Raw genomic sequence first — 72,089 nt, forward strand, 5'->3', positions numbered from 1 at the left:
AAGAATGAAAGATTTGCATTTCCATAGCACCTTTCACAACCTCACAGATGCCCCGAAGCGCTTTATAGCCAATGAATTACTTTTTGAAGTGTAGTCACTGTTGTAATGTAGGAAATGCGGCAGCCAATTTGCACACATGGCAATGACCAGTTAGTGATGTTGATTGAGGGACAAATATTGGCCAGGACACCGCGGTGAACTCCCCAGCTCTTCTTCGAAATAGTGCCATGGGATCTTTTATATCCACCAGAGAGAGCAGACGGGGCCTCAGTTTAACGTCTCATCCAAAAGACAGCACCTCCAACACTGCACTGTCAGCCTAAATTTATGTGCTTAAGTCCCTGGAGTGGGACCCCATAACCTTCTGACTCAGAGGCGAGCTGACACGACATTCATTTATTAACAATTAACTTATATAACAAATTCCCAGAGTTTTAAAGCTTCGTTCGAGAAGCCCATTATAAAAATGCAATTAATAAATAAAACAACTGATAAATAAAATCCACCATTAGACAATTGATCCCATGTTCCTCCCCAACCCCCCACCAGAGATGTCTTGCGTAACCCCCAGGGGTACGCATGTCACAGTTTGGGCACCCCTGTTGTCCAAAGTTGTGAAATGTCACAAAACCCTGGAGTAAGCCTGGTTTTAATCCAAGCAATCAGATTTTTGAGTGGATTATCCCGGGATTACTGAACCACACATCCAAAGATTATTTTTTCAATTAATTCTCCCACTTCGTTCGAGTCTTATAATGTGGAGACCTTACTTAGTACAACAAAACTTGTATTTATATAGCGCCTTTAACATAGTAAAACATCCCAAGGCGCTTCACAGGAGACAAAAATAATTTGACACTGAGCCACATAAGGAGAAATTGGCGTAGGTGATCAAAAGCTTGGTCAAAGAGGTCGGTTTTCAGGAGCATCTTGAAGGAGGAAAGAGAGGTAGAGAGGCGGAGAGATTTAGACAGGGAGTGTCAGAGCTTGGGGGCCCAGGCAACAGAAGGCAAGGCCACCGATGGTTAAGCGATTTTTATCAGGGATGCTCAAGAGGGCAGAATGAGAGGAGTGCAGACATCTCGGGGAGGTTGTGGGGCTGGAGGAGATTTCAGAGAGAGAGTGGCGAGGCCATGGAGGGATTTGTAAACAAGGATGAGAATTTTGAAATCAAGGCATTGCTTAACCAGAAGCCAATTTAGGTGGGCGAGTACAGGGGTGATGGGTGAGCGGGACTTGGTGCGAGTTAGGACATGGGCAGCCAAGTTTTGGATCACCTCAAGTTTATGTCGGGTAGAATGTGGGAGGCCAGCCAGGAGTGCTTTGGAATAGTCAAGTCTAGAGGTAACAAAGGCATGGATAAGGGCTTCGGCAGCAGATGAGCTGAGGCAAGGGTGGAGACGGGCAATGTTACGGATGTGGAAATAGGCGGTCTTAGTTATGCTATGGATATGTGGTCAGAAGCTCATTTCAGGGTCAAATATGACACCAAGGTTGCGAACAGTCTGGTTCAGCCTCAGACAGACGTTAGCGAGAGTGACTAGGGAACGGAGCATGTGACAGGGACCGAAAACAATGGTTTTGATCTTCCAAAGTACAATCAATAAATAAGAAAGTCCAACTTCCTGTTTAAAATGCTCCCCTTTCCATAAAAGGAAATGTTGCATTCCCTGCTCTAAATATGGTTCCCTTGGGTCGAATGGCTACCAAACAGTTCTCACTATAAGCCCAATGACTCCCACAGCTACCTGGACTACATTTCCTCCCACCCGGCTTCCTGTAAGGACTCAATTCTATTCTCCCAGTTTCTCCACCTCCATCGCATCTGCTCTGACGTCACCTTCCACACTAGTGCCTCTGACATGTCTTCCTTTTTTCACAACCGAGGATTCCCCTCCGCCGTGGTTAACATGGCCCTCGACTATGTCCGTTCTGTTATGTATGTAAGCACTCTGTTAATGACTCCACGAGGCAGAGGTATGACACTTGAACTGTACAGACTGTAGTCCTTTATTGCAGCTCCCAGAATGAGGATACCAAGAGGTGAGCTCCCTTTTATACTTGGTTACCTGCAGTGTACAGGTGCCCCTTGGGTCTCCAGCAGCAGCACCCTCTGGTGTACAGGTATGGCATATACAGTGAAGGTACAATCAGGTCTAGTGTTATAGTACATCATAGACATGCATACATAACAACACTCCCCCCTAAGCCTTTCCCAAGTCCTTATTGCCATGACATGGGGAGGTGATCAATAATGGGCTGTGGGAGGTTGTGGTGAGGGTTGTGTGGGTGCCAGGTGTGATCCCTGTGCTTGTGGCTGCACACATCCATTTCCCCCCCCCCCCCCCCTCACACACAGACCATGTGGGTGTCACTGTTGGGGGATTCTTCAGTGGTGGAGCTAGTGCAATGGGTAAGGTTAGGGTGAGGGTTAGGGTTAGGGTACACTGTAGCATGAGTAAATGGTGGCGTTTGATGGTGGACAGGGCCACAGGGCTGTGTGGGCTCCTTGTCCTCCATTGGTGATGGAAGTCTGGTCATCCCACTGTCCGTCGGGAAAGCTGGAGGGTACTGGCCTTTCGCTCCCGGTGCTGGCCCTGGTGGCCAGGGGGTGTAGGGCTGATCTGGGGCAGGTTGCCAGTGGTAGTGGCTGTGCTGCCCACTGACCGCTGTCCTGCAGTGGGTCTGCTCCCACTGGGTGTGTGTGAGCCCTTCCTGGGGCATCACATTTGTCCCAAAAGCCCAGGCTACATGGTCAGGTAGCCCACTGGACCTGGGGGTCTCCCACGGGAGGTTTCCTCTGGCATGGACATTATACCTGTAGAACCCGGTGTCCTTTAATAGTCTACTTGTTACATGCATGACACATTGGCTCCGATCACAACTAGTCGACTCTACACTGTTATCTCTCTTCACATTATCACATTTTGCACTTGCAATACTTTCTTGTGTATCAGTGTCTCCATACGGGGTTACATTTATCATATTAACATTTCTGGCATCATTATTTAACGGTACAAACTTGTTCTTTAAATCACTTTTAAAAGCATTCATTACATTTTTTGCATTAGTTTATCCGGCATCACCATTTAGCATTACACTTGCATACCTGCATTCGCTTACTGCACTTTTAACTTTAATGTCCTTGGCATCGCTGTGCCTAGTGTGGAACTGTCCCTTTAATTGCCTTGGGTTGCCGGTCTCCTTTAAGAGAGCCTTCCAATCCGGTTCGCCGCTCGGTGCCACATGTTGCTCCTCCAACACTGCCCCTCGTGGTCTGGTCGCAGCCATTTTGATTCCAAGTTCTTCGCCTCGTGATGCGGCCGCCATCTTCTCGCTCTCCTCGAGGTAGGCTGTGGTCATCCTTTTCTCCCCAGGTTCGGCCACGGACGCCAGGATTCCACCTTTTTCCCCGATCTTCTTCCCTCGGAGTCCTGCCACGGCCAGGAAGGTGAGGTCTGGACATTCGGGTTGGATGATCTTGCCACGGTGTTGTGCAGTCTGTGTCGTCGCCACGCAGTCGAGCTGGACAGTAGGATTTCTAGGTGCTGCGATGGATCCAAGTTTGGGGCCGCGTGGGATGTCGATCGCTGGGGCCCGGAGGCCGTCGTCGCTCCGACTGATTTGGACCTGCTTCATCCAACTTCTTCCGAGCAACATTGGACCATCGCTGGCAATGATCCACAAGGGGAGCTTGTACATCGCACCGCCATGGGACACCTGGACCTCCACGCTGCCAATGACTGGGATGGTGCCTTTTGTGTCGGTGAGCAGCTTTGCCTGGATTGGGGACAGTTTGGTCGTTCGGCGGGATTGTTCCAGAGTTTTTCAAAAGCCGTCTGACTCATCAATGACTGGCTCGCCCCTGTGTCGATCTCCATCGAAACTGGAACCCCGTTGATGTCCACTTCTATCTTCCACGGGGAACTCTCAGTGGAGCAGGTATATATTCCGTACTCTTCTTCCAGGGGCTGAGCAGCTTCATCTTCATCAGTATCGGAGCCCAAGTGATCGGCCAACTCTTCAGCGACACGGTGAGTAAAACTTTTTCTGCACATTCGCTGAAGGTGACCTTTCGCGTTGCAGCCTTTGCAGGTGTACTCTTTGTATTGGCACTGGTGGGCCCTGTGGTTTCCTCCACAGCGCCAGCACAGGGCTAGTCGGTTGGCCCCATGTGGCGGACTCAGGGTTGTGGGACTCGGGGCAGCATTCTTGCCTTTGTAAGTCGCCGTTCTGTTCACTGCACTCGTCGGGTTAGAGTCCTGGGTGTGGGTCATCATTCGTTTGGAGTCGCAGACCAAAATCATGAAAGCCTGGCTCACTTTGATTGCCTTCTGCAGGATGACCGTAATGTCCGCAGAGAGCAGTTTATAGAGGAGGCCCTCGTGGCCAATTCCAATAATGAAAATGTCCCTTAGTGCTTCGGTGAGGTGGTCGCCAAAATTATACGGTGCAGCCAATCTTTTTAGATCTGCAGCATACTTAGCAATTTCTTGGCCTTTGGGCCGGTGAGTGTAAAACCGGTGCCTGGCTGTGAGGATGCTCTCTTTGGGTTTCAGTTGCTCTTGTATTAGAGTTACGAGCTCCGCATAGCTCTTGGTTGTTGTCTTCGCTGGGGCTAGCAGGTCCCTGACGAGGTCATGGATAGTGGGCCCACAACTGCTGAGCAGGATGGCCCTGCGCTTGTTCGCCAGTGTGGCCAGTGAGTCCCCATCCAGGTCGTTCGCGATGAAGAAGTGTTCTAACCTTTCCACGAAGGCGCCCCAATCTTCCCCATCAGTGAATTGTTGGAAGTGCTGAGATTAGACATGTTGAGCGTGGAATTCGTAACCTCGTCGCCAATTGTTGTGTACGTAAGTACTCTGTTAATGACTCCACGAGGCAGGGGTATGGCACTTGAACTGTACAGACTGTAGTCCTTTATTGTAGCTCCTAGACTGAGGACACCAAGAGGTGAGCACCCTTTTGTACTTGGTTACCTGCAGTGTACAGGTGACCCTTAGGTCTCCAGCAGCAACACCCTCTGGTGTACAGGTATGGTATATATAGGGTGAAGGTACATTCAGGTCTAGCGTTACAGTACATCATAGACATGCATACATAACACGTTCTATTTCCCGCACCTCTGCTCTCACCCCTTCCCCTCCCTCTCAGAACCAGGACACGGTTCCCCTTGTCCTCACCTTTCACCCCACCAGCCTCCACGTTCAACGGATCATCCTCCGCCATTTTTGTTACCTTCAGTGTGATCCCACCACCAATCATATCATCCCCTCCCCTCCCCTCCCCTCAGTATTCTGAAGGGACCACTCTTTCCATGACACCCTGGTCCATTCCACAGTCACCACCAGCACCCCCCTCCTCTTCCCACGGCACCTTCCCATGCTAGCACAGGAGATGCAACACCTGCCCTTTTACCTCCTCCCTTCCCACTGTCCAGGGCTCCAAATACTCCTTCCAGGTGAAACAGTGATTTACTTGTACTTCTTTCAATTTAGTATACTGTATTCTCTGCTCACGATGTGGTCTCCTCTACATTGGGGAGACCAAACGTAGATTGGGTGACCGCTTTGCGGAACACCTCCGTTCAGTCCGTAAGTGTGACCCTGAGCTTCTGGTCGCCTGTCACTTTAATTCTCCACTCCCACTCCCACTCTGACCTCTCTGTCCTCGGTCTCCTACACTGTTCCAATGAAGCTCAACGCAAGCTCGAGGAACAGCACCTCATCTTTCATTTAGGCACTTTACAGCCTTCTGGACTCAACATCGAGTTCAACAATTTCAGACCATAACCCCTGCCCCTATTTTTTTCCCTTTCCTCCTTCCTTTTATTTTTTACAAACCTCCCCTTTTTTTTTCTCTTTCACCATGGCAGCTGGTGATTATTCCGCCATTCACACCCTATCTAGACTCATCTTTTGTTTCTTAACTTGTCCCATTACCATCTCCTTTTTGCCCATCATCCCTTTTGTCTCTCTAATCTCTCCTGCCTTCCACCCTATCACAGACCTTCCCTTTTGTTCTTTCCTCCCCTCCCCCCTTTCCCTGCTCCTGCATTTCCTTAACAATCTGTTACATCTCGAACTTTTCCAGTTCTGACGAAGGGTTGTCGACCCAAAACATTAACTCGGTTTCTCTCTCCAAAGATGCTGCCTGACCCGCTGAGATTGCCAGCATTTTCAGTTTTTATTTCAGTTCTGAAGCCTGTTTGATGGTGGGTGTGTCTCATGCTATCTGAGAGAGAACCAAGATCCAAGATTGCTCCTCATAATTGATGTCACCACAGTGATCTAGCAGGGAGGGAGATCTGAGGGTTGGCAAGAAAATTAACATTTCTTTTTTAAACAGAAAATCTAACAGTGAGACGATGATTTTCTCTGCCAACAGCTCTCTCTGCACAGTGACAAGTCAGGATGTCAAAACGGCTGACAGGTAATCTTCGATAAGTAGTTTAAATACTCCTGACAAGTGGGCCTTATTAAAAGAGGGTTTTTTTTTTAGCAGCGCTGCAAAATTACACTTCTGTCTAGATTAAAACAAAATTGCTTTGTCAAATTGAAATCTAAATGCTTAGGGACATTGAGTACATTAGAGGAGATTCATTTTATGATTCTATTAAATAATAACGATGGGTCACAAAAATAGATGTTTTTTTGAAAAAGCACAAATATCAGAAGGTCAAATGTGTAACTGAAAATGTCCTCATCTTTGATCAGAACCATAGCTCACGATCACTCCATGTGAAAGTAAGAGCTGCACCAGTTCTCCTCTCTGCTGATGTACAAAAGTCCAAGGGGTTGGATTTTCGGTTGGAGGCTTCTTCGGGCGCTTACAGCGGCAGGGCAGTAAATTTTGCGCCGGGAAATGGTTTGCGACGGCGCAAATTCGGTTGCTAGACCCTGAGTGTGCAGCGGAGCGCTAAGGGAGGTGTTCCACACCTCTCTTAGGGCGCTAGGCCGGGTGAGCAACTGAAAATTCCCAGTTAAAGAGCTGGCCTCGGAGCACCCGAAGAGAGGTTTCCCTGGGGAAAAAAAAAAAATCGGCATAAAAAGCATTCACAATATATTGTTCACCCAAAATAAAAGATAAATCGCAAAAATAAAACCAAAAAAGAACAATCACACTGACCTTATGTAACCATTCCTTCCCTCACCGCCGCCAGGACAGCTCGGACCTCCCGTTTTCTCTGGTGGGTTGGCTACGGGGCGCTATGCGGTCAATGCAAAACACATTTTCAGATCGCGACGATAACGGGGACGTTGCACACCAGCGCGACACTCCTGGGCGGTGCAGCTCCGCGCCCCCGCAAAACCGGCACCAACTTTCTCGGCGGGTGCTGGAAGCCCGGGCAGTAACCATTTCCAGACCCATTACCGCCATTTCAGGGTGCTAACAGAGGCGCAATCCAAGTGAAAATCCAGGCCCAAGCCTTTTCCGGATTTCCAGTGCGACTTGGAGCGAAGTATGTTTTTTACTGGGAACTAAATAGAGAATACTTATCGAATTGCTCATTTCAGCTCTTCATATTGTACCCATCATAACCCAACACAACAAGTCCTTTAAACCAATAAAAATGGACAGTGTAAGCAAGGTGGTGGGTCAAGTTGACATAGTGGTTGCAAAGCACATGGGTTACTTGGGTTTATAAGTAGAGGAACAGAATATAAAAGCAAAGAGGTCATGGTAGAACTTTATAAATCACTGGTTAGGCCTCAGTTGGAGTATAGTGGACAAATCTGGGCACCACACTTCAGGAAAGATGTAAAGGTCTTCGTGACGGTACAGCGGAGGTTTACCAGCATGTGACCAGGGAGATTGGAAAAGTGAGGACTGTTCTCCTTGGGACAGAGAAGGTTAAGAGGTGGCCTAATCGAGGTTTTATAGATGGTGAGAGGTTTTGATAGAGTAGATTGAGAAAAACAATTCCCTCAGGCGAGTGGGTCAATAACCAGAGGTCACAGATTCAAAATCATTGGGAAAAGATCTGGGCGGGGGGAGAGGAGGAGAAACGGTTTCACTCAGAGAGTTGTGGGGTTCTGGAACGCTCGACCCGAGAGGGTGATGGGGGCCGGTTACATCAATGAGTTTGAAAGGGAGGTGGACAGGTGTTGAGGGTGAGGAACTTACAAGGTCACGGACAAGGAGCAACGGTGTGGACTAATGGGACAGCTCTTTCAAAGAGCCAGCATAGGCTCGACGGGCCGAATGGCCTCCTTCTGTGCTGTAAGCTTCTCTGATTCTATGAAGAGCTCATTATAAGCAATAAGCAGCGGGAGCAAAAAAAGAATTAAAATGGAAACAAGAAATATTTTTACTTAAAATTACTTTGAATATCATTATTTTTCTCAGATATTTGCTATGTTATTGTGAACTACTGAAAGATGGGGTGTAAACCCAATCCCTGGAGGTGAAGGGTACATTATTTGATCATGTAATATGGTTCTGACCTTTTTGAATTTCTTAATTCCAGTCGATTCCACAAATGTTGGTCTAGCTGATTAATTCTCAGAAATGCCAGAGGTTCTACTCCCAAGGTAACGTCTCTCACCTTTGCTTTCCCTTTATAAACCCAGTCTCTTGTGTTCCGCAGGTCTTTCGAGCCCACTTGCTGCCGAAATTTATGATGCTAACAAGACTAAAAAAAAAGATGGAAAAAAAAATGTAGAAAGGAAACCAGAAATGAACTTAAATAAGAAAAGAAAACCAAGTTAAATAAGACGTGACGTATATCCTGAAAGTAGCAATTTAAAAAAAATAAAAAGCAGATCCCAGTGGGATCAGACTGTAATATCTTCCAGCTCATCCCTTCACTCTCCCGTTAATTGATGGTTGTTGCCCATTCAACACCAGCCTCTCGCCAACGACCATCTCGTATTCCATCAGTGTGGTCTGCCCCTAACCAAAACTAGCAATCAATAGGTGAAACATCAACCACTCCGATGTGGTAGCTGATGACTTCTGACACTGTTCGAACTCATATTTCTCATCATCATCATAGGCAGTCCCTCGGAATCAAGGAAGACTTGTTCCACTCTAAAAGTGAATTCTCAGGTGACTGAACAGTCCAATACGGGAATTAGTCTCTGTCACAGGTGGGACAGACAGTGGTTGAAGGAAAGGGTGGGTGGGACAGGTTTGACGCACGCTCATTCCGCTGCCTGCGCTTGATTTCTGCATGCTCTCGACGACGAGACTCGAGGTGCTCAGCACCCTCCCGGATGCTCTTCCTCCACTTAGGGTGGTCTTAGTCTAGGGACTCCCAGGTGTCAGTGGGGATGTTGCACTTTATCAAGGAGGCTTTAAGGGTGTCCTTGAAACATTTCCGCTGCCCACCTGGGGCTCGCTTGCCATTGCCCGATTGGGATATGCTAATATTGGAGATTCGTCGGGACAATGGGGAGTAGCAACTAGCAGACAGGACGGCTACATTCCACGTGAGGTGGGAGTATCAGGGATTGGCCAGAACAATGGAAGCACCCAAGCAGTGTCACATTAACTGTCTGGGATTGCCTAGGTCATCCGTTCCTTTTGTAATGTTAAGGAAGGATGTCAGCCATCAACATGGCTATTATGTCAAGGTCTGGAGGTTTGGTGAGAAGGAACTTTGCTTCAATATACATTCTGGGCAGCATGTGATCATAGAATCATAGAAATTTACAGCACGGAAGGAGGCCATTCGGCCCATCGTGTCCACGCCGGCCGAAAAAGAGCTACCCAGCCTAATCCCACTTTCCAGCTCTCGGTCCGTAACCCTGTAGGTTACGGCACTTCAAGTGCACATCCAGATACTTTTTAAATGTGATGAGGGTCTCTTCCTCTACCACCCTTTCAGGTAGTGAGTTCCAGACCCCCACCACCCTCTGGGTGAAGAAATTTTCCCTCAAATCCCCTCTAAACCTCCTACCAATTACTTTAAATCTATGCCCCCTGGTTGTTGACCCCTCTGCTAAAGGAAATAGGTTCTTCCTGTCCACTTTATCCAGGTCCCTCATAATTTTATACACCTCAATTAAATCTCCCCTCAGCCTCCTCTGTTCCAAAGAAAACAACCCCAGTTTATCCAATCTTTCCTCATCGCTAAAATTCTGCAGTCCAGGCAGCATCATAAATCTCTCGAGTGCAATCACATCTTTCCTGTAATGTGGCGACCAGAACTGCACGATATGACTCACATTGAAGGGCAGGGTACTTTAAGGATGCCTGGAAGGTTTTTGAACATGTGACAGATGACAAAAGAGGAATAAAAAGGAAGGGGTAGCAGCCTTTCTGTCGGGACAGCACCCGGGACGGTCGGAAGTCCAACACCTACGGAGACCAAGCTTGATCACCTTGGGTCTGCAGGAAACCAGGTTGTACGAGTCTATTGTATAACCATAATCGTTATTATACTATTGGTGTAATAAACTTGCATTTGGACAATACGCTCAAGCTTGAACCACGAGCAATCATTTAATTGAGTTTGAAGAGATTTCCTTACACACTTATAATCAAGACATGTATACGCACCAGAAATAGTGAGCGCACATATCACTTTTTGTACACCTCAATCTATCTCAAGTGACGAGCATTCCGTTCTTCTCAAAAAGAAAAACGTTGTTGTGCATGTGCCCGGCCGGTGATGTATGCTATGGGATGTTTACTTCGCTGAGCAGGAACGTCCCTTACTTAAAAAACCTGGCCAGGTATTCCCTTCAGTTACAGAGTGTTCAGGTAAACCGTAGTGCTGTGTTCTGTCAAACCAGATGAAGAAAGGCTGAGGAGGTTGGGCCTCTACTCATTGGAACTTAGAAGAATGAGAGGTGATCTTATTGAAATGTATAAGATACTGAGGGGGCTTGACAGGGTAGATGCAGAGAGGATGTTTCCCCTCGTGGGGGAATCTAGAACTAGGGGATATAGTTTCAGAATAAGGGGTCACCCATTTAAAACAGAGTTGAGGAGGAATTTCTTCTGAGGGTTGTGAATCTGTGGAATTCTCTGCCCCAGAGAGCTGTGGAGGCTGGGTCATTAAATATATTTAAGGTGGAGATAGACAGATTTTTGAGCGATAAAGGAATAAAGGGTTATGGGGAGCGGGCAGGGAAGTGGAGCTGAGTCCATGATCAGATCAGCCATGATCTTATTAAATGGCGGAGCAGGCTCGAGGGGCCAAATGGCCTACTCCTGCTCCTATTTCTTATGTTCTTATGTATCATCAGCGGAGTGGACAGGCAACAGAAGATCTCGCCACTGTGCTCACCCAGCCAACCGTCGCTATTCCGCTCACATAGTCCTGAAACCTCGTTTGGCCGTCCAAACAGTGTTTTCCATACAGCAATCTGTTCCATCACTTTATGACGGTATCGATTGTCGGCCACGTACCCCACCCATCGCAGCCATCTCACTGCAATATGCTCTTCCGCAAGCAGTCTACTCATTATTTCAGTGTTGGTCACTCTGCCCTCACACTTCACATCCAATACTCTCCAAAAACATTCAACAACAACAATAACTTGTATTTATATAGCACCTTTAATGTAGTGCCTTCATCAGGGACCAGATTTAAGCACCACACAGAAGATCTGACTGGATCCAAGCCTTGTATAGTCTCCTTTTCACATCCTATGGTCAGTTTAACTCCTAGCAGAATGATTCCTGTATTACACTGAAAAATGCCTCAAAAATTCTCCCAGTCAGGGCAAATGTGTCTCTTGATGTCTTTCTAGCTGTACAATAGAATTACTCTTTTTTTAAAGGCCTACAATGTTTATTATTCTGACAAACGTTTCTTTTTTTCAGTGTCTCCCCCACTCCTCCTCACCACTGTCTTAACCGCCCCTATGGGCCTCAATGTCTTTTTTCCCGCTCTATCACCCCCGTCCCCCTCGCACATCCCAAGGCCTCCTGGGAGTTTTCCACCAATGCAGGCTTTAGACCGCTCCTTTTCTCACTGCCCTCCAGCCACCCCGCACACCATCCCCCACGCACTCGCCCCAACACCTAATACCCATTTTCTGTCCCCGTCACTCAGGTAGCCCAGCCGTCCTCAGCCACTCCCACTGTTTCCAATGGTGAGAAACAGTTGACAAACAGGCAGAAAACCCCTGGTATCGATGGGAGGGGGTGGGTGCGGAGAATGTAGCTTGAGGTGCAGTTGGTGGAGCAGACGTAGGGGGTAGGAGGAGGAAGAAAGGACAAGGAAAGGGGAAGAGGTGGGAAATGGTGTGGAGTGGAAGAGAAGGGGACTATTTGACTTGCAAAATATAACAGATGTGAGATGCTGTGCAATATTTCCTGATGGCATCAAAGTTATGTTCCTGATAACACATCAACTCGTTCCACTATGCACAAATCAGTACAACATAATATAAATGCTACGTCCTTGATTTCCTGCAATGAAATGGCATGGAGCTAATGGACGGCTTGCATCAATGTTCTGGTGTTGGTGAGAAAAAGATATCTCTATTTCCCTTCCAGCCACCACCATTTCAAGCAAAAGGGAAACTTTCAGATGTCAGTCAGATCAGGACTATCCAGGATTGCTGCCAGACATGCAATTTTATATTAATGTTATATGAAAGATGAGGATGTATATTGGTTCAAACTGAGTTAGCAATCAATCTCTTTGTGCGTGCACTGTATCTAAAACTACATTTTATATCATCATCATCATAGGCAGTCCCTCAAAATCGAGGAAGAATTGCTTCCACTTTAAAAGTGAGTTCTCAGGTGAGTGGACAGTCCAATACGGGAATTACAGTCTCTGTCACAGGTGGAGCAGACAGTCGTTGAGGGAAAGGGTGGGTGGGGAGCCTGGTTTCCCGCACGCTCCTTTCGCTGTCTACGCTTGGTCTCGGCGACGAGACTCGAGGTGCTCAGCGCCCTCCCAGATGCTCTTCCTCCACTTAGGGCGGTCTTTGGCCAGGGACTCCCAGGAGTCGGTGAGGATGTTGCATTTTGTCAAGGAGGTTTTGAGGGTGTCCTTGAAGCATTTCCTCTGCCTGCCTGGGGCTCACTTGCCATGTCGAAGCTCCGAGTAGAGCGCTTGTTTTGGGAGTCTTGTGTCAGGCATGCGGACGATGTGGCCCGCCCAACAGAGCTGATTGACCACACTCTATGCTTCGATGCTGGGGATGTTGGCCTGAGCAAGAACACTGACGTTGGTATCTATCCTGCCAGTGGATTTGCAGGATCTTGTGGAGGCAGCGCTGGTGGTATTTCTCCAGGATTTTGAGGTGCCTGCTGTACATAGTCCATGTCTCTGAGCCATACAAGAGGCCAGGTATCACTATTGCCCTGTAGACCATGAGCTTGGTGCCAGGTTTGAGGTACTGGTCTTCAAACACTCTCTTCCTCAAGCGACAGATGGCTGCGCTGGTGCACTGAAGGTGGTGTTGGACTTAGTCATCGACATCTGCCCTTGTTGACAGTAGGCTCCCGAGGTATGGAAAATGGTCCACGTTGTACAAGGCCCCATCGTGGATATTGATAATCAGGGGGGTGGGGGGTGGGGCAGTGCTGTGTGGCGGGGTCAGGTTGGTAGAGGACCTTTGTCATACGGATGTTTAGTGTAAGGCCCATGCTCTCGTACGCCTCAGTGAAGGTGTCGACGACAGCTTAGAGTTCGGCCTCCGAGTGTGCACAGATGCAAACATCGTCTCCATACTGTAATTCGATGACGGAGGATTGGGCAACCTTGGATCTGGCCTGGAGGCAGCGGAGGTTGAACAGATACCCATCTGTTCTATAGTTTAGCTCCACTCCGGTGGGGAGCTTGCTGAGGGTGAGATGTAGCATTGCAGCAAGGAAGATCGAGAAGAACATTGGTGCGATGACGCAGCCTTGTTTGACCCTGGAATGGAATGGGTCTGTGATGGATCCGTTGGTCAGGATCATGTCGTCATGGAGCAAGCGGAGGATGGTGACAACCTTGAGGGCAGCCGAAATGGAGGAGGACGCTCCATAATCCCTCACGGTTGACAGTGTCAAAAGCCTTTGTGAGGTCGAAGGCGGCCATGTACAAGGGTTGGTGCTGTTCCCTGCATTTCTCTTGTAGCTGTCGCGCGGTGAAGATCATGTCAGTTGTACTCCTTAGTGGACGGTGTTATATATGTAAACTTGTATATACCTTGTACAGCCACCAGAGGGCTCATCCCCTGGAGTCGCAAGGGATCCCCCAATCCCTTGGGAGCACAGGTACTTAAGGAGGCCTCACAGACTGGAGAGGCACTCTGGAGACCTGCAATAAAAGACTAAGGTCACACTTTACTTTGAGCTCGCAGTATCCAGTCAGACTCCTTATTCATATATAACAACTGGCGATGAGATACAGATGACGAACCCAACGATGCATAGAACAGTGGGCATCCTGGAGAAATTCTCGGAGGGAGATGATTGGGAAACTTTCCGCAGAGAGTCGTTGATGCCAGTTCATTGGATATATTCAAGAGGGAGCTAGATGTAGCCCTTACGGCTAAAGGGATCAAGGGGTATGGAGAGAAAGCGGGAAAGGGGTACTGAGGTGAATAATCAGCCATGATCATATTGAATGGTGGTGCAGGCTCGAAGGGCCGAATGGTCTACTCCTGCACCTATTTTCTATGTTTCTACGTTTCGATGTTTCTATGTTTCGTGGAGCAACTCGACCAATACTTCGTGGCGAACGAGCTGGAAGGAGAAGCGAACGCTGCCAAATGAAGGGCGATTCTCCTCACCGTCTGCGGGGCACCGTATGGCCTCATGAAAAATCTGCTTACTCCAGCGAAACCCACAGAGAAATCGTACGATGATTTGTGCACACTGGTCAGTGAGCATCTGAACCCGAAGGAAAGCGTTCTGATGGTGAGGTACTGGTTCTACACCTACAAAAGGTCTGAAGGCCAGGAAGTGGCGAGTTATGTCGCCGAGCTAAGACGCCTTGCAGGACATATGGAGCACATGCTCAGAGACTTTTTCGTACTTGGCATTAGCCATGAAGTGATACTTCGCAAACTTTTGACTGTAGCGACCCAAACCTTGAGTAAGGCCATAGCGATAGCATTGATTGCCACCAGTGACAATACAAAGCAAATCTCTCAGCACAAGAGTGCTGCTACAAGTACTGTGAACAGAGTGATGTTGTTTTCAAATCGCAACGTACAGGGCAGGCCCCACATGCCTGCAGCTGCACTTCCGCAGATGTCTCAGAGTCCACCATCAAGGGTGATGAATGCAAGGCCATTAACACCTTGTTGGCGCTGCGGGGGTGATCATCATTTCCATTCATGCCGCTTCAAAGGGTACGTTTGCAAGGGCTGTGGAACAATGGGACACCTCCAACGTATGTGCAGGCGAGCTGCAAACCCTGTTAATCCTGCAATCCACCATGTTGCCGAGGAGGACAGATCCACAGCAGATCACGAAGAACCAGAGCCTCAGACCGAGGAGACAGAGGTATATGGGGTGCACACATTTACCACAAAGTGTCCCCTGATAATGCTGAAGGTTGAATTAAATGGACTCCCGGTGTCAATGGAGCTGGACACGGGTGCGAGCTAGTCCATTTTGAGCAAAAAGACTTTCGATAAATTGTGGTGCAGCAAGGCCTCAAGGCCAGTCTTGATTCCCATTCGCATGAAACTAAGAACTTACACTAAAGAACTGATTCCTGTAATTGGCAGTGCTACTGTAAAGGTCTCCTATGATGGAGCGGTGCACAAACTACCACTCGGGGTGGTACCGGGCGATGGTCCCACACTGCTCGGCAGGAGCTGGCTGGGAAAGATACGCTCGACTGGGACGACGTCCGAGCGCTCTTGTCCGCTGACGACACTTCGTGTGCCCAGGTCTTAAACAAGTTTCCTTCGCTGATCGAACCAGGCATCGGGAAGTGCCAAGGAGCAAAAGTGTAGCTCCACCTAATTTCGGGGGCGCGACCCATCCATCACAAGGCGAGAGCAGTACCGTACATGATGAGAGAAAGGGTAGAGATCGAGCTGGACCGGCTGCAACAAGAGGGCATCATTTCGCCAATCGAATTTAACGCGTGGGCCAGTCCGATTGTTCCAGTCCTCAAGGGAGACGGCACCGTCAGAATCTGTGGTGGTTACAAAGTAACTATCAATCATTTCTCCCTGCAGGATCAATACCCACTACCAAAGGCTGACGACATTTTCACTACGCTGGCGGGAGAAAAGACGTTCACGAAGCTGAACTTGACCTCTGCCTACATGACGCAGGAGCTGGAGGAATCATCAAAGGGCCTCACCTGCATCAACACGCACAAAGGTCTCTTCATTTTAACAGATGCCCGTTTGGAATTCGATCAGCTGCGGCGATATTCCAGAGAAACCTGGAAAGCTTACTGAAGTCGGTCCCACGCACAGTGGTCTTCCAGGACGACATCTTGGTTACAGGTCGGGACACAGTCGAGCATCTGCAGAACCTGGAGGAGGATCTTAGTTGACTCAACCGCTTGGGGCTCAGGTTGAAACGCTCGAAATGCGTTTTCCTGGTGCCTGAAGTGGAGTTCCTGGGGCGAAGAATCGCGGCGGACGGCATCGGGCCCACCGATTCGAAGACGGAGGCAATCGAGAACGCACCGAGGCCACAGAACAGGACGGAGCTGCGGTCGTTTCTAGGACTCCTGAACTACTTTGGTAACTTCTTACCGGGTCTCAGCACACTGTTAGAACCACTGCACGCCTTACTGCGAAAAGGAGACGAATGGGTATGGGGCAAAAGCCACGAAAATGTCTTTGTAAAAGCTAGAAAATTGTAATGCTCAAACAAATTGTTTGTGTTGTATGATCCATGTAAGCGTCATACGGTGTCGGGTGTGTATTGCAACAAGCTAATGAATCTCGAAAACTACAACCGGTTGCTTATGCATCCAGAAGTCTGTCTAAGGCTGAGAGAGCCTACAGCATGACTGAAAAAGAAGCGTTAGCATGTGTCTACGGGGTAAAGAAAATGCATCAATATCTGTTTGGGCTAAAATTTGAATTGGAAACAGACCATAAGGCACTAATATTCCTATTTTCCAAGAGTAAGAGGATAAATACGAATGCATCGGCCCACATCCAGAGATGGGCGCTCACATTGTCCGCATACAACTACGCCATCCGCCACAGGCCAGGCACAGAAAACTGTGCTGATGCGCTCAGTAGGCTGCCATTGCCCACCACGGGGGTGGAGATGGCACAGCCCGCAGATCTAGTTATGGTTATGGAAGCATTCGAGAGTGAGCAATCACCTGTCACAGCCCGACAGATTAGAACCTGGACGAGCCAGGCCCCCTTACTGTCCCGAGTAAAAAATTGTGAGCTTCACGGGAGCTGGTCCAGTGTCCCAGCGGAAATGCAGGAAGAGATAAAGCCGTACTAGCGGCGCAAAAATGAAACTGCTTTCTGTGGGGAAATCGGGTAGTGGTCCCCAAGAAGGGCAGAGACACTTTCATCAGTGACCTTCACAGTACTCACCCAGGCATTGTAATGATGAAAGCGATAGCCAGATCCCACATGTGGTGGCCTGGTATCGATGCGGACTTAAGAGTCCTGTGTGCACAGATGTAACACATGCTCGCAATTAAGCAATGCACTCAGGGAAACGCCACTAAGTTTATGGTCTTGGCCCTCCAAACCGTGGTCCAGGGTCCATGTCGACTATGCAGGCCCGTTCTTGGGTAAAATGTTCCTTGTGGTTGTAGATGCGTACTCCAAATGGATTGAATGTGAGATAATGTCAGCAAGCATGTCCGCTGCCACCACTGAAAGCCTGCGGGCCATGTTTGCCACGCACGGACTACCCGATGTCCTTGTGAGCGACACGGGCCATGTTTTACCAGTGCTGAGTTCAAAGAATTCATGACCCGTAACGGGATCAAACATGTTATATCTGCCCCGTTCCATCCAGCATCCAATGGTCAGGCAGAGAGAGCAGTGCAAACCATCATCAGAGCTTGAAGAGGGTAACTGAAGGCTCACTGCAGACTCGCCTATCCTGAGTTCTGCTTAGTTACCGCACAAGACCCCACTCGCTCACTGGGATTCCACCTGCTGAACTGCTCATGAAAAGGGCACTTAAGACAAGGCTCTCGTTAGATCACCCTGACCTACATGAACAGGTAGAGAGCAGGCGGCTTCAACAAAGTACATATCATGATAGTGCTAATGTGTCACGCGAGATTGAAATCAATGATCCTGTATTTGTATTGAATTATGGACAAGGTCCCAAGTGGCTTCCCTGCACTGTCGTGGCCAAAGAGAAGAGCAGGGTGTTTCAGGTCAAACTTTCAAATGGACTCATTCACCAGAAACACTTGGACCAAATCAAACTCAGATTCACGGACTATCCTGAGCAACCCACCTTGGACCCTACCATTTTTGATCCCCCAACATACACACCAGTGGCAATCTACACCGCGGTTAGCCACGAAGCAGAACCCATCACCCGCAGCAGCCCAGCAGGACTCACCACACCAGGCAGCCCAGCCAGGCCAGCTGCACAGCAGCCCAGCGAGGGCATAACAAACGATTCACCAAAACCAGCATTTGCACCGAGACGATCAACCAGGGAAAGAAAGGCCCCAGATTGACTCACCTTATAAATAGTTACACTGTTGACTTTTGGGGGGGCGGGAGGGGAGTGTTGTTATGTATGTAAACTTGTATATACCTTGTACAGCCACCAGAGGGCTCATCCCCTGGAGTCCCAAAGGATCCCACAATCCCTTGGGAGCACAGGTGCTTAAGGAGGCCTCAGGCTGGAGAGGCACTCCGGTGACCTGCAATAAAAGACTAAGGTCACACTTTACTTTGAGCTCACAGTATCCAGTCAGACTCTTTATTCATATATAACAGACGGAATCCGCATTGTAACTCTGGGAGGAGCTCTTCAGCCACAGGAAGAAGGCGATTGAGGAAGATTCTTGCGATGACTTCCCCGGTGGTCGACAGCAGGGAGACGCCTCTGTAATTATCTCAGTTGGACTGGTCACCTATCTTGAAGATGGTCACGATTACAGCATCTGAGATTTCCTGGCATGCTCTCCTCCTTCTAGATAAGAGAAATGAGGTCATGAATCCGCGCCAGTAGTGTTTCTCTGCTATGTTTTAGTGCTTCGGTGGGGAGTCCATATGTTCCTGAGGCCTTGTTGTGCTTCAGTTGTCCGATGGCCTTTTCTACCTTGTGCTGGGCTGGGGTTGTGCTGAGATGGTGGCGGGTAGCATGCTGCGGGGTGGAGTCGAGGATACTCACGTCGAAGACAGAGTCTCGGTTAAGGAAATCTTCGAAATGCTCTATCCTGCGGGCACTGACTGCCTCGGTGTCCTTGATGAGTGTCTCCTCGTTCTTGGCCAGCAGTGGGGTAGGGCCTTGGGTGCTTAGGCCGTAGGTGGTCTTGACTGCACTGAGGAATTCTCGCACATCGTGATTGTCAGCTAATTGCTGGATTTCCTGTGCTTTCTCCACCCACCATCTATTCTTTAGGTCACGGGTTTTTTGTTGGACCTCGACCTTCAGCCGTCTGTCGAGCTGCTTTTTTGCTCTCATGTTGGGTTGCTGTTTTAAATTCAGAAATGCCCTGCGCTTGCAGCAAATTAGCTCCTGGATCTCCTGGTCATTCTAGTCAAACCAGTCTTGGTGTTTCCTGGTCGTGTGACTATGCGTCTCTTCGCAGGTACGCATTGTGGTGGCCTGGAGGGCAGACCAAGCGCTGTGGGCACTCTGCGTCTCTGGGTTATCGAGGGTCGCCAGGTTAGCAGTGAGGCACTGATTGTATAGGGCTTTCTTAGCTGGGTCTTTGAATGCCTCTGCATTGATTTTCCTGCGGCATTGTTTCTGTTGCCGTCGCTGTTTTGGGGCAAAGTTGATGGTGATGACAGAGCGAATTAGGCGGTGGTCAGTCCAGCAGTCGTCAGCTCCTGTCATTGCGCGGGTGATGCGCATGTCCTTGCGATCCCTGGCTCGGATGATGACGTAGTCTAGAAGGTGCCAGTGCTTGGAGCAAGGGTGTTGCCACAATGCCTGTACTTGTCCCTCTGACGGAACTGGGTATTGGTTATGACAAGGTCATGTTCTAGATATTTTGTCGGGAGTAGGGTACCACTGGAGTTGGTTTTTCCTACCCCCTCTCTGCTGATCACACCTCCCCAGAGGTCTGTGTCCTTGCCGACTCTGGCGTTAAAGTCACCAAGGACGATCAGCTTGTCGCTCTTTGAGACTCGGGACAGGGATTATTCGAGGCTGGAGTATAATTCCTCTTTGGTCTCATCTGTAGCTTCCAGTGTTGGGGTGTATGCACTGATGACTGTGGCGCACTGGTTCCGGGATAGGGTGAGTCGGAGAGTCATGGAGGCATTCGTTAACCCCGCAGGGGGAGTCTGTGAGGCGGTCGACCAGCTCGTTCTTGATGGCGAAACCAACTCCATGGAGGTGGCGTTCTTCCTCTGGTTTGCCTTTCCAGAAGAAGGTGTAACCTCCACCTTGTTCCTTGAGCTGGCCTTCCCCTGCTCGCTGGGTCTTACTTAGGGCTGCGATGTCGACATCGAAGCGTTTAAGTTCCCGGGCAAGTATGGCAGTGCAGTGTTCCGGTCTGTCACTGTTGGAGTTGTCCATGAGGGTCCTGACGTTCCAGGTCCCAAACTTCATTTTGAAAGATGGAAGGTGGAAGATGCCTGTGCGTGAGTTCTTTTAACGTGGGGGTGGCCATTGCACACCGGCTACCACACGGGCTTAGCTGAGCAAGGTCTTGGCAAGGGGGTCCAAGACGACTGGAGACCAGGCACTGCTGTATGGGTCTAATTGCCTACAGCGGGGTGCGAGCCTTAAGCTCAGTGATGAGCAGCGCCCTTCGGTGAGGTGGTGGGTGAACCGAGGCGCGGGAAGGAGGAGTGAGAGATTTGAGGAAATGCTACCCTCTTCCAGGTATTAGCTCCCGGCTGAGGGCAGGCATTGGGATGGTCAGAGATTCAGTTCGCAGGAGAAGGAAAGGTCAGAATGGCCGCCACCATTGCACGCACCATGTGCTCGACAGGGGCTCCTCCGCCATTCCTTCAGCTGCTTTTGTCTCCGCAGTTGAGTGGGACCGGCGGCCGGTCAGGACGTCGCCAGAGTCGAATGCAGGGGAAGAGGGTAGAGCCGAAGCGACGACGGTGCCAGGTGCGAGGGCGGAGAGGGTCCAGTTCAAAACGCCGCCGGGATCGTAGTATCAGGGTGGCGAGAGCGGGTAGGGCCCAAACCGGTGTTCGGAGCTGGTCAGAGGCTCACCAGACGCTGTCGGAGGTCGAGAAGAGCAGCTGAGTCGCCTACATCCAGTGGGGAAGCGAAGATCTTGGCAGCAGGGCGGTCCGGAAGGCAATCTGGGTGGTAAATCCGGCTCTCACAGATGGAGGTAAGGAGCAGGCATGGTTGGGGAATCGGCAGTGGGCTCAGGTAGCTGCCCTTGCAGCATAGATTTTTGGGGTAAGAAATGCACTTTAGTGGGGGAGAAATGTACCCACTATTAGGGCCAGGGGAAACTTAAACAGTGGCGGGGGGCGGCGGGGGAAGATTGGGGGAAAAAGGGTGACCGATGGCCAGGGATAAAGTTGTTCAGGGAGAGCTCCCTAAGGAGCTGCCATCCCGGGGGCCATATTATATAAATATATATCTCACTGGGTACTATTTCTAAAAGAAAGGGAAACTTGCATTTATATAGCGCCTTTCACGACCACTGGACGTCTCAAAATGCTTTACAGCCAATAAAGTACTTTTGAAGTGTAGTCACTGTTGTAATGTGGGAAACGCGGCAGCCAACCTGCACATCGCAAGCTCCCACACACAGCAATGTGATAATGACCAGATAATCTGTTTTTGTTATGCAGATTGAGGGATAAATATTCGCCAGAACACCAGGGATAACTCCCCTGCTCTTCTTCAAAATAGTGCCATAGTCCCACGAGGGGGCCTCGGTTTAACATCTCATCCAAAAGACGGCACCTCCAACAGTGCAGCACTCCTTCAGCACTGCATTGTGAGTGTCAGCCTAGATTTATATTCTCAAGTTCCTGGAGTGGGACTTGAACCCACAACCTTCTGACATCAGAGGCGTGAGTGCTGCCCACTGAGACCAAAAAATGTTAAAACATACACCAGAATTCAAAAATGGTCGATTTCCAATTGTTCCTATAATTCTCCCTCTTATTTCACATTACTCTTGCATTGATGGAATTCATGTCAAGATAATCCAGTGACACCTGCAGCAATTTCTCAGACAGAAAACCAGTCTCGGCCTCCAACCCTCAACAAACCCAACACATCCTAAACTCCTGCCCGGGACGTCACAGGTCAAATGTCAAATCCCAGGGTTCAAAGAATTGTGAGACGCCATGCAAGGACAAGAACTTGCTCGTCTGCAGTGCTCCTCACGTACAGGGCCGTGTCTCAGAGCATTTTATGTCAGCCAGTGTCTCAGTTGGTCACGAAGCTTGTAGGAGGCAACCTCAAATTTATCTTTCAAAAAATGTTTCAAATCTACCACAATCCTTTCGACGCTCGCCGACTGAAAATTATGACGTCGGTTTTCTTTTTTGAAGAAAACAATCGTTGCTACACTTTACAGAGCCCTTTTGGTTTCAGAGTTTGTCTATTATTTTGAAATTCTGCCACCACCCCGTTTTGAAAGATGTTCTCTTTCAAACATTCGACAATGGCGAAGCAAGCCACACAAATACAGCTACCAGAGGGAAATGGGCACATCACACTATTGCCTGCTGGGCTCATTGTCAATTCATGAAGAAAGAAAAGAGTCTTAGCATCATTGAACAATGACAAAAATTCTGTTATCTGACAATTGCAGGTTTCTTCTGAGCTGGGCATGCTTTAGTAGGATTCAATTAATCACTTATTTTATGCTCCAGATTGGCAATTGTTTTAAGCACGAGTGTGACACATCCTTGCTCACCGTAGCCTGCTTTATTTACGAAAAGCCATGAGATCGACACCCCAGCTTTGAATAAACAACCAGTTGGTCTCCCTAATACAGGTTTGAGCCCGAGTCACTTCACCACTGTTGGGGGCTGGTTTCGTTTGTCGCAATACTCAAGTGTGTTTTGTGAGATGGGTTGGGTTCCACTCTTTACCATGAAAAGGGAAGATCATGGATACAAAACCCTACTCAAACTTTAGTTTCCAATTCTAAAGGACTATTCCAACGCACTCCTGGCTGGCCTCCCACATTCTACCCTGCGTAAACTAGAGGTGATCCAAAACTCGGCTGCCCGTGTCCTAACTCGCACCAAGTCCCACTCACCCATCGCCCATGTGCTCGCTGGCCTACATTGGCTCCCGGTTAGGCAACGCCTCGATTTCAAAATTCTCATCCTCGTGTTCAAATCCGGCCATGGCCTCGCCCCTCCCTATCTCTGTAATCTCCTCCAGACCCAAAACCCCCTCCAGAGATGCTGAACTCCTCTAATTCTGTCCTCTTGAGCATCCCTGATTATAATCACTCAACCATTGGTGGCCGTGCCTTCTGTTTCCTGGGCCCTAAGCTCTGGAACTCTCTGTCTAAACCTCTCCGCCTCCTCGACGACAGCTGGAACTCTCCTTCACCACAGGTGACCTCCTCCTCAAAGGCGACCGGGTCTCCTCTTCTACTGCGGCGGTTAGCCTCCCCTCCTCCTTCAGCGACGACTGGACCTCTCCTTCCCCACTGGTGACCTTTCCTCTTCTCCTCCTCCAGCACGTGGTGAGTACCATAGCTGTGACCCCCCTGACCTCCCACTCTGAACCCCAGTGGGCCACTGACCCTCCCAATGCCTGCCCCCAACTAAGCCTCGGACCACCTAACATCAAGGACGTCACTCAGCTTGCGGCCAACATCTCCCCGTAGGCAATTAGACCCATACAGCAGTGCCTGGTCTCCAGTCGTCTTGGACCCCCTTGCCACTGGACCAAGACCTTGCTCAGCTACGCCCGTGTGGTAGTCAGTGTGCAACGGCCACCCCACGTTAAAAGAACTCACGCACAGGCATCTTCCACCCTTCAATATGAAGTTCGGGACCTGGAACATCAGGACCCTCATGGACAACTCCAACAGCGACAGACCGGAACGCTGCACCGCCATAGTTGCCCAGGAACTTAGACGCTTTGATATCGACATCGCCGCCCGAAGAGAGACCCGGCGGGCAGGGAAAGGCCAGCTCAAGGAACAAGGTGGGGGTTATACCTTCTTCTGGAAAGAGAAACGAGAGGAAGAACGCCGCCTCCAAGGAGTCGGCTTCGCTATCAAAAACGAGCTGGTCGACCGCCTCAAAGACTCACCCTGCGGGGTTAACGAACGCCTCGTAACTCTTCGACTCACCCTATCCTGGAACCAATGCTCCACAGTCATCAGTGCGTACGCTCCAACATTCAATGCAACGGATGAGACCAAAGAAGGTTTTTACTCCAACCTCGAGACATCCCTGTCCCGCGTCCCTAAGGGCGACAAATTGATCCTCCTCGGTGACTTCAACGCCAGGGTCGGCAAGGACACAGCCCTCTGGCGTGATTGGCAGAGAGAGGGTAGGGAAAGCCAACTCCAGCTGTACCCGACTTCTGACAAAATGTCTGGAACATGAACTTGGAACATAGAAACATAGAAACATAGAAAATAGGTGCAGGAGCAGGCCATTCAGCCCTTCTAGCCTGCACCGCCATTCAACGAGTTCATGGCTGAACATGAAACTTCAGTACCCACTTCCTGCTTTCACGCCATACCCCTTGATCCCCCGAGTAGTAAGGACTTCATCTAACTCCCTTTTGAATATATTTAGTGAATTGGCCTCAACTACTTCCTGTGGTAGAGAATTCCACAGGTTCACCACTCTCTGGGTGAAGAAGTTTCTCCTTATCTCGGTCCTAAATGGCTTACCCCTTATCCTTAGACTGTGACCCCTGGTTCTGGACTTCCCCAACATTGGGAACATTCTTCCTGCATCCAACCTGTCCAAACCCGTCAGAATTTTAAACGTTTCTATGAGGTCCCCTCTCACTCTTCTGAACTCCAGTGAATACAAGCCCAGTTGATCCAGTCTTTCTTGATAGGTCAGTCCCACCATCCCGGGAATCAGTCTGGTGAATCTTCGCTGCACTCCCTCAATAGCAAGTATGTCCTTCCTCAAGTTAGGAGACCAAAACTGTACACAATACTCCAGGTGTGGCCTCACCAAGGCCCTGTACAACTGTAGCAACATCTCCCTGCCCCTGTACTCAAATCCCCTCGCTATGAAGGCCAACATGCCATTTGCTTTCTTAACCGCCTGCTGTACCTGCATGCCAACCTTCAATGACTGATGTACCATGACACCCAGGTCTCGTTGCACCTTCCCTTTTCCTAATCTGTCACCATTCAGATAATAGTCTGTCTCTCTGTTTTTACCACCAAAGTGGATAACCTCACATTTATCCACATTATACTTCATCTGCCACGCATTTGCCCACTCACCTAACCTATCCAAGTCACTCTGTAGCCTCATAGCATCCTCCTCGCAGCTCACACTGCCACCCAACTTAGTGTCATCCGCAAATTTGGAGATACTACATTTAATCCCCTCGTCTAAATCATTAATGTACAATGTAAACAGCTGGGGCCCCAGCACAGAACCCTGCGGTACCCCACTAGTCACTGCCTGCCATTCCGAAAAGTACCCATTTACTCCTACTCTTTGCTTCCTGTCTGACAACCAGTTCTCAATCCACGTCAGCACACTACCCCCAATCCCATGTGCTTTAACTTTGCACATTAATCTCCTGTGTGGGACCTTGTCGAAAGCCTTCTGAAAGTCCAAATATACCACATCAACTGGTACTCCTTTGTCCACTTTATTGGAAACATCCTCAAAAAATTCCAGAAGATTTGTCAAGCATGATCTCCCGTTCACAAATCCATGCTGACTTGGACCTATCATGTCACCATTTTCCAAATGCGCTGCTATGACATCCTTAATAATTGATTCCATCATTTTACCCACTACTGAGGTCAGGCTGACCGGTCTATGATTCCCTGCTTTCTCTCTCCCTCCTTTTTTAAAAAGTGGGGTTACATTGGCTACCCTCCACTCGATAGGAACTGATCCAGAGTCAATGGAATGTTGGAAAATGACTGTCAATGCATCCGCTATTTCCAAGGCCACAAATACAAGGCATCGTGGCAACACCCTTGCTCCAAACACTGGCACCTGCTCGACTAGGTCATCGTCCGAGCCAGGGATCGCAAGGATGTGCGCATCACCCACGCCATGACAGGAGCTGACAACTGCTGAATGGACCACTGCCTGATCCGATGAATCATTGACACGAATATAGCCCGAAAGAAGAGGGGGCACAGAAGCAATGCTGCAAAAAAGTCAATGCCGGGACACTTAAAGGCCCTGCTAAGAGAGCCCTATATAATCAGCGCCTCACAGCTAACCTGGCGTGCCTTGATGACCCTGAGATGCTGAATGCCCACAGCGTTTGGTCTGCCCTCCAGGCCTCCATAACCAATGCCTGTGAAGAGACGCTCGGTCACTCAACCAGAAAACACCAGGACTGGTTTGATGAGAATGATCAGGAGATCCAAGAACTAATAGATCGCAAGCACAGAACATTTCTGAACCTAAAACAACCCAACTTGGGAGCACCAAAGCAGCATTACAGACGGCTCAAGGCGGAGGTCCAACAAAAAACCCGCGACCTAAAGAACAGGTGATGGATGGAGAAAGCACAGGAGATACAGCAGCTGGCCATGATGTGCGAGGATTCTTCATCGCAGTCAAGGCCACCTAAGGTCCAAACACCCAAGGCCCCACCCCACTGCTGGCCAAGAACGGGGAAACACTCATCAAGGACATTGAGGCAGTCAGGGCCTGCTGGAAGGAGCACTCCGAAGATCTCCTCAAGCGAGACTCTGCCTTTGACCCGAATGTTCTCGACTCCATCTCGCAGCATGCGACCCGCCACCACCTCAGTAAAACCTCAACACTGTACGAGGTAGAAAAAGCCATAAGACAGCTTAAACACAACAAGGCTACGGGAGCGGATGGAATCCCTGCTGAGGCACTGAAGTATGGCGGAGAGGCACTATTGGCACGAATACATGACCTCATCTCTCTCATCTGGAGAGACGAGAGCATGCCGGGAGATCTCAGAGATGCAGTGATATGACCACCTTTAAAAAAGGGGACAAGTACGACTGCTGCAACTACAGAGGAATCTCCCTGCTATCAGCCACTGGGAAAGTTGTCGCTAGAGTCCTCCTCAACCGTCTTCTCGCTGTGGCGGAGCTCCTCCTGGAATCACAGCGCGGATTTCGTCCCCTACGGGGCATAACGGAAATGATTTTTGCAGCGCTACAGCTGCAGGAAAAATGCAGGGAACAGCACCAGCCCTTATACAGGGCCTTCTTCGACCTTACATAGAAACATAGAAAATAGGTGCAGGAGTAGGCCATTCGGCCCTTCGAGCCTGCACCACCATTCAATAAGATCATGGCTGATCATTCACCTCAGTACCCCTTTCCTGCTTTCTCTCCATACCCCTTGATCCCCTTAGCCGTAAGGGCCATATCTAACTCCCTCTTGAATATAGTCAACGAACTGGTATCAACAACTCTCTGAGGCAGGGAATTCCACAGGTTAACAACTCTGAGTGAAGAGGTTTCTCCTCATCTCAGTCCTAAATGGCCTGCCCCTTATCCGAAAACTGTGTCCCCTGGTTCTGGACTTCTCCAACATCGGGAACATTCTTCCTGCATCTAACCTGTCCAGTCCCATCAGTATTTTATATGTTTCGAAGAGATCCCCTCTCATCATTCTAAACTCCAGTGTATAAAGACCCAGTTGATCCAGTCTCTCCTCATATGTCAGTCCAGCCATCCCGGGAATCAGTCTGGTGAACCTTCGCTGCACTCCCTCAATAGCAAGAATGTCCTTCCTCAGATTAGACCACCAAAACTGAACACAATATTCCAGGTGAGGGCTTACTGAGGCCCTGTACAACTGCAGTAAGACCTCCCTGCTCCTATACTCAAATCCTCTAGCTATGAATGCCAACGTACCATTTGCCTTCTTCACCGCCTGCTGTACCTGCTTGCCAACTTTCAATGACTGATGAACCATGACACCCAGATCTCGTTGCACCTCCTCTTTTCCTAATCTGCCACCATTCAGATAATATGCTGCCTTCGTGTTTTTGCCACCAAAGTGGATAACCTCACATTTATCCACATTATACTGCATCTGCCATGCATTTGCCCACTCACCTAATCTGTCCAAGTCACCCTGCAGCCTCTTACCATCCTCCTCACAGCTCAAACCGCCACCCAGTTTAGTGTCATCTGCAAACTTGGAGATATTACACTCAATTCCTTCATCTAAATCATTAATGTATATTGTAAAGAGCTGGGGTCCCAGCACTGAGCCCTACGGCACTCCACTAGTCACTGTCTGCCATTCTGAAAAGGACCCGTTTATCCCGACTCTCTGCTTCCTGTCTGCCAACCAGTTCTCTATCCACGTCAGTACATTACCCCCAATACCATGTGCTTTGATTTTGCACACCAATCTCTTGTGTGGGACCTTGTCAAAAGCCTTTTGAAAGTCCAAATACACCACATCCACTGGTTCTCCCTTGTCCACTCTACTAGTTACATTCTCAAAAAATTCTAGAAGATTTGTCAAGCATGATTTCCCTTTCATAAATCCATTTCATAAAGGCCTTACTAAAGGCCTTTGACACGGTCAACCGCGAGGGTCGATGGAGTGTACTCCTCCGTTTCGGATGCCCCCAAAAGTTCGTCACCATCCTCCGCCTGCTCCAGGACGACATGCAGGCCGTGATCCTTACCAATGGATCCATCACAGACTCAATCCACGTCCGGACCGGGGTCAAACAGGGCTGTATCATCGCCCCAACACTCTTCTCAATCTTCCTCGCTGCTATGTTGTCAACAAGCTCCCCGCTGGAGTGGAGCTAAACTACAAAACCAGTGGGAAGCTGTTCAACCTTCGCTGTCTCCGGGCCAGGTCCAAGACCACCCCAACCTCTGTCGTCGAGCTACAGTATGCGGAGGACGCCTGCGTCAGTGCACACACAGAGGCTGAACTCCAGGACATAGTCGACGTATTTACTGAGGCATGCGAAAGCATGGGCCTTATGTTAAACATCCATAAGACAAAGGTCCTCCACCAGCCTGTCCTCACCGCACAGCACTGCCCCCCAGTGATCAAGATCCACGGCGCGGCCCTGAACAACGTGGACCATTTCCCATACCTCGCGAGCCTCTTATCAACAAGAGCAGACATAGACGACGAGATTCAACACCGCCTCCAGTGCGCCAGTGCAGCCTTCGGCCGCCTGAGGGAAAGAGTATTCGAAGACCAGGCCCTCAAAACTGCCACCAAGCTCATGGTCTACAGGGCTGTAGTAATACCCGCCCTCCTGTATGGCTCAGAGACATGAACCAATATACAGTAGACACCTCAAGTCGCTGGAGAAATACCACCAACGATGCCTCCGCAAGATCCTACAAATCTCTTGGGAGGACAGACGCATCAACATTAGCGTCCTCGACCAGGCCAACATCCCCAGCATTGAAGCACTGACTTGATCAGCTCCGTTGGGCGGGCTACATCATTTGCATGCCAGACACGAGACTCCCAAAGCAAGCGCTCTACTCAGAACTCCTTCACGGCAAACGAGCCAAAGATGGGCAGCGGAAATGTTAAAAGGACATCCTCAAAGCCTCCTTGATAAAGTGTAACATCCCTACTGACACCTGGGAGTCCCTGGCCAAAGATCGCCCTAAGTGGAGGAAGTGCATCCGGGAGGGCACTGAGCACCTAGAGTCTCATCGCCGAGAGCATGCAGAAATCAAGCGCAGGCAGCAGAAAGCACGTGCGGCAAACCAGTCCCACCCACCCTTTCCTCCAACGACTGTCTGTCCCACCTGTGACAGGGACTGTGGCTCTCGTATTGAACTGTTCAGCCACTTAAGGACTCATTTTAAGAGTGGAAGCAAGTCTTCCTCGATTCCGAGGGACTGACTATGATGATGATGATTGGCGGCCGTGCCTTCTGTTGCCTGGGCCCGAAAGCTCTGGAAATCCCTCCCTAAACCTCTCCACCTCTCTTTCCTCCTTTAAGACACTCCTTAAAACCTACCTCTTTGACCAAGCTTTTGGACATCTGCCCTAATTTATCCTCATGTGGCATGGTATCAATTTTTTTGTCTTATAATACTGCTGTGAAGCACCTTGGGACGTTGCAATATGTTAAAGACACTATATAAATAAAAGTTGTTGTTGTTGTTGCACTGGAAAATGTTAAACAACAACTTGCATTTATATAGCACCTTTAATGTCAAAAAATGTCCAAAGACTCTCCAACAGGAGTGTTATCAAACAAAATGTGACACCGAACCACATAAGAAGATATTAGAACAGCTTGGTCAAAGACGTAGGTTTTAAGGAGCGTCTCAAAGGAGGAGAGAGAGGTTTTGTCGTACCTCTATGTCTGAACATAACAAAATTGATGGGCAGTAAAAGACAAGCTGCCCCACACCATGATGGTCACGTCTTCCCTTTGCCCTCGCCCCACTACCTCTTTGACCAAGTCTTTGGTCACTGGCCCTAATATCTCCTTATGTGGCCACGGTGTCAAATTTTGTCTGATAATGCTCCTTGGGACGTTTTACTACATTAAAAGCGCTGTGTAAATACAAGTTGTTGTTATATTACTGCATTGCAAATGTTTGGATACAACAAGGCTTGAGGAATACGGTGCAACCATAAGTCGCAGACAACAGTCAAGCGAAGGACCACCAGTGTTCCAGGAACGACGGAGGAGAAACCCAGTAAGGTGTCAAGTTGATGCTCAGATGGAGCAGTTTGCACACTACAGAAATCATTGTACGAGGCTGAGCTGCCAGCATTGGGCTTCAGAGTTACTCCTTATAGGTCTCCAACAGAATTTCAGTCACTTACATTTGGGGCTGGATTTTCCGGTCCCTTGTGCTCGGGGTTGCGCCGCGGAGCGGTGTGAAAGGCGGCGGTGAGGTCTCCAGCGCCCTGCCGTGAACCTCGGGTCGGGTTTAGCGGAGGCGCTGAGCAGCACGGCCGGGAAGAGCTGCGCCGGGTGTGCGACGCCTCGGTTAAGACACCGGCAGGAGTTTGGACCCTTGCCCGATCCGTCCACCCGGAAGTGCGCCCGCATTGACCCCTGGGAAACCAGAGCGGTCCAGCATAGCCGGCAGTGAGGGAGGGAAAGTACTCCCAAGGTCAGTGCGAGTGTTTGTTCGTTCAGGTTTTTAATTATTTGTGATGGTGGCAATGTTTTGGGAATGTTTTTGTCGGTTTTTTTTTTAAAAAAGGTTTACCCCCCGCCTCCCCCACAGCCTCTCTCGGAGCGCACATGGGGCCCGGCACTTTAGTTCGGGGAGTTTCCCATCCTTGCGCCACAAGAGGTGTACAACACCTCCCTTAGCGCTGGGCCCCCTGACCCAGGGCCCAGATGCCCAAACTTCCTTACCAAAGCGCAAACTGTTTCTGGCCAGTAACTTTCCCACCCCGCCTCCGTTTTCGCCCCGAAAACAGAAAAGCCCAAAATCCAGCCCAATTTCTTTAAAACTGCTTCGTTTTGAGCTGAACAAGAAATGTGATTTGCCGGAGAATGGAACGGCTTCCTGCAGTATATGTAAGCACTCTAATAACGACTCCACTTGAACTGTAATGATCTTAATCCTTTATTGCTGCTCCTAGAGTGAGGACACCAAGAGATGAGCTCCCTTTTATACTTGGTTACCTGCAATGTACAGGTGACCCTTAAGTGTCCAGCAGTAGCACCCTCTGGTGGTACAGGTGTGGTGTATACAGAGTGAAAATACATTGTGTGGTCTAGCGTTACAGTACATACATTAACATACATACGGAACAGTTCCCATTTCAGACACCCGGACGCAGCATCAAGCGCTCCCATCATCAGATGCCGCACGGTGAGATGACGAGCAAAGCTCCCTCCACTCTCTGCCAACCACTTCCGCCCCAGGACAGCACGCCCGTCCGTGCCAGGGTGACAGTTTCGGTTTGAGACATCAGGTGGCTGCTCCAAGCCAGATGGCCAATCAGTGCCAAGGGCCCAAATCTGACCAGAAACCAGACTGAGTGCCCAAGCAGACGGAGGAAACTTTTACCCCATCAGTCTAGACACCGGGTGGGGGAGGGGGGAAATTTTGGCTTTGGATGATACAGTGAGACGTCCAAAATCCGGAGTTCCAGAATCCGGAATGTTCCGGAATCTGGGCCGATCCGTGGCGGGGTCATCCGGAAACCGGAAAATGTTCCGAAATCCAGACTCCCCGCCTCGGCCAGACCTCCCTCGGCCTCACCTCTGGCCGCCCAGCCTCCCCCCGCCTCGGTCCAACCTCTGGCCACCTGATCTCCTGCGGAAATACCTGGAATGCAGAACGGCCTTGGTCCCGAGGTTTCCAGATTGCGGATGTCACACCTGTAGTACAAAAAGCGGCGGTGTAGAGTCAGACGCCAGTTGGGCACCACTGCCGATTGTCATTTCCATGCCTTGGGCCGAAAGATGAACGGCCAAATGTGCAACTCACTTTAATGGGGTCTGTTTCTTGAAATTCTGCTTCTGTTAAATGAGCACTCCAATATGTACTTCTGACTGTTAAGAGTAACTAAACTACAGCGCGCAAATGTGTTTTAACTGTCGCGGGGAAACGCGGGCTCGGATAGCCAAATGGGGAAGATGATTGCAAATTGATAGTTCTCAGCCAGCTGTTCGGTTTTGAAACACATTCACCAGTGTACGACTGATATTCAGTTGTACCTTCAAGACAAATATGATGTCCTTAATGAAGAAGCCGACTGTAATGTCGATTTGAGGAAAAAGGCTGGCAGGTTGAGCTGAGGCTCGAGTATTGAAGCATAATGGGCAACGGCAGCCTTTCTCGTGGATGGGAAGCTCAGTGTGTGAAAGGACGGTCTGGGACGACAGGGTGGTCTTGTTCGCAGATATGGTTGGATTAGATCTGTGACGTTCAAACAACAACAATAACTTGTATTTATATAGCGCCTTTAACGTAGTAATATGTCCCAAAGCACTTCACAGCAGTTAAGAAAAAACAATAAATGCGACACCAAGCCACATAAGAAGAAATTATAGCAGGTGACCAAAAGCTTGGTCAAAGAGGTATCACTGTAGCCCAGTAGACCATGAGCTTGGTGCCAGGTTTGAGGGCCTGATCTTTGAACACTTTCTTCCTCAGGCGGCCGAAGGCTGCGCTGGTGCACTGGAGGTGGTGTTGAACCTCGTTGTCGATGTCTGCCCGTGCTGATAATAGGCTCCCGAGATATGGAAAGTGGTCCACGTTGTCCAGGGCCACGCCGTGGATCTTGATGACCGGGGGGCAGTGCTGTGTGGCGGGGTCAGGTTGGTGGAGGACCTTTGTTTTACGGATGTTTAGTGTAAGGCCCATGCTTTCGTACGCCTCAGTGAAGATGTTGACTATGACTTGGAGTTCAGCCTCTGAATGTGCGCAGACGCAAACGTCGTCCGCATACTGTAGCTCGACGACAGAGGATGGGACGGTCTTGGATCTGGCCTGGAGGTTTAAAAAAAGAGGACAAGTCCGACTGCGGCAACTACAGAGGAATCTCCCTGTTATCAGCCACTGGGAAGGTCATCGTTAGAATCCTCCTCAATCCTTCTCCCTGTGGCTGAGGAGCTCCTCCCAGAATCACAGTGTGGATTCCATCCAATATGGGGTATAACGGACATGATTTTTACGACGCGACAACTGCAAGAGAAATGCAGGGAACAGCACCAACCCTTGTACATGGCCTTTGACCTTACAAAGGCCTTTGACACTGTTAACTGCGAGGGACTATGGAGCGTCCTCTTCCGTTTCGGCTGCCCCCAAAAGTTTGTCGCCATCCTCCGCCTGCTCCACAACGACATGCAAGCCGTGATCCTGACCAACGGATCCATCACAGACCCAATCCACGTCCGGACCGGGGTCAAGCAGGGCTGTGTCATCGCGTCAACCCTCTTCTCAATCTTCCTCGCTGCAATGCTCCACCTCACACTCAACAAGCTCCCCGCTGGAGTGGAACTAAACTACAGAACCAGTGGGAACCTGTTCAACCTTCGTCGTCTCCAGGCCAGGGCAGAATTAGAGGAGCGCAGACATCTCCTGGGGTTGGGAGGCTGAAGGAGATTACAGAGATAGAAGGGTGAGGCCACAGAGGGATTTGTAAACAAGGATGAGAATTTTGAAATCGAGCTGTTACTTCACCAGAAGCCAATATAGGTCAGCGAGCACGGGGGGTGGGGGGGGGTGGTGATGGATAAGCAGGACTTGGTGCGAGTTAGGACACGGGCAGCCGAGGTTTAGATCACCTCTAGTTTATCTTGGGTAGAATGTGGGAGAACAGATCGGACTGCATTGGAATAGTCAAGTCTAGAGGTAACAAAAGCATGGATGAGGGTTTCAGCAGCAAGTGAGCTGAGGCAGGGGCAATGTTACAGAGGTAGAAATAGGCGGTTTCAGTTATGCCGCGGATATGTGGCCGGAAGCTCAGGGTCAAAGCATGCCCATGTGTTTATGGAACCATTAAGCTTTGACTAATGGTTTGTCGAAACTTCTCACCCCCTCCTCCCCCGCCATGTCGTTCATCTCAGCCAGAGTGGCAGTCAGGGGCACTGCAGTTGGCCTGGGAACCTCTGGATTAGAGAGGGAAGAACCAGCCGGGATCACATTCACAATCACTATCCAACTACCCCTGCCAAAACTCGACTTCAGGTGAGGACGGGATTGGGGTCAGCTGCAGTGGCTGCCAATTGACTATCCGGCAGCAGAATGGTTATATTACTGGATCAGTAATCCAGAGGTCTGGATGAATAATCCGGAGACATAAGTTCAAATCCCAGCACGTCAGCTGGGGAATTTAAGTTCAGTTAATTAAATAAATCTGGAATAAAAAGCTAGTATCAGTAATGGTGACCACGAACTACCGGATTGTCGTAAAAACCCATCTGGTTCACTAATGTCGTTTAGGGAAGGAAATTTGTCGTCCTTACCTGGTCTGGCCTATGTGACTCCAGACCCACAGCAATGTGGTTGACTCTTAACCCTGAGTTGTACCTTCACCACGCAGACTGCAGCGGTTCAAGGCGGCGGCTCACCACCACCTTCTCGAGGGCAAGTAGGGATGGGCAATAAATGCTGGCCTTGCCAGTGACGCCCACATCCTGTGAACAAATTTGAGAGAAAATCCTCCCAGAACTCATGGTCTCGGCCAAGGTATGAAGACCGGCGAGTTGGGCAATGTGTCAATGGGCACCCAATGCCTGTGGAACCATATCCCAGCAAGGAGAATAGGAGGGAGGGGAGAAAGTGATCAGGAGAGTAAAAAAAAAACATATAATCATGGAAAACAAATTGATCTTGACAGCATAAAGAGATTCATCATCAAGCACAGCATGATAAACCTGTTACAGGGCTCGCTGTCTTCCCCAACACTAGTTTTCTTGGCTGCATGCTAACAGTTTGGTCTCTTGCCAGCTTACTGTGAGCTCTTGTATTATTCGCTATAACTGATTGATGGTGCAGTGGTGATGCGATGATGTCATGGCGACGGGAACAGGACTGCACAAAGTCGCATTTGCACATTCTATAGCCCCGATATTAACCCTGAAGAGAACGGTGCTGCCAGGGTTTAAAATGGCGGCCGGCCACAACCCATTGCGTCCCCACAGCATTCAAGCCCGACTCCATTTTGACTCCTATCCGGACCCCAACCCGATCTTGACTGGGGATCGCAGCAGCGACGCCCAATACCAAAGTTTCTGGGGTATCCGCCGACAGGCAAGATCCAGGGCCAGAAGGCAAGTGTTTTTTTAATGGTTTCTTTGTGGGCCACGAGGAGCAGAAGGAGCTCCTCCCACCCCCACAAGGAAACCTTGGGCCTCCTCTGCCCCGCGCTTGTCCCTGCCCCCTCTCCCCACAGTCACAATTTGCATTGGACCCCACTACACCGCCCCACCGCCCCCCCCCCCCATGACGTACCTTAATACTGAGGACCGTTCACTTAGCTCTCCATGACGGCCTCCAGCCGCCCGAAATCCTACTCCCACCCGCCCGCCTCCACGTCATTCCCACCAGCTTCGCGTGGAAGTCTTATTTCTGTCGTTAGAATGAGGCTGAGATGTTAAAGTGGCCCGAGTCTTGCACGGTGGCGCCGTCATGGCCACTTCCCTCACGTCCCCACCCCACACAGCGCAGTCTCGCCCCAGGTTAAAATGGGGGCCTAGTTTCTGGTCCAGAGCCTTCTCCAGGGCAATGGACCTCCAGAAATGGGCTGGTTTGTCTTTATACAATATGGCATTTGGCACACTTCCAACCGGTAGCGTGCACTCGTTTGTTACCCGCAATTTGGGTGCCTTAGGTCACGTAGTGCCCGATTTCTAGGCCTTCATGTTCTAATAACCTTCTATGTGAAAAAAATTCTATCCTCCCCTTTTATTTTTCTAGTGTTCATTCTGAATTGATATCCTGATTCACCAATCCGTGCAAACAATTTTTCACCATTCACCCTCTCAAAACAGTTCCTAATTTTGAAAACTTCTATTAGATCACCTCTATACCCTCTTTGCTCCAGTGACAGAAGCCCCAATTTGCTGAGTTCTCTTGGTGTCCTGCCCAACATCTTCCTTCAACCAACACCAGCCAAAACAACCACCTCACTGCTGTTTGTGGAACCTTGTCATGTACAAAATGGCTGCTGCATTCCCTTGACAAAAGCAAGTGACTGCACTTCATACATAGCTCAAAAGTGTCAGCTGTGGCTCAGTGGACAGCACCCTCGCCCCCGAGTGGGAAAGTTGTGGATTCAAGTCCCACCCCAGGAACTTGAGCACAAAATACTAGGTTGATAGTGGAGTGCTGCACTGTTGGAGGTGCCGTCTTTCGGATGAGACATTAAAACGAGACTTTGTTTGCTCCCTCAGGTGGATGTAAAAAATCCAATGACACTATTTTAAAGAAGAGCAGGGGAGTTCTCCCCGGTGTCCTGGCCAATATTTATCCCAAAATCAACATAACAAAAAACAGATTATCTGGTCATTATCACATTGCTGTTTGTGGGAGCTTGCAGTGTGCAAGTTGGCTGGCGCGTTTCGCACATTACAACAGTGACTACACTCCAAAAGTACTTCATTGACTGTAAAGTGCTTTGAGACGTCCGATGGTCGTCAAAGGTACTATCGAAATGCAAGTCTTTCTTCTATATGTGAAGGACTTTGGGGTGCTGTGATAAGGTGTTAATTATAAATGCAGGTTTTTCTTTCTTTCTTCTTTTTCTTCTTTCCCTGTGAATCCCATCGGAAAATCCGTCTAAAATGTACCCAATAGCAATACCTGATTTTCATCCAAAACACAAGTGTGATGGAATACTCTCCATTCGCCTGGATGAGTGCAGCTCCAACAACACTCAAGAAGCTCGACACTATCCAGGACAAAGCAGCCCGCTTGATTGGCACCCCATCCACCACCTTCAACATTCACTCCCTCCACCACCGGCGCACCGTGGCTGCAGTGTGTACCATCTACAAGATGCACTGCAGCAACTCGCCAAGGCTTCTTCGGCAGCACCTCCCAAACCGCAAACCCGCGACCTCTACCAACTAGAAGGACAAGGGCAGCAGGCGCATGGGAACACCATCACCTTCACGTTCCCCTCCAAGTCACACACCATCCTGAACTGAAAATATATCGGCCGTTCCTTCATCGACAGTGGGTCACAATCCTGGAACTCCCTCCCTAACAGCACTGTGGAAGCACATTCACCACAAGGACTGCAGTGGTTCAAGAAGGCGGCTCACCACCACCTTCTCAAGGGGAAATTAGGGATGGGCAATAAATGCTGGCTTTGCCAGTGACGCCCACATCCCAGAAACTAATATTTTTTTAAATCACCCGTGGGGGGAGGGGAAGGAGTTCAAATTCTCCGGCTGACTGTCTCAGAAGGATTGCTGCCAGCAACATTCAGTTCAGAAACACATAATGCCTCATGTTTTGTATTTGCCAAATGAGTCCAAATTGATGGTGTTGTGTTCGCTCCCCATTAAGAAAAAATAATTTTCATAAATCCATACTCCAATCACCCACACACATCTGTGCACTGGAGCTGACACGGCAACAGTCATTTAATTACATACATTAAATCTAAACAATTTAACCAAAATTTCTCAGAGCGACGGAAGTGCAGGCGGGAGATAATCAAGTATTAATTTTGAGCTGCCTTAAAAAATGAAGGAAAATTAATATAGTCGAAAGTTATCAGACAGCTGCACACGATAAGCAATGAGCTGACGCTAATTGGCAACCAGAAGGCAAAAAAAGCAGTTAAAATGGTAATTCAAACACAATGTTTACGTTCTTTGATACTCTTAATAACTGTTCTATCACTCTGATCATCTTTGTCTGTTACTTCATTGACTAGACCGTTTTCTCTCGGCAACTTAGTTGCTATGGAACCCTGGCCTTTTCTGCCCTTTAAGAACATAAGAAATAGGAAAAGGAGGCGACCTTTCGGCCCCTCAAGCCTGCTCCGCCATTCAATAAGATCATGGATGATCTTCTACCTCAACTCCACTTTCCCGCCTGACCCCCATATCCCTTGATTCCCTTAATATCCAAAAATCTATCGATCTCAGCCTTGAATATACTCAACGTCTGAGCCTCTACAGCCCTCTGGGGTAGGGAATTCCAAAGATTCATAACCCATGCTGTGTGTCATTTTGTCCTATAGCGTGCATACCTTTTCCTTATGGCTCTTGAAAGGGATCCTTGGAAAAAAAATCCTGTCACCTCTGCAGTGCTCAAATACACCACGGCAATTAAGAGCTTTTGGGACCCATTGTTTTCGCAAGTGCAGCCTTCCAGTTGCTGTATTAATCATTGTAAGGGCACAATACAAGAATCCCAAGGGCATTTTATTGTCCCCTCTAACTTTTCTCCACTCCTCTCCTGAAAGCGGCGAATCTCCCTTGGGTATGGCTCCCACGGCCGCAGGCCAGCCCAGCTGGTCACGCTTCTGCCAAGCGACTATTCCTCCTGTGCCTGCTCGGAACTTGACCATCAGCAGCTTACTCAATTGTGTGTGGACAGTTCTCTTTTGTTGAAAAAGTTGGAAATAGGTGAAACATTGAACCTCGCCTCGCTTCACCGGCCCATGTCAGTTTTGATGAAAAGGTCGCCACTCAAAGGTTGTCAAGCTACGGTCACCCTTGCCTCAGTGGGTAGCATCTCTTGCCTTCTGAGCCTGGAGCTTGTGAGTTCAAGCCCCACTCCAGAGACTTGGGAAAATTATCCAGGCTGACGCTCCAGCGCTATACAGAAAGAGTGCTGCATTGCCAGAGGTGCTGTCTTGGCCTCCTGCGCACCCTTGATTTTCATCACTCCACCATTGGTAGCGCTGCCTGGGCCCTGGGCTCTGGAATTCCCTCCCTAAACCTCTCTACCTCTCTCTCCTCCTTTAAGACGCTCCTTAAAACTTACCTCTTTGACCAAGCTTTTGGTCCGCTGTCCTAATATCTCATGTGGCTCGGTGTCAAATTTTGTTTTGAGAACAGTGCTGTGAAACACCTTGGCCCATTAAAGGCGTTATATAAATGCAAGTTGTTGTTGTTGTTGTCTTTCTGATGAGACCTTAAACCGAGGCCCCGTCTGCTCTCTCAGGTGGATGTAAAAAGATCCCATGGCACTATTTGAAGAAGAGTAGGGGAGTTCTCCCTGCTGTCCTGGCCAATATTTATCCCTCAACCAACACCTAAAAAAGTTTATCTGGTCATTATCACATTGCTGTGTGTGGGAGCTTGCTGTGCGCAAACTGGCTGCCCCGTTTCCCACATTACAACAGTGACTACGCTTCAAAAGTACTTCATTGGCTGTAAAGCGCTTTTAGAGATGTCCGGTGGTTGTGAAAGGTGCTATATAAATCAAGTCTTTCTTTCTTTTTCGTTTTTTCCAAAAGAGAATTGGATAAATACTTGAAGGGGAAAGAAATTTCAGGGCTATGGGGAAAGAGCCGAGGGGGGAAATGGGACTAATTGGATTGCTCTCTCAAAGAGCTGACACAGGCACGATGGGCCGAATGGTCTCCTTTTGTGCTGTATGATTCTATAACCATGGGAGCCTGCCGTTACACTACTGGCAAATCCCCCACCCCACCCTCCACAAAAAGAACTATACCTATTATATAGAATCCAGAAGGCACATTAATAACACAGATCACATCAGCTGAGCCCTTTGAAACCTTACTATCTTGTAACATGCTCCCAACTCTGCTTCCCAACACGGAATACACCCAAGAATCATTCTACATGCAGTTAAACCTGGTATGGAATCCCCATTATCCAACCTGCCTGATTATCTGTCAGAACTATCACAGGATGAAGCTTTGCACGAGGCATTGCCTTACGAGACAGCCAGCATCTCCTCTTCTGATCTCCAGTGCTGATGGAAGGTCATCGACCTGAAACGTTACCCCGAACATTCTCTCTCCACAGATGCTGCCTGACCCGCTGAGTGTTCCCAGCATTTTCAGTTTTTATTTCAGATTTCCAGCAGTATTTCGCTTTTGCACCATCTCCTCTTGTCCAACATAAAAATCAACCTCACGGCCCAAGGAAGATTACATTCAATTTGCGCCATTTGTACGGTACTTGTTCTCACTCCAGTGCTCACATTGGGGCTGAAGTTGGGGTCGGAGGCTTCCCGTGGGCGAACGCCTCCGACCTGAAACATTTTTATGAATTTTCCTGGTGGTCCGGGAGGAGCGTGGGATTCCGGTGGGGAGGCTTTCCCTTCCCACACTGCGGAGTGCGCTCCCGTCCTCCAGGTTCCCACGCAGAACGTGCAGTCATGTGTGACTGCTCACCCAATCAGGTACAGTATTCCACAGCATTCCCTTGAATAGCAATGAGAACTCCGTATCTACCAGTTCTCATTGCTATTAATGGGGAAAAAAAACCAAACACACTAAACACATAATAAAAAATAAAAAACACACCTCACATAATTAAAATTAAAGTTAATAAATATCTTATAGAAAAATAATTCCGAGTTTTTAAAAAGTTTTTTAAATTATGGTTAAAAATAAATGTAACGTTTTTTTAATTTAATTTAATTATATTTTTGTATGTTTTTAAACACTTATGCCTGTAAAAGTAGGCTGTTTTTTGAGGCACAAGAATTTTGAGGACATTTGCCGGGCAAGATATGGGTAAATCCCACAATCTTGCCCTTGCAAATGTCCTCACTCCCGAGTTGCGGATCATGTGTCAAGCTCCAGCTTGACAGAACGGAAAAGCCAGTTTACAACGCATGCACATTGTGCGCTGAAAACCGGCTTTCCCGATGCCTTCCCAGGTCCATAGACACTTAGTACGGACCCGGGGATTTCCAAGCCAGTATTTCACACCTTTAAGACCAAATTTGGAGATTCTCCCATTATCCATCAGGGGCTGTCAGCTGTGGCTCAGTGGGTAGCACTTTCTCGCCTCTGGGTCAGAAGGTTGTGGGTTCAAGTCCCACTCCAGAGACTTGAGCATAAAAATCTAGGCTGACACTCCAGTGCAGTGCTGAGGGAGTGCAGCAATGTCGGAGATGCTGTCTTTCGGATGAGACGTTAAACCAAAGCCCCGTCTGCTCTCTCAGGTGGACGTAATAGATCGTATGGCACTATTTTGAAGAAGATCAGGGGAGTTATCCCCAGTGTCCTGGCCAATATTTATCCCTCAATCAACATCACCAAAAAAACAGATTATCTGGTCATTATCACATTGCTGTTTGCGGGAGTTTGCTGTGTGCAAATTGGCTGCCATGTTTCCCACATTTCAGCAGTGACTACACTCCAAAAGTACTTCATTGACTGTAAAGCGCTTTGGGATGCCCGGTGGTCGTGAAAGGCGCCACTGAAATGCAAGTCTTTCTTCAACGACAGATAGCAAAGGTCTTACTGTAACCCAGCCATAAATGAGCAAGGCAACACAATGGCTCTCAAAAGCCTAAACAACTTGACCAGCATTCACAAGCAGAGATAAATTGGCAAATGTATACACAGCAAGAAGCTGAACCACCCTCTCGCAAACCTTCAAGGCCAAAGCAAATCATTCAGGGACAATGGAAAGCAGATATTACAATCCACGGATCACTGGCACCTCAGTTCCATAGCCGTTTACTATCCATTGGCCTGGCCCAGTGTAATGAGATTCCTAGCCCTGCTGTTACCATACGTGTTTCAAGCGAGGGCCTAGCTGAATGTGTACTCACTGTTAAAACTCTGCTGCTAAATTCTCAAGTATCAGTTCTTTGTGGTCCGTGAAGGTTTGTGCTTCAAAACCAACCAATTAGCCAAGTGAATTCATTCCAACAACTTCAGTGAATAGATTCGAGCTAGGAAGAGAGCCTAACGCAGGTCCAGGCAGGCATTGTTTTTAAAGGATTTGCTTCTGACAGTGCACTGACCCCTCCCAGAGAGGCCACAGGAAAAGTCATTCCCTAAGTACATGGGACAAGCACATCGAGAGCTGCAACTGCACATTGACTGCAGGTAGTGGTATGTGCAAGCTTTGAGAAATGGAGGAGTCAAGGCAGGTAATTGCAGAATCTGCCACCAGGCTCACCGATATTTTAGATGGAGAAAGTTGCGGCCGCCTGTGGGGCTGGGGCCACACTCAGTCATACTTAGTTTAACAGGTAAGCAATGAGCTATGCATTTTTCCTCAGCATCAAATTGATCTGTAGCCCTGGTGACTACAGTTTCAGTCATCCATTTCAGGGACAAAAAAAGTGACTGGGAGGTGAAAAATATCAATTTGGGAATGGTAGGGTAAGGCTGGCCATCGCACCCCTTGGACATGGCAAATCAGAAAGACCATTCTCGCCTCTTGATCTGCAACTGGTCTTATTAGATTTGATTTTTATTTCACATTGAGAAATATGGCAGCAAGGGCAAAGCCTGTAATGCAGGACATCACCAAGGCGAAAAACAAGGAAAAACTTGCATTTCGATAGCGCCTTTCATAACCTCAGGACGTCCCAAAGTGCTTTACAGCCAATGAAGTACTTTAGAAGTGTAGTCCCTAACTGGCCACTCGGTGTTGTGATGTAAGAGACGTGCCAGCCAATTTGCGCACAGCAAGCTCCCACAAACAGCAATGTGATGATAACCAGATCATGTGTTTTTTGGTGATGTTGATTGAGGGATAAATATTGGCCAGGACACCAGGGATAACTCCGCTGCTCTTCTTTGAAATAGTGCCATGGGATCTTTGACATCCACCTGAGAGAGCAGATGGGGCCTCGGTTTAACGTCTCATCTGAAAGTCAGCACCTCCGACAGTGCAGCGCTCCCTCAGCACTGCACTGGAGTATCAGCCTAGATTTTTGTTCTGAATCCCCCGAGTGGGACTTGAACCCACAATCTTCTAACTCAGAGTGGGTGCTACCCACGGAGCCACAGAGACGGGACCTTAATTTCCATCAAAGTGGAAGGTTTGTATCTTGATGCTGGCATGGAATGAGAAGTATTGAAAAGGAGAGCGAGTACAATTGAGCACTCGTGCAAATTTTGCGTGATTTAGAATTCACTGCTTGTTCACAGCTTGTGTTGGCTTTATACAATCTGCACCATATTGCCTTGTTTGTGATTTCAAAAAGAGGTGATAAGTAATTGCAACAGATCATCTCCATGCATTTTGAACGGATGAGTCAAAATTCAGCTCAGTGTCAGCAAGACCAAAGCCATCCTTTGGATTTCTCACCAGCACCTACGTGCCTCTCATTCAGACACGCATCAATCACCCTAACGGGCCACTCAGGGTGAATCAAGGGCTATCAACCCTTGGCGTTCTTGTTCAACCCCAACATGAGCTTTTTAGCCCACTGCGTGTCAGTTACCAAGACCGCATGGTCCTCTTTTTGGAAGATTGCTGCTCCAACGCCCCAACCTCTCCCCCTCTGCTGCCCAAACCCTAATCTACACTGAGAACTCTTTCTCGGAACAAATCAATCAACCCAACCTCAGTGATGAGGAGTGGATACGCTGCAAGGAGATGCATTGCCCCTTTGCTATTTCTGCTTCACTCCTGGACAAGGAAAATGGAGGACGCATTTTTAAACGGTAGTGCTTTTGTCCACGAGGAGTCCCAGTCATAATCAGCACTCAGAACAGGAGAGGATATCGGGGGATCAAATGTAATGTGCAGCATTTTACACCGGAGTTTGAGACAGGTTATTACAGACTGTTACCATTAATTACATAGAATTACAGAGCACAGAAGGAGGTCCTTCAGCCCATCGTGCCAGTGCCGGCTCTTTGAAAGAGCAATCCAATCAGTCCCCCGCTCTTTCCCCGTAGCCCTGTAAGTTTTTTTCCTTTTCAATTATATATCCAATTCGCTTTTGACCTGACAAATGCACAAGAGCATGAGTTCTTGCGATCAGTAAAGAAAGACTTGCATTTATATAGTGCCTTTCACAACCACCGAACGTCTCAAAGCGTTTTACAGCCAATGAAGTACTTTTGGAGTAGTCACTATTGTAAAGTGGGAAATGCGGCAGCCAATTTGTGCACAGCAAGCTCCCACAAACAGCACTGTGATAATGACCAGATAATATATTTAAGGTGGACAGATTTTTGAACAATAAGGGAGTCAAGGGTTATGGGGAGCGGGCAGAGAAGTGGAGTTGAGGCCAAGATCAGACCAGCCATGATCTTATTGAATGGCAGAGCAGGCTCAAGGGGCCAGATGGCCGACTGCTGCTCCTATTTCATATGTTCTTATAATCTGTTTTAGTTACGTTGATTGAGGGATAAATATTGGCCAGGACACCAGGGATAACTCCCCTGCTCTTCTTCAAAATAGTTCCATGGGATGTTTTACATCCACCAGAGAGCAGACAGGGCCTCAGTTCAACATCTCATCCAAAGACAGCACCGCCGACAGTGCAGCACTCCCTCGGAGTGTCAGCCTAAATTTGTGTGCTCAAGTCTTTGGAGTGGGACTTGAACCCACAACCTTCTGACTCAGAGACGAGAGAGTGCTGCCTATTGAGCCACAGCTGACACTGCAATCGAAACACAAAGATGGCTGTCATTATTATGGCCAGACTCGATAGGGAGTATAACTTGCCTAGCAAAGGAAATTCAGTGCTGTTTTTTTTGTCCAACTAAAGTCTATCATCAGCAACGCTTCACATGTTCTCAAATTCAGTAGCACACAGGAAAGGGATGGGGACTGCTATTTCACAGCAGTCTAATGCAATAGTCTGCTCTCTACTATTTCCCTGATTGCATCTGAGAAAAAGATCCTTGCATTTATTCTTCAGCTCCTGCTCTTGGCCCAACCATGTCCTGAGGTGACTAACATTAACACAAAGTGGTTGGTAATGCAGTTTAAGAAAGCTGGAGTTGAACGGGGAGTAAATATGAATCTAGAAATTGCTAGTTGCAATATTAGCTCAGTGCATTTGGGTGGTCTTCCTTTATCGTCGATCTTAATGCAGAGTGACTGGTTTATTTTAAACAGAGGAATGTTATAGAATCATAAGCATTTACAGCACGGAAGGAGGCCATTTCAGCCCATCATGTCCGCACCAGCCGACCAAGAGCTATCCAGCCGAATCCCACTTTCCAGCTCTTGGTCCGTAGCCCTGTAGGTTACGGCACTTCAAGTGCTGGGCACTGGAAAAAAAATTAAAGGGGCATTAAAGGAATTTTTTTTTTTAAATTTTCTTTGAACACTTTCAGTTATTGGCCTGGAAATCCCGGCCTCCCCAGGTCCATACTGAGTGTGTACGGACCCAGGAAGGCATCACAAAAGCTGGTTTTCAGCGCACAACGCGCATGCGCTGAAAACCAGCTTTTCCAATCTGCATCTCGGGAGCGAGGACATTTGCACAGGCAAGATTGCGGTATTTACCCACATCTTGCCCAGCAAATGTCCTGAAAACTCTTGCGCCTGATAAAAGCAGGCACATAGCCTACTTTTACAGGCGTAAGAGTTTTAAAACAGACAAAAACGTAATTAAATTAAATCTTAAAACATGCATTTTATTGTTAAAAACCCTGCCCACGAAGGTAAGTTTATTTTTAAACCATAACTACAAAACTTTTTTTTTTAAATCGGAAAAATATATATTTTTTCTAAGACATTTATTGACTTTAATTTCAATTCATTTTAATTATGTGAGGTGTGTTTTTTATTATGGTGTTTAGTGTTTGTTTTTTTTTCTCATTAATAGCAATGAGAACTGGTCGATACGGAGTTCCCATTGCTATTAATAAGAAAGTTGTGGAATACTGTACCTGATTGGTTGAGCAGTCACATGTGACTGCACCGTCTGCGCGGGAACCTGGAGGACGGGATCGCGCTCCGCAACGTGGAAAGAGAAGGCCTCCCCACGCTCCTCCGGGACTACCAGGTAAATTTGTTAAAATTCACCGGTGGAGGCGTTTGTCGGAAAGAAGTCTTCGACTGCAATTTCAGAGCCATTAGGCATAAACATATTGGTGATGAGTGAAATAGGCTGTTTGACGGACAGTGATACCCCACACAGCTAAGTTTCCTGCCAATGCTCGCCGACAAGACTCGCATGTGTCTAGAGTACCAGAGGGCAGTGCGTTCAAATTGAGATGTACCCCATCAGAGTGGGGGGGGAGGGGGGGGGGGGCGGCGTAGATTGAAAGGTGGGGGTGGGAAGGTGATGGGTGCTCCAATGACTATAGTAGTGAAATGGGGTTTGGAAAAGTGTAATGTCAAGAAATGTACCATTTTAAGAAGCAGCCCATGGATTAAAGCTGTGGGGCCATGTCCTAGCTATTTAAAGTCTTTCTACATAAGAACATAAGAAATAGGAGCAGGAGTAGGCCATTTTGCCCCTCGAGCCTGCTCCACCTTTCAATAAGATCATGGCTGATCTGATCATGGACTTAGCTCCACTTCCCTGCAGCTCCCCATAATCCTTTACTCCCTTATTGCTCAAAAATCTGTTTATCTCCGCCTTAAATATATTCAATAACCCAGCTCTCTGGGGCAGAGAATTCCAGATTTACAACCCTCAGAGAAGAAATTCCTCCGCATCTCAGTTTTAAATGGGCGGCCTCTTATTCTGAGACTATGTGGAGCTGTGAGGAGGATGCCAAGAGGCTGCAGGGTGACTTGGACAGGTTAGGTGAGTGGGCAAACGCATGGCAGGTGCAGGATAATGTGGATAAATGTGAGGTTATCCACTTTGGGGGCAAAAACACAAAGGCAGATTATTATTTGAATGGTGGCAGATTAGCAAAAGGGGAGGTGCAATGAGATCTGGGTGTCATGGTACATCAGTCATTGAAAGTTGGCATGCAGGTACAGCAGGCGGTGAAGGCGGCAAATGGTATGTTGACCTTCATAGCTAGGGGATTTGAGTATAGGAGCAGGGAGGTCTTACTGCAGTTGTACAGGGCCTTGGCGAGGCCTCACCTGGAATATTGTGTTCAGTTTTGGTCTCCTAATCTGAGGAAGGACGTTCTTGCTATTGAGGGAGTGCAGTGAAGGTTCACCAGACTGATTGCCGGGATGGCAGGACTGACATATGAGGAGAGACTGGATCGACTGGGCCTGTATTCACTAGAGTTTAGAAGGATGAGAGGGGATCTCATAGAAACATATAAAATTCTGACTGGACTGGACAAGTTAGATGCAGGAAGAATGTTCCCGATGTTGGGGAAGTCCAGAACCAGGGAACACAGTCTTCAAATAAGGGGTAGGCCATTTAGGACTGAGATGAGGAGAAACTTCTTCACTCAGAGAGTTGTTAACCTGTGGAATTCCCTGCTGCAGAGAGTTGTTGATGCCAGTTCATTGGATATATTCAAGAGAGAGTTAGATATGGCCCTTACGGCTAAGGGGATCAAGGGGTATGGAGAGAAAGCAGGAAAGGGGTACTGAGGTGAACGATCAGCCATGATCTTATTGAATGGCGGTGCAGGCTCGACGGGCTGAATGGCCTGCTCCTGCACCTATTTTCTATGTTTCTATGGCCCCCAATTTTAGTTTCCCCTATGAGTGGAAATATCCTCTCTGCATCCACCTTGTCGAGTCGCTTCATTATCTTCTATGTTTCGATAAGATCACCTCTCATTCTTCTGAACTCCAATGAGTATAGGCCCAACCTACCTTAATAAGTCAACCCCCTCATCTCCGGAATCAACCTAGTGAACCTTCTCTGAACAGCCTCCAATGCAAGTATATCCTTATTTAAGTACGGAGACCAAAACTGTACGCAGTACTCCAGGTGTGACCTCACCAATACCCTGTACAGTTGTAGCAGGACTTCTCTGCTTTTATACTCTATCCCCCTTGCAATAAAGGCCAACATTCCATTTGCCTTCCTGATTACTTGCTGTACCTGCATACTAACTTTTTGTGTTTCATGCACAAGGACCCCCAGGTCCCTCTGTACTGCAGCACTTTGCAATTTTTCTCCATTTAAATTATAATTTGCTTTTCTATTTTTTCTGCCAAAGTGGATAACCTCACATTTTCCCACATATACTCCAGCTGCCACATCCTCATAACAAAACAGTTTTGTGTTGTGGCCTGTATCAATAAAATTGTGGCTGGGCACATAATTGGGTGTGATACCACATTGAGTTAGATCCTCCTAAGCTATGCAATCCTCTGGGTTTCAAATATATCAAGAGCTGAAGTGCCCTTTTACAGAACATACAGGAAATCTGTCTGCAAAAGATATTCAAGTGGTTCCTTCATGACATCCATTTTAGAAGCACTCCAAAAGAGAGTGCTTCTGAAAGAAATCTAGGTTTTATAGATCGAGATTTTGCCCACGAGAAAGGAACTGCTAACTATTATTGCCAGACTGTAGAATATGCTTCGGTATCCCTTAGTTACCACTACTGACCCCTTTAGCTCACGGGGCAGCCTTCTGACAACTCATGGAAGTACCTGTTGCAGCATGATCTCAATGACAGCCTTCTTTTGGATTTGTCTAGCTAGTTGACCATGTGGTCCTCCTTAAAAACTAACAATTGCCATCAAACATCACTACCTAGAATCATAGAATGGTTACAACACAGAAGGAGGCCATTCGGCCCGTCAAGCCCGTGCCGGCTCTCTGCAAGAGCACCTCAGCTAGTCCTACTCCCCCGCCCTTTCCCCGTAACCCTGCAAATGTTTTTCTTCAGGTACTTATCCAACTCCCTTTTGAAAGACACGATGGAGTCTGCCTCCACCACCCCCTCAGGCCGTGCATTCCAGATCATAACCACTCATTGCGTAAAAATGTTGTTCCTCATGTCGCCTTTGGTTCTTCTGCCAATCACCTTAAATCTGTGTCCTCTGGTTCTCGACCCTTCCACCAATGGGAACAGTTTCTCTCTATCTACTCTGTCCAGGCCCCTCATGATTTTGAACACTTCCCATCAATCTCCTCTCAACCTTCTCTGTTCTGAGGAGAACAACCTAGGCCTAGAAATTCGCCTCCTTTGCGCCTCCCGTTAGTGACAACGGGGGGGTGATAACGGGGCGCCACCGGCGGGCGAGAGTACCGACGCCCACGAGATTCCTGTCGAGGTTAGCGGCGGCGTTAACCCCTAGCGCCACGATTTCCTGCGCCCTGGAGACCGTGACGTCATCGTGCTGCGCATCGCCCCGGAACCGTTCCGCCCCCTGCAGCATCGCAGGGCGACAACACCTACAGTTGCAGGAGGTGTTCTTCGGGAGCCCAGGTGCTTGGTGCGTGATGTTTAAAGGGGATGAGGGTTGTGTGAAAACATTTTTCTTCCTAATGCCAAACATCCATTTTTGATGATTTTCTTGGGCCGTGATGGACCAGCCCTGTACTCCATTAGAGAGCTCGGGGCTGATTGTGGCAGATCACGGCTACCGTCAGCGATGAGGGACCTCGGTCCCATGCAAAGCCTGCAGCGATGGCCTTTCCCTTTAAGGGAGGGAAGGAGCGCTGATCCTGGCACCGCTGCCCTCGACATTAGGCCGCGCCACACCGCTACCGCCCCTCCTGCCGGCTTTAGCGCTCCAAGGGAAGTGGTCGCGCTTGATTTAGTGCTCCACTTCCTCCTGGAGCACTAAACCGGAAGTTCGTGACGGAGTCCCTCGCGTAGCGCCCGGCAATACCTTCGCGCCACCGCAAAAGTTACCGCCCCAAATGAGGCGCCACGCAATTTCTCCCCCCTCGTCATATAGAGGAACAAAATGATTTTTGTCACGCATATACAGAAATGATATTTTCCTACAACTTACTTCAGCATTATATCTAAAGTCACTGGCATATTAATTCCCCTTTCTCTAATTTCTAACCATCACTGCCTATATACTTGCTTCATGTACAAGTGTTGGAGGACCATAAATGAGATGACTGGGTGGTGTCGTGTGCTGGAATGCTGCACCTTCATTGCTGGACCTGGATTTCAATCCAGTCAAAATGGATGATCTTCTTTTCCGTTTGTCAGCTTGTGGCTCAGTGGGCAGCACCCTCGCCTTTGAGTCAGAAGGTTGTGGGTTTAGGTCCCACTCCATGAACTTGTGCACAAAAATCCAGGCTGACAGTCCAATGCAATGCTGAGGGGAATGCTGCACTGTCGGAGGTGCTGTCTTTTGGATGAGATGTTAAACCGAGGTCCCGTCAACTCTCTCAGGTGGACGTATAAGATCCCATGGAACTATATTGAAGAAGAGCAGGGGAGGTCTCCCCGGTGTCCTGGCCAATATTTATCCCTCAATCAACATAACAAAAACAGATTATCTGGTCTGTTATATATGCGGACTATAGTTATACTCTCTGTGTAGTCACTGTATAGTTGCATAAGATGGAGACTTGTTACCTGATATATCATCAATAAGGTTTACACTGTGTATATACTATGCTGGCACCACTAGAGGGTGCAACTGGTGGAGACCGGGGTTTCCTGCCCCTGTGGCAGAGGCTGTCCACCAGAGGGCACTGCGGTGAGAGACCAGAGGGTCATCTGCATAGGTGTGCAGGGCTCAGTATAAAAGGCTGCCCACCATGCTTGTGCCTCACACTGGAGTTACAAATAAAGGACCAAGGTTACTACAGTTTGACTACAACACTGACTTGTTGAGTCATTCATTTGTGCATTACAGACATAACATGGTCATTATCACATTGCTGTGTGTGGGAGCTTGTTTGTGTGCAAATTGGCTGCCGCATTTCCCACATTACAACAGTGACTGCACTTCAAAAGTACTTCATTGGCTGTAAAGCACTTTGAGACATCCGGTGGTCGTGAAAGGCGCTATATAAATGCAAGTCTTTCTTTCTTTCTTCTTTCTCTCTTCGATAGCTGTAAGGATCCTTGCGTTTCAAGCAGGTTCTTAGTTGGCACAAGGCCGCAACATCAAACTGTTGATACATCCACGCAAATGTCAGTGTCATTCAGACAGATTACAATGACAGCTACTACAGGAAATGGAAATGTCAGACTGGTGCTGTGGGACAAGAGGTTAAGGTAAACAAAGCTTTATCTTGTCTTCGACCTATGCTAAGCCTGACTTGGGATTACCAACACACTGCAAAAAGTAGAAAACCTAATCTACTCCCCAGCCCTGATATCCTTCATTTATGCATTTAAAATCGATTTGTTTCCAGAACATCGGGTTATTTAAACCATCACATAAAATAATGTCATCGCACTGCAGCGTGATGCCAGCTTCATCACATGATGTGATAACAATCAAGATTGGCAAACTGCTTTGAATCACCGAGACAGTGTGGTGCAATCAGTCGCGAACTCTCCTCCACTCATATCACCACAGGTTCAAGAAAAATACATGTTCTCATAATTATGTGACAAAGGATGGATAATTCGCCGGCACCTTGCTTATGTTGTTAACACTGCGATACATTGTCCAGCAACGGGAAGTGGTTTGACGTCAATGTCGAATCAAAACCGACCCCCGGTGCCTTGCTGACAGATCCACCATGATCTAGCTGAATGGCAGTAACGTGCTCGAGGGGCTGAATGGCCTCCTCCTGTTCCTACGACAGCATAGCAAGAGTTGCTTTTTGTCAAACAATTCATATACATCATGGTTCGAGCACATCTGTTCAATCAATAAGAAATCTGAATTAATTACAAGGTCTTCCTTTCCTGTTGTCAACCATGTACAAAGATCAGAATTTAAAGTATAGACTGGATACGCTCTTGTATTCTAACTTATGTATGCCTTGTTATCAATTCCTGCACTTGTGCAGTACACCCTGTATAAAAACTGATCTTTGAAGATGTGTCGTATGCAAATTAAATCAATATCATTAACATATGTCATCACACACAAATCCTATACACGCTTGTGTAAGAGAAGGTGCCTTTTACAAATGGTTGCCTGGCGTATCTGAAACGCTGGACAAATGAAAAGTAGTTCCTCAAACACAGTTTGAAATGTATAAAGAGAGAATGGTCTGGCTGCATCTGACAGAGGTAAGTTGCATTCGTGTTTTGGGTGGGACCTTTCAGCAGAATTGGCACTCAGACTGAATAAGCCCCTTTGTGTAAGACTGAACATAATAAAGAGAGGGGAGAAGAGATAAAATATACAACGTTAATTGTCCATCCCACTCCCTCACTGACCTCGGCCTCCTATACTGTTCTAATGAGGCTCAAGGAACAAGCACCTTTCAGGCCTCAACATTGAGTTCGACAACTTTAGGTCATAACCATATTTTCCCATCAGTAGGTGCTGGTAATGGTTCCGCTGTAGCTAGTTACACCTCCTCTGGACCCATCTTTTGTTTCTTGACTTGTCATCGGTGGCCGTGCCTTCTGTTGCCTGGGCCCCAAGCTCTGGAACTCCCTCCCTAAACCTCTCCGCCGCTCTATCTTTCTTTCCTCCTTCAAGACGCTTCTTAAAACCTACCTCTCTGACCAAGCTTTTGGTCATCTGCCCTAATTTCTCCTTATGTGGCTCGGTGTCAAATGTTTTTGTCTCATAACACTCCTGTGAAGCACCTCGAGTTGTTTCACTACGTTAAAGGCGCTATATAAATACAAGTTGTTGTTGTTGTTGTTTTATTACCACCCCCATTTTATCACTCCTGCCTTCCATCCGAAGTACCAATACACAAATCACTAAAAGTAGCGACACAGGTTAGCAAGGCCATAAAAAAGCAAACCAAGAACTAGGGTTTATTTCTAGAGGTATAGAATTGAAAAGTAATGAAGTTATACTAAACCTGTATCGAACCTTGGTTAGACCACACTTGGAGCACTGCATACAGTTCTGGTCGCCATATTATAGAAAGGATATAGAGGCACTGGAGAAGATTTAGAAGGATGTTACTAGAAATGTGAGGGTATACATATCAGAAAAGGATGAACAGGCTGGGTCTCATTTCTCTTGAAAAAAGGCTCAGAGGTGACCTAATAGAGGTCTTTAAAATTAGGAAAGGTTTTAACAGAGTAGATAGAGAGAGAATGTTTCCACGTGGGGAAGAGCATAACTAGAGGCCATCAATATAAGATAGTCACCAAAAAATCCAAAAGGGAATTCAGGAGAAACTTCATAAACGGTTGGGCCGAATGCTGGAGGAGGAGGGGCCCGGTCATCCATCGCTGGAGGAGGAGGGGCCCGGTCATCCATCGCTGGAGGAGGAGGGGCCCGGTCATCCATCGCTGGAGGAGGAGGGGCCCGGTCATCCATCGCTGGAGGAGGAGGGGCCCGGTCATCCATCGCTGGAGGAGGAGGGGCCCGGTCATCCATCGCTGGAGGAGGAGGGGCCCGGTCATCCATCGCTGGAGGAGGAGGGGCCCGGTCATCCATCGCTGAAGGAGGAGGGGCCCGGTCATCCATCGCTGGAGGAGGAGAGGCCGGTCATCCATCGCTGGAGGAGGAGGGGCCCGGTCATCCATCGCTGGAGGAGGAGGGGCCCGGTCATCCATCGCTGGAGGAGGAGGGGCCCGGTCATCCATCGCTGGAGGAGGAGGGGCCCGGTCATCCATCGCTGGAGGAGGAGGGGCCCGGTCATCCATCGCTGGAGGAGGAGGGGCCCGGCCATCGCTGGAGGAGGAGGGGCCGGTCATCCATCGCTGGAGGAGGAGGGGCCCGGTCATCCATCGCTGGAGGAGGAGGGGCCGGTCATCCATCGCTGGAGGAGGAGGGGCCCGGTCATCCATCGCTGAAGGAGGAGGGGCCCGGTCATCCATCGCTGGAGGAGGAGGGGCCCGGTCATCCATCGCTGGAGGAGGAGGGGCCGGTCATCGCTGGAGGAGGAGGGGCCGGTCATCCATCGCTGGAGGAGGAGGGGCCCGGTCATCCATCGCTGGAGGAGGAGGGGCCGGTCATCCATCGCTGGAGGAGGAGGGGCCCGGCCATCGCTGGAGGAGGAGGGGCCCGGTCATCGCTGGAGGAGGAGGGGCCCGGTCATCCATCGCTGGAGGAGGAGGGGCCGGTCATCGCTGGAGGAGGAGGGGCCGGTCATCCATCGCTGGAGGAGGAGGGGCCGGTCATCCATCGCTGGAGGAGGAGGGGCCCGGTCATCCATCGCTGGAGGAGGAGGGGCCTGGTCATCCATCGCTGGAGGAGGAGGGGCCCGGTCATCCATCGCTGGAGGAGGAGGGGCCCGGTCATCCATCGCTGGAGGAGGAGGGGCCCGGTCATCCATCGCTGGAGGAGGAGGGGCCCGGTCATCCATCGCTGGAGGAGGAGAGGCCTGGTGATCGCTGGAAGAAGAGAGTCCATGTCTAATAGCCTCTAATCAGCAGCCTCTTTGTGCTCAGCTGGCCGGATGGGAAGAGAAGTCATCGACCTTAAACGGGAACTCTATCTTCCTCTCTCCGCAGATGTTGCCTGACCTGCTGACTGTTTCCAGCATTTCCTGTTTGTATTACAACTATTGACTCGATGTGTTGATCTCCCTCCTCCATCTTCGTTTTGCTCAGTTCTCCAAAGCAACTCCATTGCAGGTGGTTATGAAGGTTCCCTCCTGAAAGGTGAACTTAAAATCATAGAATGATACAAGAAGGAAAGACGTGGATTTATATAGCGCCTTTCACGACCATCGGACGTCTCAAAACCATAGAGCCAATGAAGTACATTTTGAAGTGTAGTCACTGTTGCAATGTAGGGAACGGGGCAGTCAAGTTGCGCACAGCAAGCTCCCACACACAGCAATGTTATAATGACCAGCTCATTTGTTTTTGTTACGTTGATTGAGGGATAAATATTGGCCAGGATACCGGGGAGAACTCGCCTGCTCTTCTTCGAAATAGTGCCATGGGATCCTTTAACTGAGAGAGAAGATGGAGCCTTAGTTTAACAGTGCAGCACTTGGAGTGTCAGCCTAGATTTTTGTGTTCAAGTTCCTAAAGTGGGACCTGAACCCACAACCTTCTGACTCAGAAGCAAGTGTGCTACCCACTGAGTCACTGGCTGACACTGAATAAGCATGTTGTTAATTGATGGTGAATTTAGAAATAGAAGGCAAAATTCAGTAGGCCCCAACTGAGAAGGTTCAATTCGGCTCATCGTGCCTGTGCTGGCTCTTTGGTTGAGCCCTCTCCCCATAGGCCCAACACAATAAGAACTCATCGGTCTTATTTCAATTGCTGACGGGTCCGTTGTACTTTTCTAGCATGTCCTGTTTGTATTTTAGATTTCCAGCATTCATTGTTTTTTACCTCGAACACAGCTTGCCCTGCTCATCCGCTGCTCTGCCACGATCGGCAAACACCTCATCAAACCTGTACCAGAGCCGTGCACAAACCAAACAAAGTAGACATTACCGTATGTAAGGAGACTGTCAGCTTTTTCCCCAGAGTGTATTGTCAACAGGGAAAGGTATCTGAAGTGCTAATGTTCATGAGGGAGGTTGGAGATGGAGGATCGAACGGTTAAGTGTGTCTGAAATTGCAGATCAAAATGGTAGCCATGCAACTATAAAATGATGGATGTGTTTTCTTCAGAAATGGCAGACAGCTCCTGCGTACAACTGTAATCTGTACACCAGTCAATTGTTACACGCCATAGTCTTCTGTTTGTAGAGAGCTAGCCCACAACATGGACTATATTATATCCATAGAGATGTAGCAAAAGAAAAATCAGATTAAGGCTAATTGCAGAGAAAGAGGTTAAGTACTCTGGATCATTTTACTGTGCACTATTTCTTTAAATTATTGACTGAACTAATAAATGCATAGTGACCTTAGGTCATGTTTGAAAGGCAATGTCTCATCACCTGCTTAACTGCTTGGAAAATATTAGTTTTTCGCGTATATTAAAAAAAAAATCGCTACAGTGCATGTAGAGCTTTTAATTGAAAATTTAATTGGAAATTTGGAATATAGTCAATTTGACTTAAATGAAAAACTGGCAAGTGAAGATTAAAGTGCAGAGAAGTGAGAAGCAAAGTCGTTTCCCATCGAGATCCATTGTTTTGGTTCGCCGTGACTGAATCGTTCTATTAATGAGTCGGCCCCCTCATATGTCAAAAAAAAACACTTACAGCAATCGGAAATTACATTTTTCTCACACATCATAGTCGACGGGAGTTTTTTTTGGTTGCATGTGGTCACGTACAGAGCAACACATTGGCTGTTTGTTCTATTACCCGACCCAGAGCGCGCGAACGGCTGAAGCTGCACAATCAACTCAGAGCAGAGATTCCGGCTCCCTGGTCCCAGATGGCAGCGCTCATGAAGCAAGCAGCCAATTTGGAGAGATAAGGAAGAGAATCAATGGAATGGGAGGGCAGGGAGAGAGAGCAAAAGAGGCATGGGGGGGGGGGGAAATAATTGGCCAGTCCTCCTCCACATCACTGAGCGGCAAGCAACGGGAAATGGCGCGTTTCATTCGATTTGGCCGCCTCACAATAACAGCTGCACGGCCCAGAACACCAGCCATTTCAAACTTACTTCTCTTATCCCATCCTCTCCCGCTGCAGTACAAATGATTCCAAAGACTGGAGGCCCCACTTCATGAGGGGACGTTCCAAGGGGCCTGCAGAGGCTGAGCGTCGACAGACACAACCAGTTGCCGCCAACAGTTCTGGATGCTGCTGCTGTTTGCCGTTTTGCTCTGACGGGATGTTCCGAGCTCTTGGTCCACCCGCGCCCGCCGTGTCTTCCCGCCACATCAGCTGCTTGCGGGTCGCGCACGCTCAGTTGTTCTTTATTGCCGCCAATACTGCCACCCCCACCACCCCCGCCTCGCGCGACGTAAATGGGGCAGATACTGAGCACCAGCAGCCCAACACGTTGAGTGACCTCTTCCGAATGAGTTATCCCTGGCCCAAGACTGCTCAAAGTAGAGGAGAAGCATCCGGGAAGGCGCCGAACACCTCGAGTCTCTCCGCCGGGAGCACGTGGAAGCCAAGTACAAACAGCGGAAGGAGCGCACGACAAACCAAGCCCCCCACCCACCGTCTGCCCCACCTGTGACAGAGACTGTAGGTCCCGCATTGGTCTCCTCAGTCACCTGAAAACTCGTATTAGTGTGCCCACAAGTCATCCTCGACTCCGGGGGGGACTGCCTAACAAGGAGAAGTTGAATAAGCTCTTCAAATAGAAAAAGAAAGACTTGCATTTCTATAGCGCCTTTCACGACCTCAAAACGTCCCAAAACACTTTACACCCAATGATGTGTAGTCACTGTTGCAATGTAGGAAACGCGGCAGCCAATTTCTGCACAGCAAGCTCCCACAAACAGCAATGTGATAATAACCAGATCATCTGATTTAGTGGTGTGGATAAGTACCTGAAAGAAAAAAATTTGCAGAGCTACAAAAAAAGGGACTAGCTGAAGTGCACAGAGACAACACAGGCTCACCAGCTGTGCTGCAACCATTCTATGATTCTGGGATAAATATTGGCCAGGACACCAGGGAGAACTCCCCTGCTCTTTGAATAGTGCCATGGGATCTTTTACATCCACCCAAGAGGGCAAATAGGATCTCAGTTCAACATCTCATCTGAAAGGCATCATCTCCAACAGTGCAGCACTGCACTGGAGTGGAGTGTCAGCCTAGATTTTTGTGCTGAAGTCTCTGGAGTCGGACTGTGAACCCACAACCTTCTGACCGCAGAAGCAAGAGTGCTGTCCACTGAGCTACAGCTGACATCACTCTCAGGTATCGTGGTACATCAATAGAAATGGGCCATAAAACCTACAGCAGGTCTCGTTCAGTATTGTCTCAGTAAACTGGATGGTTCGGGCAGACAGTCTTCTCAGAGTGAAAATTGCTATGGCTGCAAATAGTTGGCAAGCATTTGCAGAGATGCATAAATATTTTTACGAATGACTCTGTGAATGTTTGAATTAACTGGGGTGAGGGGTATTAAGAACGCAATATTGTGCAGTGAGAAATCCCTGCAGGGCTTTGACTATTACTGCTTTACATACATGAATATAAAGTAGTCATTTATTTGACACTGTGGTTCTCAAGTGATGCCAAGTCTGGTTGTGAAGGGAGTGTGGACTGTTCAATCCCTGACGAGGTGGTCAATTTAATTCCAACCGAATGCCAGAAAGAACAACAAGTTGTATTTCTATAGCGCCTTTAATGTAGTAAAATGCTCACAAGGCGCTTCACAGCAGTGTTAAAAGACAAAACAAATAAATTTGACACCGAGCCACATAAGAAGAAATTTCGGCAGAAGCTTGGTCAAAGAGGTAGGTTTTAAGGAGTGTCTTGAAGGAGGAAAGAGAGGTAGAGAGGCGGAGAGGTTTAGGGAGGGAGTTCCAGAGCTTGGGGCCCAGGCAACAGAAGGCACGGCCACCGATGGTGGAGCGATTATAATCAGGGATGCTCAAGAGGGCAGAATTTGAGGAGCGCAGATATCGCGGGGGGGGCGGTTGTGGGGCTGGAGGAGATTACAGAGATGGGGAGGGGTGAGGCCATGGAAGGATTTGTAAACATGGATGAGAATTTTGAAATCGAGGCATTGCTTAACCGGGAGCCAATGTAGGTCAGTGAGCACAAGGGGTGATGGGTGAGTGGGACTTGGCGCGAGTTAGTACACGGTCAGCGAGCACAGGGGTGATGGGTGAGCGGGACTTGGTGCGAGTTAGGACACGGGGCAGTGTGCACAGGGGATGAAGGCTTAGCAGGACTTGGTGCGAGTTAGGACATGGGGCAATGTGCACAGCGGGTGATGGCTTAGCAGGACTTGGTGCGAGTTAGGACACGGGGCAGCCGAGTTTTGGATCACCTAAACAGCAAATTAGTGAAGATCATGGGCTGCCAGCCCTATTGGACGTATTCCTGAAGGTTTTGTCACATGACCTCCCACTGCCCTGCCCCATCAAACAGACTTTTTTTTCCCCTCCCTCATCTCCAATATTTTTCGAACGAATAAACAAGTGTTCAAAGAAAATTAAAAACACACCATTTAATTTAAAAAATGATCCTCGGACTTACTCCAGGTTTGCTCGCAGCAGTGTCCAGGAGGGTGGGCGACCCTAGAAGATGAACGTGGTATGGCCAGTACTGGGAGTCCAGGCAGTCTCGATGCTGAGGATGTCGTGGACAGCACGTTCAGTGAGTTGGTCACACCGCAGGTTACAAAGGCAGATAGGGGATGGGTGACCATCAGGCAGAACAGGAGTAGGAAGGGTGTGCAGGAGTCCCCTGCGGTCATCTCCCTCAAAAACAGATATACCGCTTTGGATATTGTTGGGGGAGATGGCTCACCATGGGAAGGCAGCAGCAGCCAAGTTCATGGCACTGTGGGTGGCTCTGTTGCACAGGAGGGCAGGAAAAAGAGTGCAAGAGCTATAGTGATAGGGGATTCTACTGTAAGGGGGATAGATAGGCGTTTCTGCGGTAGCAACCGAGACTCCAGGATGGTATGTTGCCTCCCTGGTGCAAGGGTCAAGGATGTCTCGGAGCGGTTGCAGGGCATTTTGGAGGGGGAGGGTGAACAGCCAGTTGTCGTGGTGTATATAGGTACCAATGATATAGGTAAAAAGCGGGATGAGGTCCTCGGGAGCTAGGAGTTAAATTAAAAAGTTGGACCTCAAAGGTAGTAATCTCAGGATTGCTACCAGTGCCACGTGCTAGTCAGAGTAGAAATAGCAGGATAGCTAAGATGAATACGTGGCTTGAGGAGTAGTGCAAGAGGGAGGGATTCAAATTCCTGGGACATTGGAACCGGTTTTGGGGGAAGTGGGACCAGTACAAACTGGACGGTCTGCACCTGGGCAGGACCGGAACCAATGTCCGAGGGGGAGTGTTTGCTAGTGCTGTTGGGGAGGAGTTAAACTAATATGGCAGGGGGATGGGAACCTATGCAGGGAGACAGAGGGAAGTAGAATGGGGGCAGAAGCAAAAGATAGAAAGAAGAAAAGTAAAAGTGGAGGGCAGAGAAACTCAAGGCAAAAAGCAAAAAGGGCCACATTACAGCAAAATTCTAAAGGGGCAAAGTGTGTTAAAAAGACAAGCCTGAAGGCTCTGTGCCTCAATGCGAGGCGTATTCATAATAAGATGGACGAATTAACTACACAGGCAGCAATTAATGAATATGATATAATTGGCATCACGGAGACATGGCTCCAGAGTGACCGAGGCTGGGAACTCAACATCCAGGGGTATTCAACATTTAGGAAGGTTAGACAGAAAGAAAAAGGAGGCGGGGTGGCATTGCTGGTTAAAGAGGAAATTAATGCAAGAGTAAGAAAGGACATTAGCTTGGATGATGTGGAACCAGTATGGGTGGAGCTACAGAATACCAAAGGGCAGAAAACGCTAGTGGGAGTTGTGTACAGACCATCAAACAGTAGTAGTGAAGTTGGACAGCATCAAACAAGAAATTAGGGATGCATGCAATAAAGGTACAGTAGTTATCATGGTTAGCCCAATCTACATATTGATTGGGCTAACCAAACTGGTAGCAATGCGGTGGAGGAGGATTTCCTGGAGTGTATTAGGGATGGTTTTTGAGGAATCAACTAGGGAGCTGGCCATCCTAGACTGGGTGATGTGTAATGAGAAAGGATTAATTAGCAATCTTCTTGTGCGAGGCCCCTCGTGGGAAGAGTGACCATAACATGGTAGAAATCTTTATTAAGATGGAGAGTGACACAGTTAATTCAGAAACTAAGGTCCTGAACTTAAGGAAAGGTAACTTTGATGGTTTGAGGAGTGAATTGGCTAGAATAGACTGGCAAATGATAATTAAAGGGTTGACGGTGGATAGGCAATGGCAAACATTTAAAGATCACATGGATGAGCTTCAGCAATTGTACATCCCTGTCTGTGAGAATGTGCGAAAATGTATAGCAATAGAGACAGTGAAGTGAACAAAGGAATCATGGAAGAATAACCAAAAGAATGTCAGACTGCAAATGTTGCAACATTGGCACAAATAGCAGACTTGCTCAAGATCTTGGTTACTAGGTAAGGCTAGACTGACCCCCGCTGAGGTCATTTATGGTAGGCCCCTTAGGACCCCATGGAATCAGAATGTCCCCTCTACTGTCCAATTCCACCACATGACTGAGGAAATGACCACCTATGTTCTTTCTCTGACTCAGGCTCTGCGAATAGCCCACAACCAGGTTCGAGATGCTCACCTCGACCTCCCAGTTTTGCCCGAATTGTCCCTCGTGGCACCAGGGAAGTATGTCCTGATTAAGAAATGGATTCGGAGAGGATTAGAGCCACGATGGGAGGGGCGTTTTCAGGTGTTACTTACTACCGCCACTGCAGCTAAGGTTGAGGGGAGAAGTGCCTGGGTACACCTGCACCACTGCAAGCTCACCACCCTCTAACGAACCTATTTACTGGTTGTCCTAACCCCTGTTTCTGTTCCAGACTTCCTCTTCTCCATAGCTGAATAAGGTCATTCCTAGGAGCGTCCTGACTAACCGAGTGGGTCCCGAGGAGAACAGTTTAACCCCTGCCCGTAGTGATAGACAACCAGCTACACCGACGGTGACCTGAGAAGAGAGGCGAGAAAACCGAACTCTTTGAATCAGCAAAATATTCGGACTATTTATCCTTGTCCATAGAGACGCTACAAGAAACATTTTGTTCCCGAGTAATTGTTAACCTAGAGCGATAAGATGAAACTGTGTCTGTGTGCCACAGTCTGTATAGTAGCGTTGGTGTACGTCAAGTGCGGTGCGTGGGAAGCGAGACTGAAGCGAGAGCTCCATGTAAACACCTTTTTGTATATGTCTTATGTTTATGCGCGAAATGGGAACTTTTCTAGTTGCTGGGTGTGCTCACATATCCCTAGACATTCCAAAGGGGGAATTCCTTTGCGCCCCGTTCCACTGACCCTAACTGAGACTGTCAAGTGGCTTCTGAGCCAGACTAGCATGAGAGGAGGGGGGCCAATGCAAATATGAAAGATGAAAGGCAGGTTAAGAGAGGGATCACGGAGGGCAGGAGACGCATCATACCGTTACCGTGTGGACAACCACGGGGACGTCATCGAGTGGGAGAGTGCTGGGTACCCCATTAGTCAAACGTTCCAGGGATGGTACCAACCACCCTATGACCATAAAAAGGAACCCCCATTCTTAGTCCTGACCAATACCTCGGGGATCGGGAGGCCAACCGGGACCATATGTTTAACTCGAAATGACACCAGCAGAAAGGGACATATCATAGGGTACAGCGATTGCCCACACAACCTCAACATCACAACAGGTGCACGAGTCACTATCCTCTCTCACCTTCCGAATAAAACAGGTGGAAGTCTGTGGGCCCAGTCTTGGGACCCCAACACAATATATAAAAAGGCAGCGTATAACGGCACGTATTTTGTGTGCGGGCATAGGGCATATCCCTGGTTACCTAGGCGATGGACAGGGTCCTGCTATTTGGGATATGTGGTGCCATTTGTGCAGCAAACACGTACCTTGGCGGAACCACATGCCTCCAGCCGACACAGGCGAGCCCTCACCCCCGCCGAAAGGTTCTTTGGGGTCATGATGTTCCCATTCAGGATAGGACACACCATGGATGAAGTACAGAACCTAGAGAGGGTATTGGAACAGATAGCTAACTATACTGCTGAAGCTCTGGAGGACATCACGGCCGAAATGGTAGCGATACGGACCATAGCATTACAAAACCGAATGGCCCTTGATTATCTTTTAGCTGAGAAAGGGGGAACGTGTGCCCTGATAGGATCTGAATGTTGCACTTACATTCCCGATAGTTCAGAAAACATAACCAATCTCGCTGATCACATAAGAAGGGAGGTAAAGAAGTTATCCACGCCAGCAGGAGGATCTAGCTGGTTTGATTGGCTATTAGGTGGATCCTGGGGATCCTATCTAATGCATGGGGCAATTATTCTCATCGTAGTAATAATTACCTGTTGCTTGATTATTGGTTGTTTTAACCTTTGTTGTAAAGTCATGATGGCAAGGTTAGCAAACCCTCTTGTGGCCATGGGCTCCCGGGTTATGATCCAGCAAACTAAAGACCTACTCGACAAGGAGGATCAGGAAAGAGAGTGCAAACGGCTGAATGCGATACTCCTGGAATAATCCTAGAGATTATCATGGAATGATAAAAGGGGGGAATGAGAATGTGCGAAAATGTATAGCAATAGAGACAGTGAAGTGAACAAAGGAATCATGGAAGAATAACCAAAAGAATCTCAGACTGCAAATGTTACAACATTGGCACAAATAGCAGACTTGCTCAAGGTCTTGGTTACTAGTCATGCCAGTAAAATTGTAACAATAACAAGGGTGAAAAGCTCTTTGTGTAAAAACAGTTGCGATTACACATAACCACTTGCCTGTACCTAATTGGGCAAGGAAGGCCAGGTGTCGGCTCATGAGTGGACAGAGGGAAGGAGGGATCACAAAAGGATAGGGTGAACTGAATGTCACTCAATTGTATTACGTACCGAAAGTGTATAACCGTTGCGCCCCTACATTGTAACGGGGCATGTCCGAGGGAAGTGAGCGCACTCTGAGGGAGAGCGTTCCTTTGTTCTGATAAGTCCCGGCCGGTGAAACAATTAACAAAGTCCGCTTTGTTATAAGCGGCTACGGTGTTCGACTCAGTGTATTCGCTGAACCAGATTGAGAGAAAATAATCCGTATCAACATCTGGAGTAAAAATAAAACAGGGAAGGTGGCTCAACCATGGCTAACAAAGGAAATTAAGGATAGTGTTAAATCCAAGGAAGAGGCATATAAATTGGCCAGAAAAAGCAGCAAACCTGAGGACTAGGAGAAATTTAGAATTCAGCAGAGGAGGACAAAGGCTTTAATTAAGAGAGGGAAAATAGAGTACGAGAAGAAGCTTGCAGGGAACATAAAAACTGACTGCAAAAGCTTCTATAGATATGTGAAGAGAAAAAGATTAGTGAAGACAAACGTAGGTCCCATGCAGTCGGATTCAGGTGAATTTATAATGGGGAGCAAAGAAATGGCAGACCAATTGAACAAATACTTTGGTTCTGTCTTCACGAAGGAAGATACAAATAACCTTCTGGAAGTACTGGGCGACCGAGGGTCGAGTGAGAAGGAGGAACTGAAGGAAATCCTTATTAGTCAGGAAATTGTGTTAGGGAAATTGATGGGATTGAAGGCCGATAAATCCCCGGGGCCTGATAGTCTGCATCCCAGAGTACTTAAGGAAGTGGCCCTAGAAATAGTGGATGCATTGGTGATCATTTCCCAACAGTCTATCAACTCTGGGTCAGTTCCTATGGACTGGAGGGTAGCTAATGTAACACCACTTTTTAAAAAGGGAGGAAGAGAGAAAGCGGGTAATTACAGACCTGTTAGCCTGACATCAGTAGTGGGGAAAATGTTGGAATCAATTATTAAGGATGAAATAGCAGCGCATTTGGAAAGCAGTGACAGGATCGGTCCAAGTTAGCATGGATTTATGAAAGGGAAATCATGCTTGACAAATCTTCTGGAATTTTTTGAGGATGTAACTAGTAGAGTGGACAAGGGAGAACCAGTGGATGTGGTGTATTTGGACTTTCAAAAGGCTTTTGACAAGGTCCCACACAAGAGATTGGTGTGCAAAATCAAAGCACATGGTATTGGGGGTAATGTACTGACGTGGATAGAGAACTGGTTGGCAGACAGGAAGCAGAGAGTCGGGATAAACGGGTCCTTTTCAGAATGGCAGGCAGGGACTAGGGGAGTGCCGCAGGGCTCAGTGCTGGGACTCCAGCTCTTTACAATATACATCATTGATTTAGATGAAGGAATTGAGTGTAATATCTCCAAGTTTGCAGATGACACTAAACTGGGTGGCGGTGTGAGCTGTGAGGTGGGCGCTCAGAGGCTGCAGGGTGACTTGGACAGGTTAGGTGAGTGGGCAAATGCATGGCAGAACAGGAAGACAGAATATTGTAAGAATGGTAACAGATCAGGAAAAGGGGAGGTGCAACGAGACCTGGGTATCATGGTTCATCAGTCATTGAAAGTTGGCATACAGGTACAGCAGGCGGTGAAGAAGGCAAATGGTATGTTGGCCTTCATAGTAGTGGATTTGAGTATAGGAGCAGGGAGGTCTTACTGCAGTTGTACAGGGCCTTGTTGAGGCCTCACCTGGAATATTGTGTTCAGTTTTAGTCTCCTAATCTGAGGAAGGACGTTCTTGCTATTGAGGGAGTGCAGTGAAGGTTCACCAGACTGATTACCGGGATGGCTGGACTGACATATGAGGAGAGACTGGATCAACTGCCTTTATACATTGGAGTTTAGAAGGATGAGAGGGGATCTCATAGAAACATATAAGATTCTGACGGGACGGGACAGGTTAGATGCGGGTAGAATGTTCCCGATGTTGGGGAAGTCCAGAACCAGGGGACACAGTCTTAGGATAAGGGGTAGGCCATTTAGGACTGAGATGAGGAGAAACTTCTTCACTCAGAGAGTTGTTAACCTGTGGAATTCCCTGCCGCAGAGAGTTGTTGATGCCAGTTCATTGGATATATTCAAGAGGGAGTTAGATATGGCCCTTACGGCTAAGGGGATCAAGGGGTATGGAGAGAAAGCAGGAAAGGGGTACTGAGGGAATGATCAGCCATGATCTTATTGAATGGTGGTGCAGGCTCGAAGGGCCGAATGGCCTACTCCTGCACCTATTTTCTATGTTTCTGTGAAAGATGGGGGTTGCCAACTCTGGTCGGATGTATTCCTGGAGACTTCCATCACACAACCTCTTACCTCCCACCACCCCCGCCCGGTCAAACATAGAAACATAGAAAATAGGTGCAGGAGTAGGCTATTCGGCCCTTCGAGCCTGCACCGCCATTCAATGAGTTCATGGCTGAACAGGGTTAAAGCACTGACCTTTCACCTCTTGGCCCAGACTGATGATTGAAATCCCATCACTCTGCCATCCGTACGATGCCTATGTGGAACTACCTTGGACGTTCTCATGCTAGTGGGGACATGGATTGGCACCAAATTGGGCTATCTCAATGGTGGCTGATGTGGGAACTGCCTTTGTTCCCACCTCCAATATTTTTCAAACTAACAAACAAAAATGCTCAAAGCAAATGAGACAAAAAATTCTTTTAAAACCCGGTGATTTTTCTCCCGGGTCGCTTGCAGCAGATTAATGTTTAATTCCTGGAAACTCCAGGGCAGTCCTGGAGGGTTGGCAACTGAATCCCAACCTCCAAAGCAATAATGCAGGGACAGTTTGAGAAGAGCACTTGTGTCATGAAGCAGCATGACTTAATTGGATTGTAATTGTATTTGAATGCTCTGACCCACCTCTTGTAGATCAGGCAGCTCGGAAAAATGACACTATTGAGTGGTTTGTATTGTAAGAAGTAGTGTTTAGAGCTCAGGCTTGGTTCAATTTTATATCAGGCACAGGCTGATCTAACAGACAAGAATAAGAATGTATATACACAGCATAGCCTACATGCCACACACTTGTACAACAATGGTCATCGCTTTCTCACCAAAGTAGATTCCTTGGGCAGAGAGGACTGGCACACTCTCCTACTTTGGATAGCTGGCACCAGTTCATAAACCACACCCAGATCCTATGGCAAGCCGGTGAGATGGAGGTTAAACTCCTTCTATTCTGTCCCAACAATGTGTCTCAGCCCCAAGCTCAGACAAACTTTCCCGAATGAACGAATCGGATTTCTGTTCCCACATCAGCCACCATTGAGATAGCCCAATTTGGTGCCAATCCATGCCCCCACTAGCATGAGAACATCCAAGGTAGTTCCACATAGGCATCGTACAGATGACAGAGTGATAGGATTTCAACCGTCAGTCTGGGCCAAGAGGTGAAAGGTCAGTGCTTTAACCCTGTGCAACATCCAGTTGCCTCCAATCATTTATTGTAGATGAGTTGTTCAATTTGGATGGCTGGAACACTTTCTATAGTGTCTGGAATTGGACTTCTTCAGTGACTAGCTGGACATAAGTGTTATGTTCAGAATAAATCCACAGGACTGTATCGCAAGCTCAAACTGTTGTGACCTTGGTCTCTTTATTCAGACTCCAGAGTGGAGAAGCAGCATGGTGAGCCACCTTTTATACCTGTTGCCCCAGGGTGCACAGGTGACCCTTAGGTCTCCCACAGGTGTGCACCCTAGTGGCAAGTCTTACATTTTGGTGAGGTTTACATACATACATAACATCACTCCCCCTCCCCCCAAAGTCTTATCGTGCAAGTTATTTGCAAGTTGAGGCGATCTGGCGCCCTGCGTCCCCGGGTCGATCGCCTGGGTTGAAGTCCTGACGTGGTGGGTTCATCCTCGTGGTCGACTGCGAGGTTGATTGTGTTAGTGGGTCGCTGGGGGCCAGGTCCTTTCATAGTGGTTCCTGGTTATCTGTGGTTCGCAGTTTGGTCTTGTCCAAATGCTTTACTCATTAGCCCAGTACATGGTTTCACAAATAAACGCTCCATTTTCATCACATACAGTCCATTCCCCCCTTGGCTCATGCGGTGCTAGCGGCCCAACTGGGGCCCTGAACATTGTCTACATCACTTATTGTGATATCGCGTGGAGGAGCCGTGCAATTATGGTGCATTCTCTGCTGATGGCATATGGAAGGTTCAGTTCTGAGTGATTCTGTCTGGTGACTGCGTAGCACCCGGGATAGCCGGGTCTGTAGGGAATCTACTGTGATACTAGTGGTACTAGGTTTAGTGATTTGGGCTGCCTGTTCCGGGCTATTGTCGCTGACCCTGAGGTCTGGCAATCCCAGGATGGCCGCAATAGCCCTGAGACTTTCGGTAGTGGCGGGAGGCCGAGTGATTCCCGTGGATCCTGGGCCGTAGTAGGGGGGCCCCGGACCACCGACTGTGTGTAGCCGCCCTGCCTTACTTTGCAACGTTGGGATGGGTCTATCGTCTCTGCGACGGATAGGTTGCCACATCCCGTCTCGCAGTTCACCTTTGGCAGGCGGTAACGTGGGATCCTGGCTGGTCCAGGTCCGAACCTGGGGGGCCGTTACGATTGACCCCTCGCTTTCTATCACTTCCACAACCGCAAGTGGGTCTGCAGGCTGCGCCGTTTCCACCCCGGGGGTGGGCAATGGTAGCCAACTGAGGGCATTAGCGCCGTTCTCTGTGCCTGGCCCATGGCGGATCATGTTACAGTGCACAGACAGTGTTAGGCCTTCTCGAAACAACACATTGATAATGGTGCCTCTGCTCTCCCAGGCTTGTGGGGTAAGCAGCTTGTCTGACTCGAGCACATGTCGGGACACTCTTTGGTATGTCTCTATAGTCCCGTGAACACAGGTTGCTGCTTCGTTTAACTTATTTGATACATGTTCAATCGTTTGGGGCTCGCCCGCTACTTTTGCTTGCTGCACAACACTCCCGACCCCGTGCGGTAACATATCACTTGCTACGAATACTTCGTTATATGCATATACAACTGGTTGGGGTTCGCCCGCTACTTTGGCTTGCTGTACAACACACCCGACCCTGTGTGATAACACATCACTTATTACAAATACTTTGTCAGATACATATACGACCGGTTGGTGTTCGCCCACTACTTTGGCTTGTTGTACGGTACCCCCAACCCCATATAATGGTACATCATTGGCCACGAAAACCCGCTCACAAGGGTTACATAGTGCATACAATTTATTGGAGCGTTGTGGGTTCCTGGCCTTCACAGCGGCCACCCCTTTACCTTTGCCCCAAACCCAGTCGTCTTCCTTGCTGGACGACACATTCCTCCGTTCCATTGCGGCGACCTCCCGTGGTCTGGGCACTCTCTCGTCCCGTGGTCTGGGCGCTCTCTCGTCCCGTGGTCTGGAAGCTCTCTCGTCCCGTGGTCTGGACGCTCTCTCGTCCCGTGGTCTGGGCACACTCTCGTCCCGTGGTCTGGACGCTCTCTCGTCCCGTGGTCTGGACGCTCTCTCGTCCTGTGGTCTGGACACTCTCTCGTCCCGTGGACTGGGCACTCTCTCGTCCCGTGGTCTGGACACTCTCTCGTCCCGTGGTCTGGACGTTCTCTCGTCCCGTGGTCTGGACACTCTCTCGTCCCGTGGTCTGGACACTCTCGTCCCGTGGTCTGGACGCTCTCTCGTCCCGTGGTCTGGACCTTCTCTCGTCTCGTGGTCTGGACGCTCTCTCGTCCCGTGGTCTGGACGCTCTCTCGTCCCGTGGTCTGGACCTTCTCTCGTCTCGTGGTCTGGACGCTCTCGCGTCCCGTGGTCTGGACGCTCTCTCGTTCCGTGGTCTGGACCTTCTCTCGTCTCGTGGTCTGGATGCTCTCTCATCCCGTGGTCTGGACGCTCTCTCGTTCTGTGGTCTGGGCGCTCTCTCGTCCCGTGGTCTGGACGTTCTGTCGTCCCGTGGTCTGGACACTCTCTCGTCCGTGTCCGTGATGCCGACTGCCTTGATCTTCCTCCCCAGGTATTTTGCCTTGGCGTCGGGAATACGCATTCGGATCGTTTCGGCCGGAGTTCCACTCCACATGGTCGACCTGGAGCCTCTTCAATCGTCGCGAAGAGGCCGTCGGCTTCGGGTGGTGGATATCGCACCTGTATCACTGCTCGGTTGATGGTCATGATGAACGGCCTATGCCTCGGGGATCTGCAAATGGATCTGCACTTCGATGCCTGGTTCAGGTGGAAGTGGGGGTTTGCTCAGCCTTTGAGCAAGGGAGACGTCGTTCACTGGAGAAGGTACGCAGAGGTCTTCCCAGTTCCATTGAATCTTCTCCATCCACCTCCTGCCAAGCAGCGTTGGCCCATCACCTGAAACAATCCACAGTGGTAAATCGTGCACTGCTCCCTCATGGGATACTCTTATGTCCGCACTATCAATAACTGGTATCAGTTCCTTGGTGTAGGTGCGCAGCTTTGCCAGAATCAGGATCAGCTTGGGTCACCGTGCTTTGTCGCTCCACAGCCTCTCGAAAGCCTTCTGGCTCATGACTGATTGACTCGCCCCCGTGTCTAGTTCCATGGAGACTGGAGTGCCGTTAAGTTCAACTTTTAACATTATCAGAGGGCTTTTGGTGATGAAGGTGTGTATCCCATATACTTCCTCTTCATCCTCAGGTTGAGTTGCCTCTCCTGCTCGTTCATCGTGATCCTCGCTGGATCAGTCGTCCTCTCCTGACTCTGCCACGTGGTGAGTCAGAGATCATTTGCACATTCGGTCGAGGTGCCCCATTGTTTCACAGCCCTTGCACACATAGGGCTTGAATCGACATTGATGGGCTCTATGGCTGCCCCCGCAGCGCTAACATGGTGCTAATGGATACGCATTCACGCCCCACAGCGGACTCTGAGTCACTCTAGGCCTAGTCTGGCCTCTGCAATCCTGTGGGCCCTGCCCTATGCCGTTCTGCCTGCTGCAAACATTGTTTTGTGCACGGCGCTCACCAGTGAGTTTCGATTCTGTGAAGATACCTGTGGATATGAAGGCTTGGGCTATCGAGATGGCTTTGCTCAGATCTAGGGATTCGGCAGACAGCAGTTTGCGAAGAATGACCTCGTGGCCGATTCCAAGCATGAAAAAGTCCCGCAACATTTCCCCCAAGGATCCTGCAAAGTCGCATTGTCCCGCAAGGCATCTTAGGTCAGCGACAAAACTCGGCACGTTCTGGCCCTCGAAGCGACGGTGCGTGTAAAAGCAGTACCTGGCCATCAGGATGCTCTCCATTGACTTGAGGTGTTCCTTAGCCAGCGTACACAGCTCTGCATAAAATGTGTCCGTTAGTTTGACCGGTGCCAGCAAATTTTTAAGGAGGCCATATACGATGACCCAAATACGGTGAGGAGAATCGCCCTGCGCTTGATCTCCTTTTCAGCCGTGTCCAATTCGTTGGCCACAAAGTACTGGTTGAGGCGCTCAATGAAGGCTTCCCAATCATCACCCTCAACAAATCTCTCAAGAATACCAACGGCAGTCGTTACCGCGTGAAACTTCGTGATCCGTTACTCGTCACCAATTTGTTATGTTCAGAATAACTCCACAGGGCTGTATCGCAAACTCAAACTGTTGTGACTTTGGTCTCTTTATTCAGACTCCGGAGTGGGGAAGCAGCATGGTGAGTCACCTTTTATACCTGCTTGCCCCAGGGTGCACAGGTGACCCTTAGGTCTCCCACAGGTGTGCCCCCTAGTGGCATGTCTTACATTTAGGTAAGGTTTACATGCATACATAACAATAAGAACATAAGAAATAGGAGCAGGAGTCGGCCATTTGACCCCTCGAGCCTGCTCTGCCATTCAATAAGATCACGGCTGATCTGATCTTGGCCTCAACCCACTTCCCTGCCTGCTCCCCAATAAACCTTCACTCCCCGATCGTTCAAAAATCTGTCGATCTCTGTCTAGCATGTGGTTAGCTCCCCACACCCCAACACCTCCCCAACACAAGACTCTTACTGGGACACAGTTCCAGTAAATTTCCAACACCTCCCAAGTGGCTATGCTTCAGGAATAGGCCTTGATGAACATTAACATTGAAGGGCAGCACTACTGAACCTGATCATTGCTCAATGTCCACAGCCACCAGAGACCCTGATCGACTCTTCCTTCCTAAGCCCGGGGAGGGGCAGACAATTATAGCTGCTTCCCCCCTCTCAAACTGCTGACCCAGCGGAGTTGAGCTAACTCAGCATGGGTAG

The 72,089-nt window shown here is 48.8% G+C and overlaps 1 long non-coding RNA gene across 1 annotated transcript; it reads right to left on the reverse strand.

Moving 5' to 3' along the window:
- Nucleotides 1–8,447: 8,447 nt before the first annotated feature.
- Nucleotides 8,448–57,134, reverse strand: LOC139240841 (uncharacterized). Its single transcript, XR_011588752.1, has 2 exons — nt 56,934–57,134; nt 8,448–8,635 (listed from the first exon to the last, which is right to left on the reverse strand). It is a non-coding gene; the product is annotated as an uncharacterized lncRNA (long non-coding RNA).
- Nucleotides 57,135–72,089: the final 14,955 nt, after the last annotated feature.

The sequence above is a fragment of the Pristiophorus japonicus genome, chromosome X, assembly GCF_044704955.1.
Source record: "Pristiophorus japonicus isolate sPriJap1 chromosome X, sPriJap1.hap1, whole genome shotgun sequence".
Lineage (NCBI taxonomy): Eukaryota > Metazoa > Chordata > Chondrichthyes > Pristiophoridae > Pristiophorus > Pristiophorus japonicus.